This window comes from Apis laboriosa, unplaced genomic scaffold (genome assembly GCF_014066325.1).
Source record: "Apis laboriosa isolate Shangri-la unplaced genomic scaffold, ASM1406632v1 scaffold11_cov152, whole genome shotgun sequence".
Classification (NCBI taxonomy): domain Eukaryota; kingdom Metazoa; phylum Arthropoda; class Insecta; order Hymenoptera; family Apidae; genus Apis; species Apis laboriosa.
Window position 1 is genome coordinate 736711 of NW_025221020.1, and position 54494 is coordinate 791204.

Genomic DNA, 54494 nt, shown 5'->3' on the forward strand with positions numbered 1-54494 from the left:
GATCATACTTTTCCTCCCGCGTACTTCTTCCTTCCTTCTCTTCCCCCTCCCCTTCGTAAAATAAATATATATTTATTTAATAATTTATAACTATTAAATAATTATACAAAATTATATTTATATATATTTAATTATTTATATAAATATATATTATAGAATTTAAAGTTCACTGAAATTTTATTTGTGGTTTTATTATTGAATGTTGCTAGCAACACCATTATTTTATAGTTGATATCTATTTGTTTTTCTTCGATACACGTAAATGTTTTGTAAATAGATACTCGCAATTACGTATAACTAAATATATTCATTCAGCTAAATCCATACATTCTATTTATTTACTGCTCAGTCAACAATGTAAATGTATATAGATATTTAAATAATTATATTAAACATATTTAATCTATTTTAATATTTATATAAATAAATATAAATAAATATATTTAATTTAATATAATTATTTATAACTATTATTATATATTTATTTAATAATTTATAACTATTAAATAATTATATTAAATTATATTTATATATATATTGAATTATTTATATAAATATAAATATATATAAATTTTTATATTTAAATAATTATATTAAATTATATTCATGTATATTTAATTATTTTTATAAATATATATTATAGAATTTTAAATTCACTAAAATTTTATTTGTAGTTTTATTATTGAATGTTTTCAGCAACACTATTTTATAGTTGATATCTTTGTTTTTCTTTGATACACATAAATATTTTGTAAACAGATACTCGTAATTACGTATAATTAAATATATTCATTCAGCTAAATCCGTACAATCTATTTATTGTTTTCACTGTTCAGTCCACAATATAAATATATATAGATATTTATATTAAATATATTATATTAAATAATTATATTAAACACATTTAATTATAAATAATAAATATTTTAATATTTATACAAATAAATATATATTTAATTTAATATAATTATTTATAACTATTAAATAATTAAATTATATTTATATATATAAATATCAAAATATTAATTATAAATAATAAATATTTTAATATTTATACAAATAAATATATATTTAATTTAATATAATTATTTATAACTATTAAATAATTACATTAAATTATATTTATATATATAAATATTAAAATAATTAATATTAAATAATTAATATTTAATCTATTATAATATTTATATAAATAAATATATATTCATTTAATAATTTACTGTTATATATTTATATATCTATTTATTAATTTCTTTTTTCCCGAGCGAAATAGACTGCCGCGAGAGTCGGCTAACGCTTTATCGCGTGCCAACGCGCCGCGAGAAATTGCAATCTTCCGAAACGGATTACCCTCGCGTCCGGATTTACCTTTACGACCCGCCGCGATACCGTCCAAATACTTGCCCCCGATAACGCTCTCGCCCTTCGACTCGATTATATATCTGGACGAACCATTGTGGAAACGAGGATAAGCGTTCGTTTCGAAGGAATTTTGACAGAACGTCGGGGCGACGCCACAGTGATTCGAGTGATAAGAATTAATTGGAGAAAATTATTTTTTCGAGCTTATATTTAATATTTTTTATTAGAGAAAACAATATTGCTCTTTGTTGTTCGTTTTAAAAATTTGTTATTTCGTTAAAAAAAAATACAATATATAAAAGTAATTAACATTGCGTTTAATTAGTATAGAGTAAAAAGGAAAATACATATTTAAACGAAATTAAACGAAATATCTGAGTGGCAAATGTTCAGGAGAAAGGTGATAACAAAATAAAAGGAAAAAGACTGTAAGAAGACATACAAAATCGACGTATCAAAAATCGAAAGGAATAAAAAAAATTGGCAACTGAAGTTAGGAATATAATAAAATATAATAAACAAACAATGATAGAAATATATATTATAATATAAGCTAGCTTAAAATAATAATAATCCATAAATATTAATTAATAAATATTAATAATAATTATTATTTAAATAATATATTATTAATAAATATTAATTTTAATATACTTTTGCAAAATTATTTTCACGAATCGAATATATAGCAAATATTCGACTCTTGTCTCGCGTGGAACGATGTGGAACGTGTAAAAAATCATTGAGAAATAATTACATCGTGCGAATTTTTGATACGAAGTAATTATTTAACTTTAAGCTTAATTTACGAAAAAAAAAAACTTATCGAACTTAATTTCTAACGATTTAAATTAAAATAGATGTTTCGAGACATCTGTTATAAAAATTAAATTTAAACTCTTCTTGAAAAATTTGAAACGTTACATCGAAACATTTATCCCTCACACGTTTGAAAATGAATCCTGAAGTCCAGTTGATATACATTATTCGAACCACGACGCGTGGTTCCTCCTCCCTAATTTGGAAAACTCTGGAGTCGACACCGAGAGAAAGGGAGAGACAGAGATACAGAGAGAGCAGTAAAAGATAAGGGTCGATTCGATCTCTCGACACCGGAGAGAAAAGTTCTCGACCGGACCATCCTCTGCTCGCCATCCATTATTCATAATTCGAGGATTCGGAAAAGCGACGTCAACAAGTAGCAGCCGTTCCTTTCCTCCCAAATCGAAGCGCACGATCGGCGGCGTTCGTGCTCGTTATCCCTCCACTCCGCAAAAATAACACTTTCCTTCTTCCTTCGTCGACTCTCTCTTTTCTTAGATCGAAAGGGAGGGCAATTTTTCCTCCAATTCGATCGAAAATCCAAAATTATTTTATTAACAATAACAGGATAATAAATTTGTCCCATGAAAGAACAGTGTCCATGGGAAAGCGCAGTTTTCTTGCCAAAGATTTCGAGAATAAAAGCAACGGGCCGAGAGGAGGTCCAGATAAGATAGAGGAGGAGTTTATTGGAAAGGAGAGGAGGCGAGATTCGGTGAACTGGCAAAAGGACCCTTCCTTATCGCGGGGACGAAAATCCGGTGAATAAATAACCGAGTTTCTTCCGATTCTCGCGTCTCTTTTTCGATCTTTTTCTTCTTCTTCCTCTTCCCGTCCGCGTCAATCCTCGACGAGGATTATAAAACATTCGGAGGAAGGGTGAACGCGCGAACGAATAATCTCGATCGTAATGATCGTTAGCGCGGGTCGAAAAGTAACGCGATAGAAAATAAGCGAGGAGCGGGCGGTCGTTTCCAACTTTTTGCTCCTCCCCCCTCGTGTAATTGGCCCAGATGGAAGAATTCATTCCCACCGGACGTTTAATTACCTACTTTTTCCTCCTCGTGTCCCGAGCAGCTACCTATCTGGGGAAAGGTGGGTAACAAACGATCTCTCTATCCTACAGAATCGATACAGAAGCGATCTGGATTAGAAACTACGGAATTTTGGGGAAGCAGCGTTTCTTCTCGAAAGAAGGAGGAGAGGATATTCGATAAAATCAATCTCATAGCGAGTGATGCTGAAACACTTTTCGTTCGAGAGGCGAATCTCTCGATCATCGAAAACGGATTCGAATAGCGAGTAAAATTTTTAATCGTGAGTATTTACTGATTTTTTTTTCTATTTTATTTTATAAATCATGCATTATATCACATTTTATTTTTCCATATATTTAGTTATATCTTATTTAATGGAAATAACAAATCCGATTAACAAAAAGTTAAATATTTTATTTTCTAAAAATTAAATCTGAAAGTATAGTTTGAAAATCGGAGAAAAATAAAATTTTGCCCATCGTGATTTTGCATATCGATTTGTAAACAGCCTTCTTTATTAGATCTTTATTATTGCTTTATTAAGAAACGTACAAAAATGTCGATTAAAAAATTGCGCGAAAAGAAAGATGAAAAATGAAAGAAAGACGAGTGTTGAGATTCGAGCTTAAAGGAGAGAGAGGATCGATGAGAAGATGGAGGGGGAGGAGGGAGGCGAAGTCGCGATTACCGAGGATGGGTTCGCGTTACGCGGAGGCGACGTCGGCAAAGGTCCTTGGACGGCGCACCAAGCATGCTAATCAACCCCTTTGCCCACGCAGTTTACTGTGTACACGCTTTAATCAAACGAGAACCGGCAATTACAATTATCCCAAGGATTTGTAGCGATTTCCTCGAGCGAGAGACGTCCATCGAACGTAGATGGATGAATGGATGGATGGATGGATGGATGGATGGATGGATGGACGTTGCCGATTAAACGATTGGGGGAAAAAAAAAAAGAAGAAAAGAAAGAAAAAAAAAGAAAAGAAACGATCGGCTTGCTTTGATTCCTCGTTCGAGGAAATTCTTTGGTTGGAAGAAATTTTTAAAGGAGAGGGAGAGGGGAAGAGGAAAAAGCAAGTGGAGCTTATAAGATTGTTTGCCTCGCGCGAGACATTTCGCGAGTGAATCAAAGTGCAACGAGTGTGAAAAATGTTTTTCCAGCCTGTTTGCACACTCTCTCTCTCTCTCTCTCTCTCTCTTCCTGTGTTTCTCTTTGGCCTCGCGGTGAAAAATAAGAATACCGGGGGAGGGGGGAGGGAAAAGTGGAATGCTACGAGTTGGATTTCATTATTAAAGAATCGCTCGGGTCGAGGCACGTTTCCAAGAAGATACTTTCGCTTCGCGTCGGTCGAAAGAAGAGCGAGCCTTCCTTTGATGAAAAAAGCGACTTTGCTTCTCGCTTCTCTTTGAAAAAAGAAAAAGGAAAAAAAAAGGAAAAACAGTCTTATAATACTCGCGGTGCGAAGCCTGTGCGAAAGCTAAGACGCCCCCCTCCACTACAACTCTTTAAACCCTCTACGCGAGTACCTACAATGCGATATTACCTTTGTACCTTCTTTACTTTTATTTTTCTCCACTCGTTTCGATCGTCTCACATTTGCGAGAACGAAGGAAACAGAAAACAAGAAGAAGAAGAAGAAGAAAAAGAAGAAGAGGAAGACGTTGAAACGATACGATGGCGAGCCGTCACCGAAACCATGACGAAGAAACTTTGCCCAACAATTTGAATATATCCAACTAATCGGGCAAGTGTCGGAACACAACGGACGTAAACACGTCATCGGGCCGATTGTGCTCGATAACTGGGCTCCTCGAAGCTAGCTCGGGATACGCGCTTCCCCCTCCCAAACTTTCTCCTCCCCTCCCTCCCCCCACCCAAGATTGACGCTTTAACGTTTCTCTCGCCGTTCCGTCTATTCCTAATCCCCACTCCTTTATAAATTGCACGCCCTTGTATTCCGCTACTCGATTTCGATACCCGTATTAAACTTGCCCCCCTTCCCCCCACTCTTCTCCCCGACTCGAGTCGAGTCGACTGCCGCGCGTCTCAACGCCGCGTATTTATCGCTTCGATGCCAAGTTTCCGATTAACCGACCGCTTTCTATCCGCATCAATTACCATCTTCGGTGGAGAGGCTAACGCGCTAACCTCCCTTTACCCCCGCTTCGATCCGAGACGAGCAGCTTTCATCGTCGTCCTCCTTCGAATCTCGAAATTCGATAATTATCGAGGCAATGAAAATTGGCGCGAGTTATTAAGCGAGAGAAATTTTGGAGGAAAAAATGTCCTTTCGATAGCTGGAGAGTCGTACGATATCCATTATCCGTTTCCATCTTCTAACGCGAAGCCCTATATCTTCTTTCTTTCACCCGGCGAGGAGCTTCCATCGTCATCGTTTTCCTTTGAATCTCGAAATTCGATAATAATGGGATGGAAATTGAACGATTAAGCGAGAGAAATTTTGAAGGAAAAATGCCCTTTCGATAGTTAGGGAGTTTGTACGATAGTTATAATCGAACGTGAAATCACCCAAATACATGGGTGAACGCATACGATAATCCGTGTTTAAACACTCGGAGACACGGAGTGGCCAGTGTCCAACACACGTGGGAGAACCGAGAGCGATATTACGATAACCACCCGCGGCGTGGTGGCAACAACGCGCCAACTACGAAACCTTCGCGCTCGATAACATGGTTCAGCACTGACTCCGTTGACGCGAAACGCCGCAAACGTTGCCCTTGCGTTGACGGAGATATCGATAATTTTCTTTTCAGTGAAATGAAAAAATACGTTAGATAATTCACGGTGTATGGAAAAGAATCGGTGGAGAATGAAGGAATTCCGCGCGATATTATAATTCGAGCATTTTCGTTTTGCACGGAAACACCGGCGTTCGCTTCGTCGAATCGAAAAGAATCGTGTTGTATTGCGCGAGAAATTCAAGAAATAATTAATTTCTCCCTCGAACGAAAAAAAAAATTTACAATCGATCGATCGATTTGTTTTTGTTGCACAGAGAGAGAGAGAGAGAGAGAGAGAGAGAGAGAGAGAGAGAGAGAGAGAGAGAGAAATTAATGGAGAAAAATAAAAGTAATCGAAGAACGAGGGGAGGATATATCGGCACCGTTTCGACGTTTCGAAGAGATGGTACATTTCCGGTGACGAGAACGACACCAATAATTCACGGACAGTATTATGGATATGGGGAGGAACTTATGAAACCGGCCGGATGGGAAAAGTGAACGGAGCTCCCTCGATGCCTCGAAAACGCTAAAGGGCTATGAATATTTAATGAAACACGAATATTCGGTGGAAAACGCGATGCGGTGCGCGCGGCTTTCGTCTATTGCTTATATTCACGACAAAACTTCCGACTTGCCCGGATATATATATATATTAATATCGCGCCTCCATCAAATGTACGAAGAGAGAAACAGAGGATCCGGATACGGCTGGGCCCGTTTTTACGCCGGATAACCCGAGCCATCGTCCACGAAAATCCCAAACCCGACGTTGAAAACGCGACCACGTGGTCGTCCGTCGCCGCAGCGTAATATTCGCTTTGTCCATGGTTGGACACGCGTTATTCACATCCCCTCCTACTACTCTTTCGTTCCGATCCACGCGCTCTCCTCCCCTCCCTTCCTCGTCTTACAACAAATAGAATTCTACGGATATCGAGGAGGGAGGAGTTATTCGTTTTTAAAAAAACGTAACGTTCGTCTCTTTAATCGTGGAAGATAGAAGAAGGAAGGATGGTGGGAAATTTTCGATCGAATAAAGAGATCGAATGTAAAGATGGAGGAGGGAAAAAACGACGAATCGGTTTGACCTATCGAACGTTAAGTGTATCGCGTATGAAAGAGGGGGGGATGATGGAAACATAACTCGAGGAAAAACTTGAGGAGGGACGGTTGATGAGGAGCTTTATGAATGTTTTATGACACGTTTAATATTCACGGACGCCCGAGTTTCGCTGCTTTTCGCAATACTTATTTCGCGATAAAACTTTGCCGCTCCATCCTCCTTCTCCTCCTTCTTCTCTTTCTCCTCCTTCTCCTCCTCCTCCACGAATCCCCCGACTCTGAATATTCGGGCGTCACAAAAGTTTCCGGGAATCGTTTCATTCGGCCACTCGGTCGAAATCGCGTGTTTTTAGCGCGCGTTCGTATCTCGTTTTTACTTGTATAAAAAAAGAAAAAATAATTCGTTTTAACGTTGCTGAAAAGAGAGAAAAAAAAAGAAAAAGAGAAAGAAAGAAAGAAAAGAAACGACTTCGATACGAGTTTGCGAAAAAACTTGGAAAAAAAAATTGTCAAAGGAAATACGCTTTTGTTGGGAAAAAAAAAAAAAAAAAGAAGGAAAAGTAAAGTTTTTGATAGCCTTCCAAGTTACGATCGACTACCCGCGAATACTTTTGGACTGGGAAAAAAGGCACAATGCGGGGCTAACTTTTTCCTTTATGAATGTTACCTCTTTCTCTTTAAAGAGGTGGAATCGCTTGGATTCCATTGCATAAAAGTCCCCGACCCTCGAGGAATTTCAAATTTCCACGATCCGGTGCTCGAGTGCCTTTTAAAGGGAAACGTTAAAATTCTGACCCTTTCGGCATTTCTTCTTCTTTTTTTTTTTTTCTTTCTTTCTTTTCACTCTTTCGCCCGATACTCTTCGAGGCGATCGATACAAATCTGTCAACGATTGTTATTACACACTCCGCCACTTCTCTCCGCGGGAATCGATCGAATCCAATTTTTTCCAAAAAAGATTCTTTTCAAAATGGCGGGAAAACGATTTTATTCGTTTCGAGTCACTTTTTCTCTCCGATCCGGGATAAAATCGGAACGATTCGCAATAAATTCGAGAACTCAAATTATCATCGCCGTCGTATATTTCGCTCGATTTTCTGGTTTCGATTTTTTTCTCGTCTCGAAGGATCTCGAATTCGAAATCGGAGGCAAATGACCTTTTTTAACCGCGTTACGTTTCACGCCCTATAAATTACGGCGAATTCGCGGCGGCACGATTTAATACGTGTAAGAATTAATCGAAAAGTTGGGAAAGTTGGAGGCGAAAAGGTTTTATTGGCAGACGGCCGAAGCGACGTTTCGCGCCGCCGTTTCGGCAAAAATCGGATCATCGGTCGACCGACCGAGTTTAACGTTTCTCCTCCGCTTTCACGAAAAAAACCACCGTGGCTGGAATTTTTTTTTTTTTTCTATGCGACGAGAGATTTCTCGTAAATTTACGAAACAACGATGGAACACAGAGCGAAAAAGGATTTTTTTGCTTGTTGTCCGATTACGTAACCATTCTTCCTCCCCCGTTGTTTCGTTAATTTCTATAAAAGTGTATATATATATATATATATTTCGTGAAACAAGTTAATATCTCGCGCAGCTTATTCGTTGTAAACTCGCGAAATAATCCTAATTGAGATAATTGAATCGCGTTCAATTGGACGGGGGGATTAAAATTAAATAATCGCGGCGTAAAATCCGAGCTGGAAAATCCCGGCCGGAACTTTCAAATCCCCTCTACGCGAGGTTGAAGATCTCGTAACGCGCACCATCCAACGTCGAAACTTACGATTTTAATTAACCTTCTTTCTCTCTCCTCTTCGAGGTGAGAAAATTCGAAGATTTCCATTTCCTCGATCGTTCCATGTTTGGAAAAAGATTCGCGGATTTTCATGAGGATCGAGTTTGCGGGCGCAAAGGGTGGGGTAAGTATACAGCAGCGACAACGATGATATATCTCGGCCGTTGGATGACGTTGTTTTGAATTTATGAGAAGGAAGAATCTACGAACTCGCGTTGAAATTTGGACGAATGGACGAATGGATGGATGGAAGATGGCTTTCGCGATTCGTTAACGAGCGAGCTCCGCGAAAATAAATAAGCGGATGAAATTAATACGATGAATCAGCGGGATGTTTATAGGAAACTCGATTTTTTACTCGGTGGACATGGCGTGGTAAAAATTTTTGGCGAGAAAGTATGATGGAGGGAAGATTTATCGACCGATTAATCTCGAGAAAGGGGAGAGGGGGGTTAAAGACTCGAGTTGGCGAGTGTCGATGAAACAAGGGAGAAGAATTTTCACCGATTTCGTACCGACGCATCCACCTCTTTGTCGCCCTCGAATTGATCAATACTTCGAAAAGCAGCCCACCAACACACCACAGTGTCCTATAGTCTGCACTGCTCGAAGAAAAAAAAAACATCCAACCGCGATGGATAAAAAAAAAGAGGAAAGAGAAGGAGAGAAGAGAGAGCGTCCGATAGAGGGGGGAGAGAAAAAATGAATTATGCGACGAATCGAAAAATGCTGGTCACGATGAAACTCGAGGCTATTGTCCTCCTTCATCTCTCCTCTCTCTCTTTCTCTCGATCCCTTTTCGTTTTTCCACTCCTCCAAGACAAAAAGAAAAAGGGGGGGGGAGGGAAGAAAGAAGAAAACGAAAAGAAACCGCGAGCTATGATTTGTAGCGGTCCCGTCACGCGGTTTTCCTCCTTCCGATGGATCGTCCGTCTCTCCGCTTCGCTCTTTCGCCGGCAACCTCACCGATCGGTTATACACCCGCGACAAAACCTCTTTCCTCCTTCTCCTTTTCGATTTAATACGGACCGAATGGAGCTAGCCAATAAGCCGAGAGAACACGTTCCCCTGGGATTCTCCTCGTAAGATAGGTATGAGTATATATATATATATAAATATATATATGTGTGTGTGTGTATGTGTGTGTGTGTATATGCAGGCAATGCATGGTGAAAAGAATGGTCGCGACGTATATTATTATTCGGTATTGTGCGCGAAAACAGGTAGCGAGTTATGCATAAAAGAGAAGCTAGTTGTTTCGGCTCGAATTGCATTTCCGGGGAATTTAATAAAAGGGTACACAGGAATGGCTTACGGTTAATAGAGAATAATTCGTCGCGAAAAATTACTTTTTCTCATCTCTTCTCCGTCACGATCCTCGCACGAACGCGCCACATGGAATACAATATCGCCTTCCCCATCGAATCCGTTCCGAATGGTGCGAACTCGAACGTTTGCGCAAGATTCTTCCACGTTGGACACGTTGGAAACACGTGAAGAGATATCGTCGAACCAAGAAGGGTGTAATTAAAATTCGTCGTTGAAAATTGGAACAATCGTCGACAAAAAAAAAGAATTCTCTTGGCATTGTTTTCACGGACGATGTTCAATCCGTCGAAATATTGGATTGTTCGGAAACTAATTTTGTTTTTTTTCACAATAATGAGACACCAAGTCGTTTCATGAATATTTCTCAAGTTGTGATTCGTCAGTTTGTTTCGATCGGTGCCTTTATTTTGTCTTCACATCGGAAAATCACTGACGTTTTGACACTGGCGTATCGTTGATACACTTTCTCCATACACTTCACGTAAATTTTTCTTGCTTGAACAGTATTCCTAACCTTTTCGGTAATAAAAAAGTAAAATATGCAGAAAATACTAGTTTTGTTCTCACATCTTTGTTATCGTACACGAAAAACACAAACCGCACAACAAAATCAAACGAATTTTTCTTATAAATAAACGGTAAAATGCTAACTCTCAAAATATATAATAACAGCACGGTTTAGAATGAAGTTGACTGTGGATAAACGTTCGACATGTAGCGACGCTCGTGTGAGAAAACGAAATTACTTTCTGAACAACATATATATATATATATATACTATATCGGAAGAATTATCTATTCTATATGGAAAGGTTTCCCCCAAAAATGAGAACATCGAGCACTTTGATTTAGCGGTATTTAGTTGGCAAATGCTACGTCGCAGTCGAAAATCCTTCCTTTGTTTCTCGATATGCGGCAAAATCCATTCAATCGCGTTACACCACGATCACAAATAGCTCTCCCTGATCGATTAATGCTATCGCGTGGAACAACGATGGAAGAAGAGTAATTTCGTTCCTCGAAAAGTAGGAATCGGAAAGGGAGAGGGAGGTCTCCCTTACTTAATTCAATGAACGATTTTCCAAGAGGCGAGGAAGACGATTCGGCAAGACAAAAGGGATTAATAGAAAAGGCTGATTAAGAGGAGAAGAGGACGGGTGATGGTGGGGGAAAGTCTCTCGATTCCTCCCGTGTTTTCATTTGGTCGGATCAGTCGTCATTCCGCAGTTAATCTTGGCGAAGGGGTGAACTAGGGGCGCAACGGGATCGTTAATTCTAATCGTTTGACTGCTATTAGTTCTCTTCTCCCTTTCTTTCGTTCCGCGGGATTCGTTTTCTCTTTCGTCGGCGATCAACTCTTCTCGAAACTCCGTTGAACGGATGGTTACTCTCGGAGGCGACATCGAGAGATCGCGAAAAAAAAAAATACCTCCACCTTCGAAATTCGAATCCGTCCTTTTCTCGCATCGCGTTGGTGTTTTAAAAAGTACCAACTAAATTCGTCGAGGATTCTTTCCACGCGTTGTTCGCGGTTGGAATGTGATTCGGAGAATTTTGGAATCGTTTTTATCTCGACCAAAGCTTTAAAAAAATGAAAACAAAGAATCGGTCCGATTTTTTTCCGTCGAAAAGTCGACTCGATCCCGACCACCGCCGGAATGAAATAATCTAGGGTATGAATACATACGTAACCGATGGGAAAATGGCACGAACGCGATACACGGCGACCGGCAACAATGAGGATAATACAAATCCATTCGTCCCTCCCTCGTTCTCGTTTCCCATCCCTCCCATCGCTCCCCTGGAAAACGGTGGACGACGGAATATGAAATAGTTGTGTGTTCCGTTTATACACGGAAATCGGGGGAATATACTGTGCGGTGGATGGGGGCAAAATTGCCGATTTAACGATTTCGGATCGATCAACGGAAACGTGGACGCTGCCCGTTTTTCCCGTTTCCGTTCCGTTTCCGATATTCGAAAACCAACGATTCGTCAAAGATTCTATCCGCCTCGTTGGAAAGTGAATTTTCCAACAGAATTTTGGAAACGGTTTTGTTCCAAAATTATTCAAATTCTGATCGAATTCCTTTTAAAAACGAAACGATCGTCGATTATCATCCACGATTTTCGATCGAAAATTCAAACAGTTTCTTTGTTTTTTTTATCGGCGCGGGAATAAGAGATCGAAACCCAGGTGGGAACGGAGGGAATAGGGGGGAGGAGAGAACTCGAAAGAAAAAGGTCGGGGCGGTTAGAGGCATTTTAATGCAAATGCACGAACATCTGGGATTCTCGTTGCGACTGAATCACGCGGGAAACGGAAGATAACGTTCTCGAGGTAAGTCCTTCCCTCCCCCCTCCCCCTCTAGGTAAGCTACAGTTTCACGCAAATGCGGCTCGCTGAAATTACGCGAGCGGGAGGGTCGACCGCACGAGCGGAACGTTTAACGCTCTCCAACCATGAAAAATTCATACGCTCTTATCCACCCGGGGATTATACTCCTGACCACCGTCTTGCTCCTTGCGGAAACGCCAACGACATTTTTAAACCGACCGTTTCGAGCCGTGTTTTTTTTCAAAATTAAAAACGTTTAATTGAATGCGTTTTGGGCGACGATAACGACCCTTTAATCCCCTGAACTCGTTCAGCCAACCCTTCCTTCCCCAGGATATTAAGCTTCTTTCTTCTTCTTCTTGAATTTGAACTCCTCGAACCTGCTTCGAAATATCTATAATCTACGCTGTACTATATATTCATATATCGCAATATATCATAAAAAGCAAGGCCATCGAGGAATCGATTCGAATCGATTTTAGATTTTTTAATCATCCCTCGGCTGAAGGGAGGAGCATTGCATTGCAAAAATTCCACTCTGCTGGATGGAACGGAATTGATAACGTTTTCTTCGAGCGAACGAAACCCGCTTCCTAAGGAATAATCGCGAACCATTCTCCCCTCTCCAAGCTAAATTCCAGTATAATTTTGAATAGTGTCCGACCGCTGTTTAACGAGACACGGGGTACCAACATATGAAAAGGGAATTCTCATTAATTATTTCTTCTCCCTTCGTGTATCTTCGGGGAGAAGGGGGAGCACGTGTCCTCGAATTACAAATTATTTCAACTGCGCAAATAAGCGTAGCGAGGAAGAATCGTTGGTTTCATTCGCGTGCCACTTTAACACTGAATCTATCATTACCGATCAAATTGATCGTTTTCAAATTTTTACGTATATTTAAACGCTATCAAACTTTTCCTAAAGTATACGTACGATATATTCTTCAGTATTTACTTCTTTTTTTTTTTCTTTTTTCTAAGAAATATTTGTAGTCTGTTCTGCCTACCTGCAGTCGGTCTATTTGACCGGTAAAATATTTTATTTACTCTCTTAAATATATACAAAGCAGTATAATATATATGGCATATAATAAGTATATAAATATATACAAAGCAGTATAAAGGAAAGATTATCTCAAGATCGAATGACAGTATTGAAAGTAGTAATAACGAATAATAACAACAGTAGAGAGTACAAACTCGAGAAGAAAGCATTGCAGAGCGTTTCGTGCGCAGAACTTTGTATTCCGTATATAGTGCGGTGAATATTTACCATAAAAATGTCAAGGTGTTCTAAAATTATGGAGTTATTAGAAAAAATAACGGACATAGAAGAAGACTGTTCAGTGTGCGATGAATAAGAAATTTCCGTAACTGGAAACAACATGAAAATGGATGAAGAGCCATTTATTATAAGTGAATTAGAGTTAAATAGCGATAATGAAAAGGAGAATGTATATTATAAATAAGCATCCACAGGGCAAAAAAGAAAGAGTTGACCAATATATCGAAACTGCGTTCGATGGAACAGTGGAAAATAAGTGGAAGTCCCAAACTTGGCAGAACATCAGTATATCATAGTATTTTTAGAAATATGTCAAACTATTTATATATATTCAGTAATAAATTAACCATTATTTACGTTAAATCATAAAAACGATAACTTTTTTAATCACGGGTCATTTTGATCGAGCTTGGTAGCAATAGGTATACAAGAACTGTAACGATCGCCCCACTCTTATATGTACATAGTTGCCGGATTTCAAGTTGACGACTTCGTTGTTGCCATTCTTTCGATCGCCCACTTACAGCAAACTTTACAATAGTTTATTCGCAACTATCGGTCAAAAGCGGGCAAAAATGGCGACAGGTGGCGGCACGCGTGTTGGTTAATCCGGTTTTCTCATATTTAGCAACGCGTGCAGCGGCGTGGAATCACCGATCAGAGCCTGCCGTTGCGTCCGTTCCGGGATTTGGCTTATTGGCGATGCGCCCGCCCTAATTATCTCCTATTTTTTCCCCTCCTCACCAAAACCATTGATTTCACGAGGTCCCGGAACTCGCGATTGAAAATTTCATCATTTTGCGTTTCTGCGCTCGAGAGGCCGACTCTTACACATTTGCACGATGGACTACTGTGGAAGCGAGCGCAAAGTTCCTGACGCGACGATTGGTCCCTTCAGTCCTCTTTCAGTGTGTGAAAAACAAGAATTGGAGGAAAAACCAAGGCTCGCGACAGTCTTGCAGTTTGTGAATTTCTAAGTACATGAAATAATTACTTAACTTTAAGCTTGATTTACTAAAAAAACTTATTGATAATATATATAACGATTTAAATTAAAATAGATGTTTCGAGATGTCATATCATATGTTATAAAATTGAAATATAAACGCTTCTTAATAAATTTACAGAATATTTCTCGAATATTGAAATGTGGCCGATCAGTTATCGATTGGCTCTTTGCCTATAAACGCTATATATTTTGTTTAATCTGTAAACGTTTAAAAAGAGGATTAAAAATTTTAATATATAAGAGTTTTACGTTTTTTATTATACATTACATTGAAACAATTATTTTTTATAAATTTGAAAATGAATTTTCTCTACTTAATATAATAATTGTTCGAATCATTTTGCGATGTTTCATGCGGCATTTCACTAGAATAGATTTCGGCTAGATTTCGTTATCTCCAATCAATAAGAGCCAAACTTATACTTTAAAACATATACATAAGATATTCAATCTTAAATTCTTCCAAAATTATAATCCTGACAATGTCCTCAATATTTCAGATTCGTGGCAAAAATATTATAATTTCGTAAAGCTTGGAACTCCTAAAAAAAAAAAAAAAAAAAATAAAATTATCTCGAGCGAAGACAAATTTGATTTTTGAACCGTTGAGAAACGAGATTGATTGTATTCATTAAGAAATTAGTCAAACAAGAATTCTAATAATTCAGAATGAAGACTGGTGAAGAAATCTAATAATGATTTTACGCAATCCGTAAAACGCTCGTCACGCAGCGCAAAGAATTTGAACAAAGTGTTTAACAAAGGGAATAGATTCGATTTTTCGTGATGAATCTCATCGTTGAGGAAGAGAGTAGCAAGGTGGCGGGAGCCGCATACTCACGCCGAATATTGCGCTATTATCGCGAGCATCCTAGGCACAGGAATCGATCACGGATATCTACGGTCGTCGATGCATAGCCGCGTAAATCGCATTCCGTCCACGCGTTTGCGTGCAACTCGGCGTGGCCCGCTCCTCATTCCCCAACTCGCGGCTATACGCGCCCGCCGCTCTGCGGACCGCGCCATTATTATTATTATTAAGCGGCGCAAACTGCGATCATCCCCCCTCTTCTCCCTCTCTCTCTGACTGACTCGCATCATCCGTTGAACGCGATGATCGTTAAACGCCACGACTCATCTCCTCCTCCTCCTCCTCGTATCGATGCGAAGGATATTTTTTTTGATTTTTATCAATTTGATGGGAGAACGATGCGTGACAAGATACGGGGAATATAATATCGAAATCGGTTATTTTCGAAACGATCCGTGATCACGAGTCAAAGTTCAGATGTTTAATTTGCACGAATCGTGTGACATGAAATTGCCGATATTCGATATTTATATATATATATATAAATATATATACATACATATATCGAAAACGAGTATAGGCGATATGGCGTAACGCGTTTTATTTCTCCATTCGTTTAATTTTCTTCGGCTCCCTGTTATTATTGCTGAATAAATCGAATGGCTAATTAAATGTTTGAATAATATAATCGAGCCACACGACGTTGAATATAACGAACGCTATTAAAATCGATATTAACAATATGCTCGATACGATGGGAATCGGTTATTGTATTGTTACACGGGATGGGCGAAACGCGATTCCAATTAACGATTTCGTTCTCAAAAATCTCTCGTAAAGCTTTGATTGATAAATCGATCAAATGATACGAATAATCGAGAAGATCCGATTAATTTTTGTCGGGGACTGTTATTCGAGGCTAATTTTCCCTTCGGGACTAATCTCTGCTATCTCTGTTATATACGCAGACGAGACACGATGGACGGGCCGTGTGCAAAGCTGGAATACGCTGCGCACGCCAGCTATCGGCCGCATCCCGGCCGGAAGATCCTTGCCAGCCAGCACGTAGCGGCCATTAGACGAGATCGGGAGACACGGTGAATGCTCGACGAGCTGTAAACGTTTAGTAGAATGGTCAGTCGACCAATATTATCTTGAATCATCCTTAACGAGCTGCGAGCATCCTCCCGATAATAGTATCGCTCCCTTTCGATCTGTGTACCACGCGCGATCTCTCTCTTCGATCTCGATCGAGTATTCGGCCACGACGAGTATTCGTACACGACACATACGTCACCGTTTCGAAACCGATAGCCAATCTATTCTTGCCTCTCCTTCCATCCGAAATCAAAATCGATCCAAACTTCGAATTACCATTCTCTCTCTCTCTCTCTCTCTCTCTCTAAGAAAACGTTACAGAGAAACACGTTATGGATCATCGATTGCTCTGTCTCTCTCTCTGTTTCTTTCTCTCTCTCTCTCTCCCTTAATTTAATTTACGTCTTCCATCTCGAATATCTCGTCGAACATCGATTACCGTCGTGGCTGATTAATTTGNACGTTACAGAGAAACACGTTATGGATCATCGATTGCTCTCTGTCTCTCTCTCTGTTTCTTTCTCTTTCTCTCTCCCTTAATTTAATTTACGTCTTCCATCTCGAATATCTCGTCGAACATCGATTACCGTCGTGGCTGATTAATTTGGTCGACGAGCGCTTAGAGGGATGGTTACCACGCAAACAAGCGCGTCGCGATACCGCGTTGGGAATAGGGTGCGATCACGCGTTGGCCAAAACACGTCCGCGTTTTCACCGTCCTCGTACCTCAGATTTAGTTACGTAATTCGAAAACGTCCCGCTCTCCACCCCTCCTATCGCGCCGCTCCACGTTATAATACGAATGCAAATGCATTTTCCAGGATACAAACGAACGAACGAACGATTCGAAACGTTCGAAGGTTAAATCGTCCAGCGTTGGGTGAATTTTGGAAAAATTTCCGCGATTCGATTTTTCCAGACCCGATCAAATTTTTGCCAAACTTTATAGCAGGATTTTTTCTTTTTTCGCGTCAAAAATACATCAAAATACGTCAATGATAATATCACTTTTCGCGTGAAATATTGGATTTTTTTATTTTTATCTTAAACTCGTAATATTTTTTTACGTCGCACGCGAGTGTAAAGAAAAAAACGTTAATGTATCGGTCGAGCAGAGATTTTTGTAGAGCTCACTGTAAGCTTAGTATAGAGGGTAAATAGAGAAGGTAGAGAAAAGGAAGATGAAGGTAGGATATGGAAAGCTTAACAACGTGATCACGGTTCAAGCACTCCCACAGGATCATTACATCGACTAGTCTACATTTCTTCCTCTACCTTTCCCCTCGCTCCCCCTATTCGTAGTCAAAAGATAGACACACACGGGTCTGCGCGCGTCTATGGACTTTCTCGGTCCTCGGTTCATAAGTCTCGCTTGCTTTAAACTCTATATGCGGGAGACAGGAGTACAGAAGGGTACGCGTACGCGGTTAAACAAAGGAGTAACCGAGCTATCTAACGATCGTGCGAGCAGAGTTTACGCGACACACCGTGAAATTGTTGAGAGATACGACGAGACGCGGAAATTATTCGAGTTAATCGCGATTGCATCCGGGCCAACACCACTCGTTAATTTCCAATCCCCTCGAATGCCGCGTTAAACTTCTTTTAAGCCTACCTGTTGCGTCTTCCATTCGACGATCCTTTCCCCGGAATCTGCTGGTTCCGCTGGTAAACATATTCGATGGCAATTACTATCCCCCGTCGTCTCGTACCACTTGCTCGAAAACCGATCCTCCCGAGACCGAAGCAAGGGAAGCGTAACACCGATAACTGGAATTCGTTTGTATAATACGAATAACAAGGATGAAAGGAAAACACCGGTAACTACTATAAATCTGAGACTCCCTTCTTTGAGACCGGTTACACAGCACAGGATTTACCGCCAAGTTTAGCGCGCAACGAACCACGCCAGGTTTAAAGAATCACCAACCACTCTAACTCCTCCCCACCTTTCCTTCTCTCGTAACACCTAGTTATCCTCGGGATTTACTCCCTCACGGACGAGGGATATACACGCGGTCGCAAACACCGGGTTTACACAGAGGTATATACGTACATACGTAATATGGTCAAGGTGATTTGGTAGCTTATGCCGTGGTAGATCCTACGTACACACACATACACGCTAGCTAAGTATTAGCCAAGTTCATTGGTAGAAAGAAGTCGCGCGAGACGGCACAGGGGCAAGAGGGGTCTCTCGCTAGGACCGCCTATCCCCACTTTAAACACTTTATTGACAAACCTGACACCACACATATATGTATAATAGTAAAATTTAAAATTGTAAAAATTAGTTTTCCTTTGTGAAGTTACGTTAGGATTTAAAACTGGAAAGACTGAAATATTTTCGAAACTATTAAACTATTGTTGCAAATTATAATTAAGCTACGCATATTATGAGAAATAAAAAAATTTTTATATTGTAGAATACTTTGGGTCAGTATATGTGACAAATATCATGGTAGAAACAAAAATGCATGTGAGAATAGGCGTTTTCTTTCACATTAATCACTCAGATCCGTGTTTTTTCCTCTGCGAGATTTCTTCCATGAACGGTAATTTATTCTGTGGGATTTACACTGTTTCTTGGCTATTTTCTTTTTTTACGGACAAAAAATGAAGAATAGCATCGAATCTCTTCGCTCCGCTATTCGGTTTCCAGTTTGTTGATAGTTTTGCATCCCGCAATCCGTCGGGAATTAATTCGATTCCGTTGGTTTCGGAAAGTTAATGCGCTCGAAAATACCCGTCGCATCGATTGCGTTCACAGAGACGAGAAACTCGTCTAATTCTTGAATTTATCGCTAACATTGCGTTGTACATATATCTGGTTTGCGTGCGATCTTCCAACGAGATTAAATATTTCGCTCTGCCAATTTCATCGATCTCTGGTAATCGCAATGTCCGATCGTTTCCATCACAGGATATCGCTCGATTTTGGATCGATGGATACGTCTAGCGATTCTTTCGCGTCACGGAATTCCACAGTAAATACGGGGATCCGGTTTACTTCTCTCTCTCTCTCTCTCTCTCTCTCTCTCTCTCTCTCTCTCTCTCTCTCTCTCTGAGATCTCAGAGAGTGTAATTCAGTTCGTCTTTTATTAACGGCGAATTAAAATGTTATTTTCCCCATGGGGAAGACGAATAAATTGCTACGTAACGAGATAGGCGGAAACTTGAAATTTTATAGTATAACAAGATAGGAGGAAGCGGGTGGCACGAATAACGTTGCACGAAACACCGTGAAGTGGATGGAATGATATGGATCGCGCGAGGAACGCGTAAAGAGGAACGTGTAACATTAAAAACATTACTCGAAATTTACTCTCTGTGGAAACGAACGCGTGAAGATTTTTTTCACTGATTCCTGATTTCCGTTCCAACGATTCTTCGACAAGAATTGATCGATGTTGCTCGGTTTATGGATAGATCCGAAAACCATCCACCATCAACGACACACGATGCTCCCAATGCTACACGAAGCATAGTTCGAGTATTAATACGAGTGACCAAGATGGCTCAACTTTCGTAATAGGAAGGGAATCGATGGTCCCCACAGATGGCGTTGATCCGTCAGATGACGTTCGAGACGTCGACTCGGTAAGTAGACGAGTGAAGAGGGGAATGACGGAGAGTGAGACAGAGATCTAAGTTTTGCTCTAACGGCGGAATAATATCCTCACGTCTGTTATACGACTAATATTCACGATCGCCGTCAAGTAAATGGTACGGTGCAATTTAAACGCGTAGCTTGTTGCTCATTAGCACGGGTATATCCGGTGGCTGATTATTATTAATAGGATGAAGGACAAAGGCGACGTTGCACGATCCAACCGCCTCCTGTGTCACATCTACTCGTTTTTCGCGTAATCGAATATAAGCGTACTGAATACATAACGAAAAAGCGAATCGGGAAACGACACGATACCTCTATCGTGCGTGTAATCGAATATCGGCGAACGACACGTGTGCATAATTAGAATAACGCGATGTTTTTTAATTCGGTCATCGCTCTCTCTCTCTCTCTCTCTCTCTCTCTCTCTCTCTCTCTCTCTCTCTCTCTCTCTCTCTCTCTCTCTCTTTCTCTCTGCTTTCCTCTCGGATTTAATGCGAAAATGGAAAAGAGGGAGCGATATGAATATATCGTTACGCTTATTAACACCGGGAACGGGAAAGCGATTCGTTTGTTTCGAACTCGATGATCGGTGAAAATATTTGGGAAACGTATTACGTCAAAAAGCATCTGGCACGTCGATCGATTTCGTCGTCGGGACGGTCATCCACCTCACAGGGGGATAGGAATGCTTTCGTTTCGACTAACGAGTTTTTAATTTTAGTTTCTAATTGAAACGGGAAAAAAGCTTGACTTTTGCCTTCCCCTTTTCCCTCTCTAGTGCCGGCAACCGTGTATCATAAAAAGTTATCATTGGTCGGGATCGAGTAAAAAAATAGCTCGATAAATTCGAACAACGCCGACTCGAATCTCGTAAATTAAAATCGGAATATAAAAGTGGAAGGAAATTCCATCGATGACGAATATAAATCGAACAACGGGCAACGGTTATCGAATCAACGCGACTGGTCTAGAATAACCAAACATCCTCCGTGTTTAAACGCTGTCACGAGTCGATTACCACCTCGCCGCTGCTTTATCGCTCCCTTCGTTTATCCCTAATTTATACATAAAAATGTATTCGGAGGCAAATACGATGGATATACGAGGATACTCGTTCAAACATCTCGATGTTGAATCATCGTTATTTTAATCGTTATTCTTAGAAACTATTGCTCTCTGCCTTCTGCTGGGCCATTCCTCGTTGTTCTTCCTTCCTTCTGATTACACCGTTGTCCAACTTTGCGAAAAATTTTCGAATTGCGAGAATTTACGAGCGTTGACATCGTTGTAACAATTGTCGTTAAAGGGGATGAAATTTCGAATCGGGGCGGAAATTACGCGAAATAAAATTGTTGTCCAAGCGTGGAAATTAGCGGAATAGCGCCGTTGTTCTTCGCGTTATTGCCGATTAATCGGGAATTTGTTATCGCGTCGATGATTTCCTCGGCCGAATCGGCCGATTATTCTGGAATATCGACAGACGATAGATCGATCGCGATTCGAAAACCAACCAACTCACTCCGCTCGCCATCCGTTTCTCGCGTTATCGTTCGCCACACTCGATCGTAAGTTTTTTTTATTATTTTCGTTGTGCACGAAAAATGCAACTTTTACCACCACCTTTTTTTCTCCCCCTCTCCCCACCCCCCCAACTATTTTTAATCCTCGTCGAGGATCGTTACATTCGTGGCAGTTACGATGATTGCAGCACTGGTTGGAAGGGAATTCGGATTCGGAAAAAGGAAGCGTTTTTTCCTCTCTTCGAGGGGAAGAAGCAAAAGAAGACAGCGTATGGAAATTATGAACGAGCAATCGAAACGATCGAAAGAGAATCCGAGTCGAAAGCGAGTGGAGAATGAGATAAATAAACGAAGAAAAGGTTGGGAAGTGTCTCGTTTTTCAAAGCGCTTGTAAGTAAGCGGGCGCAATTATTTCATTGTAGGACTTTTATAGCCAAGAACGGATCCTCGAGTGGAAAGACCAAGAGGACGCTTTTTTCCCAAGTTAACTCTTTTGTGCGCGCAACTCTCTCTCTCTCTCTCTCTCTCTCTCTCTCTCTCTCTCTCTCTCTCTCTCTCTTCTTTGGTAATTTGGAAAAATTCGCTTTAATATTACGCTTTCCCTCCCTCAAAGTATCTCATACTTTTAATTAATTCGACGACGTCTCTTTTGTTAATTATACGGAGAGGGGAGGAAAAAAAAAGGGAAGTTAAAGGGTTAATCGACGCGTATTCGATTTTACGCGGTTCATATTCCTCCCTCCGTTCAAAGGGAACTCGTCTCGTTAACGCCTGTCGTCGGTTCTTTCCGAGGGGAAAGAGGAGGAGAAGGAGGAGGAGGAGAATTCTCCCTTCATCGAAGAATTAACGCAGCAAGATTGGCCCTCCCCTCTTTCCTCTCGCCGTTCCTCGGTAAATTCTCAAATTTCACCGTGACGAACGATTCAATTACGGGAATATAAAGTATCGCGCGATCCTAACGTGGACCGAAATTAAATCGATTTTACGACGGGCGAGGAGGAGGGGGGGTATCCTTTTACGACGCCATAAAGTGGTCTCGAACGACACCTCGATTACCGAGGTATTAACGTTTCATTGCAGAACGTCGGATTTCGAAGGTGACGACGAAACCGAAATATTCAAAGTTTATCCTCTCTTCGTTTCGTTGCGAAATCGAGAAATCGAAGAAGGTGGAAAAAATTGGAAGAGGAAAGAGAGAAATTTCGCCTCCATCGGGCGAAAGATGAAACGCAGGGAAGACCGGGTTCCCCTCGGGCAACGCCGCGAAACGCTGCGTTTCGTCGATCCACGGTACGCAATTACTCATTATGTACATAAACAAGGAGCGTGTTCCAAGGAGGGTATGACGACCGGTTAATTTGGTAGAGGTTTGCGGTGTTGCGGTGTCGACGCGTGTGGTAGTGTAACCTAGCAGCCGTTTATCCCTCGTCCACCATAAAATCCGCTCGTTGCTTGCCGTCTCTTAGTGGCCGAAACGCCTTCATCGTAAGCGGATTCCGCCTTAGCGGAATCTATGGGAATCTCCGTGCATCCATCCAGCAAAAGAATTTTCGAGGAAAATCGTTGTGGAGGGAACGACTAATCGTCCGAGGAGGCAGCCAAGGAGTTAAGGATCGACGTTGGCGGCGGTGATCGACGACTCGAGAAAAGGGGGGAGGAAGGGAGAAGAAGATAGAGGGTTGGAAAAAGAGAGGAAGTGAGAGGAAGTGGTGTGGGGATCCCTGGCGTGATGCGACATGGTACGCTACGGATGCGCGAAAACCGACAGCGGTGGAGTCGAGTGCTTCGTCGAGTTCAGTGAGGCCACCACGTTGCTCGATAGTATTTCCTCTCGTTGCCGTTCGTTTCAAACCCATTGCCAAATAGAGGGGGCGAAAGCTGCGACAAAGTAAAGAAAAATACGAGCATTTCGACCATCGAGGAGAAAGGAAAGAAACGCGATGTCCGGCTCGCGAATTTCAAGCTCGCGGTAAAAAAAAGAGAAAAAAGAAACGCGTTGAATCCCTCAGTTTTCGTCCTCTCGAGACGTTTCTTTTTTTTTTTTTTTTTTTTTTTTTTTTTTTTTTCTTTCTTTCTTTTCGATCGATATTATTATAAATCGCGTGCCAAAGCGTCCTGCTTGGACATTTCGCGAGAACTAGATCGCGGGTCGAAATCGCGACCGGTGAATTTTGAAGAGAAAAATGTGATGCGATGAAATTAATGAGAAAGGCCGTGGATGGATGGGGGACGAATTACTTTTCTGGCAGTCGTTCCATTTCACGCGCAATTTACCGAGAACGAGAGAGAGAGAGAGAGAGAGAGAGAGAGAGAGAGAGAGAGAGAGAGAGAGAGCGCGCGCCTTTGCACGATTGCTTTTGCGCGGTATCAACGAAAAGGGACACGGAAGGAAATCCTCTACCGGTATAATCGGTGACAAATCGTTTCCATTACTCGGCGGAGAACTCGAAACTCTTTTTTCTTCTTTTCTCCTACGCTTTATCCCTCGCGAATTATTATCCCTTCATCACGTGCGTGTCGCGCTTGTATCACCTTGTACATATCACCTTCCCTTTTTTTGCCCTCGGGGAAGGAAACAGAGGAATCGTCAGTGGCACGCGGCGAGACGAAGATCGGCGCTACGACTAGATTCGTCGAGTTGTTGGCCACTATAGGCTCGTTCCTGCTAGTGCTCGTTACGTTGCCCTTCTCGCTCTGCTTCACCTTCAAAGTCGTGCAAGAGTACGAGAGGGCCGTCGTGTTTAGAATGGGACGGCTGAAAGGCGCCGCTTATGGACCAGGTAAACCGTACCATGTTCACCACGGTGGAAACAAATGGAAGGAAACACGAATCTGATTGGTTAATTTGAAAGGAAACACCTATCTTTTGTTTCTACCGTGGTATTTGTCACATATACTAATTCAGAATATTCTAACGTATTAATATAATATAAAAATTTCTTTTATTTTTCATAATACGCGTAGATTAATTACGATTTGTAATTACGGTAGTTTAATTTATAAATATAATTTCATATTCGAATAGTTAAAATAATAATTGTACGTATACGAATAAGCTAGATATACCATCAAGATAATTAATAGCTTAGAAAATATTTCAGTAGTGTGTAATGTCAACAAAGCGTCTGAAATGGGAAAGTAGGCGGTTCTAGCGAAGGATCCCTCTTGCCCCCTGTGCCCCTTCATCTTGCGTGACTTCTTTTCAACCGTGAACAGTACAATTTTCTTTGTTTCTTATTCCAATTATTTTGTATCCAAACTTCGATGCATTAATCCAGAATATCGATATAATATAAAAATTTTTTCATTTCTCATATACACATAGATTAGAATTACGATTTGTAACGATAACGAGTTTAATTTATAAATATAATTTTGTATAAATAGTTAAAATAATAATAATACATATACGAATAAGCTAGACAAATAAGCTACCATCAAAATAATCAATAGTTTAGAAAATAATTTCAGTCTTGTATGATTATCGATTTTGAATATTCGAATTGTAGCTCTTCTATTAGTATGCAGTGTGCGATGTCAAGATTGTCAACAAAGTCTAAAGCAGTGACTAAAGTGGGGATAGGCGGATCCCTCTTGCCCCTGCACCGTCTCGAATTAGTTCTTTCCACCAATAAACAGCATGAACTGAAGCAAACGTTTATTTTCACACACATTTTTGTTTCTACCGTGGCATTTATTACATATACTAATCCAAGACGATCTGTATCTAAACCTTAATGCATTAAGCGTAGCATAGAAACCTAGAATATTCTGACGTATCGATATAGTATAAAAATTTTTTTATTTCTCTATAACATGTACGAATAAGTTAATATCAAAAAATTTTTATATTATATCGATTTCTGGATTAATGCATCGAAGTTTAGAATATACAATCGGAATAAGTAAAAACAAAAAAAAAACTGTACTGTTTACCATTAAAAAGAATGGTCAAGATGGAGGCACAGGGGGCAAGAGGGATCCTTCGCTAGGACCGCCTACTTTCCCATTTCAGAAGCTTTGTTAACACTACACACTACTGAAATATTTTCGAAACTATTAATTATTTTGATTCATCAAGATGATTAGATTGATTTCGAATTATAGTATGCAGTATGCAGTGATAGACGAGACTTCTTTTCATCAGTAAACGATACTTCCATCGATCGAAACCGAAACTAACTTCGAAATCAACGTTCTTCCTTATTTTTGATTTTTTCGATTCGCTCTCTCTTTTTTTTCCTTTTCTTATATTTTATTTATCTATTACTACTCCATAGGCACGTTTTTCGTGATGCCATGTGTGGACAACTGCGTACGCGTCGATCTGAGGACGGTTTCGTTCGACGTGCCTCCCCAAGAAGTTCTCACCAAGGATTCCGTGACGGTGAGCGTGGACGCGGTCGTCTATTATCGCATAAAAGAGCCATTGAACGCCGTCATCAAGATAGCCAATTACAGGTACAAATACTTTCGATATTTTTTCCCCTCTCCCCATACGCGTATCCGAGCTTTACAAAGACAGAGAGAGAAAGAGATTTTTAATTCCTTACGCGTTATCATCCGTATGAAAATTTTGAACGATGGGGTAACGATAACCGCGTTTAGCCGTGTTTTTTTTCGCCGTTAACTCGACAAAATGAACGCGGTGCGCGGCAAGCGTGGTTAATGGGTAGTAGGCGAGGGGGGTGGAGGAGGAAGCGAGCGAGGAAATGCGCGCTATCGCAAAAGAGATTTCATCCGCGTAATGCGAATGGTTGGCGAAAGGACCGGCGACAACTCGTTGAATGACTCGTAACATTTAGCTTCCTTCTATTTCTCTCTCTAGGAGACGAGAGAAGAGAGAAACAACCGCGCTTGCAATTTTAATCCGAACCAGCGTTGAAAAACCAACGTGGGGGAAAAAGACGAACGGTCGAGAGAGAGAGATAGAAGAATCGAACTTAATTATAATTTTTCCACGCGATTGATATATATACGCGAAGTGTAAAAATTTTTTATTATATATATTTTATATTATATTTATATTAGATATTTATTATATATTATATACTTTATATTATATATTATATATTTATTCTCGATTACACGTAAACGCGTAAAAAAGTGGAGAGGGAAGATGAAAAGGAAGGAGCATTCGACTTTAGATTAAGACGGCGTCTAGGGTAAGCGCCGAAATTGTCGAGACGCGGGAAATTAATTAGGGATTCCTTGGGCGACCGGGGTTAATTAACGCGGACACCATTTTCTGAAATTTTAATTAGCATCACGGGACTCGTAGAGCGTCGTCCTCGTTCTCGTCCTCGTCGTCTGGAATCACCGATGCCGAAGAAAAATGCGAGAGAGAGAGAGAGAGAGAGAGAGAGAGAGAGAGAGAGAGAGAGAGAGAGAGAGAGAGACGGCACCTCGAGGAATTGCTCGGATAATTTGCCCCACGCGGGGAGAAAACTGATTAATCGCGTGAAAGTTGCATCGATTGGCTCGAAAATCTCCGCGTGCGCTCGCGCGCGAGAGAAAGAGAGAGAGAGAGAACTTTCTCGATCGATAAAAAAGAAAGTATCGTTGTAGCGGAATTAGAAAAATGGAATATAGGATAGATAGAATTAACCGAGCTCTCCATCTCGAGCGAGGACAACGTCGACGAGGCGTTTTTTAAACGCACGGCACACGTGACAGTTTCCGCGAGGCGGACGACGTTTAATTAACTGGAGCGCAGAAGGGGGAGGGGAGGGGCCGATGTTTAATTATGGAAAAGACGACGACGTAATTGTACGGTGTATTCATTTCGACTCGACGCCAACTTTGATCAAAATTCCTCCCGTCCTCCACTCCACTCCACTGATTACGACGTTAAAACGTTACTACGCTCGTTTCCCCCTACCAACGGGGAAGGGGAAAAAAAAAAAGAAAAAAAAAAAACAATTTCACTCGCGCGGTGTACACTACGCGCGAGATAAAAAATCGTGGACGCTCGTCGAAACGTGAAATTTCGTAGTAATTGGGTAAAAGCGAAATTGGCGGGATATTTCCAGCCACTCGACTCGGCTACTGGCTGCCAGCACGTTGCGAACGGTGCTTGGGACGAGAAACTTGGCCGAAATTCTCTCGGAACGTGAAACCATTTCCCACACCATGCAAACCTCTCTCGACGAAGCCACGGAGCCCTGGGGTGTCAAGGTCGAACGCGTTGAAATGTGAGTATACGCGTCCCAATCCTTTAACCGACGCTTCGAGAACCGTCCTCGATCGGTAAAAACGATTGGCGGAGACGAGAGCTCGAACCGTGACCGATTTCGCTTCTCGAGGAAGATCGATGGCAGGAACGAGAGTCAACGATCGAAGGAAAAATAGTCCGTCTATCGATCATCGCGGGACGGACGAACGTATAAACGTTACGTTATCGACGTATAAAAGAATATCTCGTTTCGTTGAACTCGGTGGAAAGGAATAGGTAGGGTGAAATATAACCCTTGATCGACAGCCTCGATGATAGTTCCACTCGATACGGCGAGAATTTCGTATTTTATCTCGAATCGGTAAGGAACGATCGTTTCTTTTCTCCCTATCCTATTTCAATTTTCCGATCGTTCTTAGAAGAACCGATATTAATTCGATCGATTTTAAGTATCCGTCGTTCCAACGTATGTCGACGTATATCGAGAAAACACACGTATTAGAAAATATTCTCGAGAAATGTTATAAAAACGGGATGTTAAAGTCTAAAACGTTGCACAAATGTGACGCTATTCGAAAGACTATTTACCATCGTAGAACAATACAATCGTTTATATTATGAGCTTCGAGCGAACGAAATCGATACGGTTTACTTTAGCTCTGTTCACGGCCTCTGATCGACGACCGTAATGATTCTAAACTGTATCGCTTAAATTCGATCCGATCCCAATTCTATTTTACTCTAACCGATCCGATCTCTCGACTCTCTTTTTTTTCCTTTTTTTCCTCTCAATCATTATTTTTCGTGAAAACGCAAAACTAAGAGAAGCCAAAAAACAAAAATTCGCGTAGAAAATAAAATCCAGGCTGATCCTTCTTCGCAAATCTTCGTCCTTTGGCTCGTAAGAAAACGAAAGATGGAGAAGAAAAAAAAGTGACGAAATACTTGACCGAAGAAAAAGTGTGGCGCGCGACGTATTTTCTGATCGGCGTACGCGGGCGCGCATAAACGCGAATACTGGAGAAAGCGGGTGAGGAGGGGGGATCATAGCTCGACGAGACGTAACCGAAAAGGAAGAGCCCTTTAGTCTCGATGCTCGCATCGTCTCCGCGTTCCCCGATAGTCTCTCCCCTTTTTCTAAAGGGTGGAAAAGATTCGAGTATCCGGTGAAAAGAACCCTTTGAAACACGCGTCAAAGAGCCGTGCGGAGATCGTGGCGCGGCCCAAGTGCGCTACTTATCGTTGGGAAAAAATGTTTCCCGTCTCTCGTTACATCGGCGAACAACGCCCCCTCCCGTTTCGAACGCGAAAGCTCTGCCTCTATGCGTATGGAGTTGATGATTAAGTAGAAGAAAGGAACGTTTGCGCGTTTCTATTTCTTGTCAAACGAATACGAAGGCAAAGTGCATTTTGACAGTTTTCCAGACGAGAAATATACGCGTCTTGTTTTCTTAAAAATGACCGATTCGCCTGGCAAAAAGGCGCAGACCATTATTTATCACGATTCAAAGTCGAAAGCTTTTCAACTCATATGCCACGAAGAGTTACACGAGTAGCTTAGCCCTACTGAGTACGCAAAAGTTGAAAAATAATAAAAAGCGTAGATCCTCTCGTTTTCCTTTTCGAAAAACGAAATTCGAAATCTTATCCAATCGCGAAATGGGAATTTATCATCTCGACGAGATTCGACGGAACTCGTTTCCGCTTCAAATTCGAAACGACTGTTCGCTACGCGGAAACCATACGCTCCGATCCGAAAAACAGACAGCGACACACGTACATAAGAGAACGGATAAAACAAAGGAATCTTCTTTATTCCGGCCGTGTCCGTGGAACTTGGCCAAGAAATTCGAAACTATCCTCGAATATATCCGCTCTTACGCGCTCTCCTACACGGCGTTCCATCTCTCTCTTTTAAGGCCGAGTCTTGTAAATAAAAAAAAAAAAATTAGTTTTCCATTCATGATCATTCTTTTCCTTCCGTTTTGAAACGCGAAATCGTAAAATTATAGGTAACGCGTATAATTTTATAGAGAGAGAGAAATGGGACAGAAAAATCGAATATCAATGAAAATCGATGGGATCTCGCGGTTCGTGAATCGGATTGTAGTGATAAAGAGAGACAGGTAAAGGTAGACGAAAGGGAAACGAAAGGAGTTGGAACGGATGTTCCTGATTTAGAAAGGACGTTCGGCTTCCGGTGCAGCTGCAACGAGCCATGGCCACGGAGGCAGAAGCCGCAAGGGAGGCTCGGGCCAAAGTGATCGCGGCGGAAGGGGAGATGCTGGCTTCCCGTGCCTTGAAAGAGGCCAGTGATGTCATTTCCACGAGTCCAGCCGCTCTTCAGGTACGTTCCACCTCCTGCCTCCTCGAGAAATGTCAAAGATATCTTTGTAATTCCACTCTCTCTCTCTTTCTCTCTCTCTCTCTTTCTCTAATTACCCTCGTCCCGTTTAATTCGAGAAAACGAATTACTTCTCTTGCACTCGACCAATCCCCAAACGTGTCCCCCTCCTTCGATTATTCCATACGAACGAATATCGATCTCTATATATATATATATATATATATATGTGTGTGTGTGTGTGTATGTATTCCACGCACAGCTAAGATATCTGCAAACGCTGAGCAACATATCCGCGGAGAAGAACTCGACCATCATCTTTCCGTTGCCGGTCGAATTCTTGACACCATTCTTCAACCGTGGCTTGTCGAGCCAGATCGAGGGCCAGGGGAATGGAATTGGAACGGAATCAGGGGAGCAGGGATGCGCGGACCGGCTCACGACTCGACCTCACGTTCACTCGAACGGAAACATGCCGGCTAAGTGAAGATAGGTAGGTAACGTTTCGAGTTTGATCGTCTCTAGGCCGGAATTCTCGCGCGATCTTTGATACACGCTTGACTGGAAACCTGTTTGTACGCGTTTGCTCAAAGCATCTCTTCGTTTCTCGAGCAGACGTCGTTCCTGATCAACGAGTCACTTGTTAAATAAACCGATATAATTTCTAAGGATTTACAAGGATTTCGACCTATCGAAAATTCATTCGACTTGATCGTCGCGGAATACGAGTATATATTGCCGTTCTGAAAGTAATTTCGCTTTTTCACATGAGCGGCGCTAGTCGTACGTTTATCCATAGCCAACTTCGTTCTAAACCGTGTTGTTATGGTATATTTTAAGAGTTGGCATTTCACGATTTATTTGTAAGAAAAATTCGTTTGATTCTGTTGTGCGGTTGTGTTTTTCGTGCGCGATATCAAAAAGAACATTTTCGGTTCGATTATATCGATTATATTTTACTTCTTTATTACCGAAAAGGTTAAAAATGCCGTTCAGGCAAGAAAAAAGTTACGTGAAGTGAATGGAAGCGAATGAAGTGCATGAAAAAGGTTATATCAAGTACGCCAGTGACAAAACTGATTTTCGAAATTTCATTCTGATGATTTCGACGTTAAAGATGCGTCATATTCTGGATTCGCACCGGTCGAAGCTGATGAAGACAAAATAAAGACATCGTTCGAAGCAAACCGACGAATAACAATTCGAAGAAATTGCTACGAGATCGAACTCGACTGTTTGTGATCGTGTGAAACGAACTTGGTGTTTCATTGTCGTGAAAAAAAAACGAACTTTCCGAACAACCCAATAAATAAGGATTGATTCGAATCGAAAGGCTAGAAGGATTAAACGAGTCGTCGGGAGAGGAGTTTCTCGTCGTCACGTTCCAGGCGTTGGAGCGTGGCGTGAAAGCACGTGCTCACTTCCCTCCTTTCTCCGCCCCTTGTCGTCGTCACTCGTTTCCTCGCTTCGAGGAAGCTCGGGCTAAAGTAGAGCTGCGTACATGGCGGCCGCGTCTACCTCCTCTTTATGGAACGATGTAAAACGGAAATTGCGCAAGCCCCCGCATTGAAATTTACGTATCGAATGATAACGAACTTCCTTGAACAGCCGCATGAACCTCGAGCGTTTCTAAAGCGGAACACAAGAGAGAGAAAATAAGAGAGAGAGAGAGAGAGAGAGAGAGTTGGTCTAATGGAAATGAAATAGGCTTCTCCTCGCGCGCCGGCTTTGGACCGGCTGCGCGAGATCTGTAGAGACCACTTAAATTCTGTCTGGTCGCGATAAAAATAATTAAATTCGTGTCAAAAACACGGGCGCTCGCGGTGGGTGGAGCGTAAACGGTTGTTGTGGCGGTGCATCGCGCAAACGAGAAACGAAAACGAACGGAAAGTATAAATTTCAATTTTATTACTCCGCGTACGGACGCGTTTCCTTCCTCTTCTACTCTTTTTATTTTCCCTTTTTTAAAATTCGCGAATGGAAAAAAAGGAAAGAAAAGGAAAGAAAACAAACAGGAATAATAATATCCTGGCCGTAATGTATGCAGAACAGTTTTTTTTATAAACAAGGGGAAGAGAAGGTTTAAAGGGGACTATTATTTACGCGGGAAAATTCCTCCGGTGAATTATGACGCTTGTTAACCGTGCCACGACACGACGCGAGCGCCCTGCCCAGGATTAAAAAGCCTCCCCTCCCCCCCCCTCCTCCTCCCCCTCCTTCGTTGCACACAGTCACGTATGCACAAACCGCGTTAAAAAAAAGTAATTCATTGGATAAACGGATCGAGGTGCAATCGAGATAGTTTTTTAAGGAATGAGGGGAAGGGGGAGAGAAGGAGATTGTATAATCGCTCGAAGGCGATTAATCGTGGCGCATGGTAATTGCCTAAAGTGAACTATTTTGTAGCGAATAGTGACGAGTGGCGGCTCGTATTTGGATCGGACTAATATTGAAGATCGTAATTAATAAACAGTGGCGCGGGATATTAATTCCTTTGCATCTCAAATATTTGTCGGTGAAATTAATTCATACTGTGCCGAAATGTCATACCGGATACGCGTAATCCGACCAAAGAGATAACCGTCGGGACACACGTTGCCAATTAAGCTTATAACCGAAGCGATTTCCTCCTCGTTCCAACCTCGTCTCATTTCGTCCTTCGACGATCTTACGTACGGATCGTTTCATTGTTTCAAAGAGATTTTATCGTTAAGAGAGATGAAAAATTTCCTAAAAGATAACGACGGCTAATAATAGAGAAAGCTGGAAATCAACGGCTAATTAATTGGAACGAAAGTAACATTGTTTTTTCGAACTGTGTGTGGAAACGAATGATCGATTTGCGAAATATAAAGCGAAAATTAATTTCAATTGTTCGAAATTCGGATTCGTTACGTGCCAGGAAATCGAAGATCGCGTCGATTGTGTATAAGATACGTGTAAAGAACGTGCGAAGAATTTTTACTTAAAAGATTGACGCAAAAAAAACGGGGCAATATCTCTATGTTAAAGTCTAAACTGACTTTGAATATGTAGCACAGACGTGATGCTCTTATACTCGAAAGACCAGCTACCTGCCTATAGGACATTTCTATTGGGTTGTTCGGAAAGTAATTTCATTTTTTCACACGAGCGTCGCTAGTCGAACGTTATTTTACAGCCAACTTCATTCTAAACCGTGTTATATATTTTGATCGTTGGCATTTCACGGTTTATTTATAAGAAAAATTCGTTTGATTCTGTGCGGTTTTCCATGCGCGATAACAAAGATACGAGACCAAAAAAGAGCATTTTCGACGTATTTTACTTTTTTATTTTACCGAAATTTAAGAATGCCGTTCTTAGGCAAGAAAAAAATTACGCGAAATCTATGGAGAAAGTGTATCAACGGTATGCCAGTGTCAAAATTTATTTACGAAATTTCGTTCCGACGATTTCGACGTTAAAGATGTGCCACGTTCTGGAAGATTGATCGAAGCCGATAAAAATAAAATAAAGGCATCGATCGAAGCAAACCTACGAATAACAACTCGAGAAATTGCTACGAGATTGAAGTCGTCGAATTCGACTGTTCGTGATCGCATGAACAAGCCAATATTATGAGCTTCGAGTGAACGATATGGTGATTTACTTTAACTGTTTGATCGATGACTATAATGATGTGAATTGTGTCTGATCTGTATTCCACTTCTGTTCTAACTAATCTGATCTAGAAAATTATTGCAGGCTTTGGTTTTTCCTCCATCCTTATTTTTCGTGAAAATGTAAACTGAGAGGAATCAATAGTGGAGTTGAAGGACGTCGCAAATGTGAAGACATTGCTGCTATATCGTTTGGAAATCTAGGATCTGGAAAAATTTTGTATGAATTTTGAAATGGTAAAAATGATCAATAGATTTATATATGATGTCTATGCCAATCTAGATAGTAGATAGTGTGATTAAAGAGCATAAAGAAAAATTTGAGTGAAAATTAAATTATTAAATATTCAAATTTATTTATATGCCGTAGAATATTCGATGTAAATATTAAGAAAAAGAAACAATTAAATGGCAACTTTATTATACATATACATTTTCATGATGTGATTTGGAACGAAGTTTTCCAAGTAAAAACGATATATATATATCTATTTTAGGTTCCTAATTCCTAATTCTTGTAGGATTTTTGTGAAATGATCCATAAACATCTGTGCAGTCAATTATGCACATCGAATGTTTAATAAAAATATTTTCACGGATATTTATAACAATTCTAACTAATTAAGAGATTATGGATACAAATTTTCTGAAACCAGCAGCTTATTATGAGACAAAATGTTATTTTTTTGGAGAAGGTAAATTATTGTGTAAATTTTTTTTCAATATATATGTAAACAGAAAATTGTACAAAATTTTTATATGTAATTTTCTCTAGTAAACTTATTAGTCGATAATATGGGATTTGTCACAAATTTAATTAGTAATATTATAATTAATTGTTACTATTGTTTTGGAAGAATGTTAAAATATCATTATTATGTTATAATATAAATTATTGTCAGACTATCGAAAATACTCGAGCCGTTGAAAATAAAAATTTGATCACTTCTTCGCCTTTGCTTAACACTTTATCTTCGAAGAATTTTGAGAAAAAATCAAACCGTAGAAAGATTATGCGTGTGCGAAAAAATTGTCGAAAAAATAGAAATCTATCTTTTCGATAGAGTCCACAGTGGATGTTGTAACGGGAGAAACAGAAATATCTTGAACCTAAAATCTCCGCCTATCGGAGGCTCGCCCCTTTAATGCCCCTGTAATTTCTTAGACGATAATTAGCAACCGCTTTGCACCTCGGTCGACGTCGTTGGCTCACCGTTGCAATTAAAAATTTTTTAATTCCCCAGAGCCCAGCTTGTCCTTCGCCATCGTCGTGTCGTCGTTGTGTCGTCGTATACGTGTACCTTGGACAAACACACGTAACCAACTGGCTACAACCAACCCGTTTTCCATCCTGTGTGTTCCACAGCCTCGTTTGCCGCGCTAACTTTTCAACGCTGTTCTTTAGCCGCACTTATTTCGCTCGAACTTGAGGCGAACTTTCACACCACCCCTTCCTCCCTCCCTCCCTCCCCTCTCCCCCTCCCCCTCCCCTTTTCTCACACACCATTTTCAGACTAATTTTTGCGCCAGAAAATTAACCGTTCCGTCGAGGAGACTAAAAGTAACGCCGTTCTTTCGTTTCTCACCTCCTATAATAATAATTTAACCAGGACCAGCTTCCTTCCTCGAACGAGCTCGAAAACGTTTCCTTCCCGCTCTAAATTCTCTTCGAATTTTAAACGAAAGATTTCAAGATTTTTCAATGATATTTTTCATTTATAATTGTTTAAAAATCGTTGATTTACCGCGGCTCGCCGCGATCGAATAGTAAATGGAGGGATGATCGTGATTATCCTCTCGCTTATCCCCCGACGAAGACGCGACTGGCCGAATAATGGGAGGCCATTACCGGGTTAGAACGCAACAAGCTCTCGCCTATTCGATCGTTAATCAGATTATTTGCTACCATCCAACCGCTACTTTGCTCCTCTCCACGGTGCTACGCTTTGCGTCCAAACTAACGAAATCGTTTACAAGGGTGGCCCTCTCTGATCGGCTCTCGGCTCTCGGGTTTGGTAACCTTTCACCCGAATATCCCTCGCTAAAATCTCCCGGAATATCCTTAATTTAGCTTGACTCGAATATTTTTATAAATCGTCAGTCGAGTCGGTGCGATCGTTCGATAGAAAGTTCGATAGCTCGTACGAAAAAACGTTTCTTTGTGCGACGATTCGATGGAATTGGTTGTTTCGACTCGAGCGAGTCGAGAAAAGGAAGGAAGAGTGGGAGGGAAGGAGAGAAGAAGCGTATTGGTGTATTGGAATCGTGGACAAATACCGGTTGGGCGAGACGAATAAAACGGGCGCTGCCAATTTATCCGTCGAAAGGCACGATTAATGTTTGATCGAGACCGAGACTTGCCTTCTCTGGGGGATTTTTCGCGCATCCCCCCGAGACTCGAAGGTCTCGCACGAGCTCTCTCCCTCTTTTTCTCTCTCTCTCTGCCTCCACGCGAGGAGAAATACTTCTCCATCTCTTCAGAGCGGAACGTGTTCTCCACCTAGAAAATAATTTCTCGAAGGGATAGTCTGGAAATGGGTGAGTTATGTCGTCCAAAGTTTTATGTTTCCAGCTCTGACTCTCGGCGAACGGTCGGATCCACCCTGCAACTTTGCGGGAAGCAAGGAAGGAAGGAAGGAAGGAAGGAAGGAAGGAAGGATGGAAGGCGTGGCGAAGCGAGGCGAGGCGAGGCGAGGAAGGAAGAAGAGGGAACGCGGAGATCGAATCGACGACGCGTGGCGCTGCGCCTGTTTTTCGTTCGACGAACGAGGATCGAGGACGACCAATTAAAACTTACAGCCGGACGTCCCTCGTTAAAACGTTAACGCTTTTTCCCTAGGCTGGAACGGATCGACTTCGCGATAAATATCACGCGTCTTTGTTTTTTTTTTTCTTTCTCTCTTTTTTAATCGATATAGACGGTAGAAATTGTCGGAGCGCGATAATAAAGAGCGGGAAGAAAGGTTGGCTTTCTGGAATAAAATTATTCCGGTGGTGTGAATGCCGGTTTCCAAAGAGGATTAAACGAAAAGGGGGAGGGGGTTCAATGAACCGGAAAGGGCCGAAGCTGCGCGAAAAGTGCGACGTAATCGTGTTTTATGTAATGGAACTGAACACTAGTTTACTCCCATTTTGCCACGCGCAAGGAGAATTTTTTTTTTTTTTTTTTTTTTTTTTTCCCGTTCCCAACAGTTATCGCTCCCGCTGGTTCCATTAAAAGCGACGAAACGATCCGGAACGGTTGCGAAATCGTCCGGATTCGAAACGCCGATCCATAAATCTTCCGTGTAAATAGTTCGAGCCGTCTAAACAATCCGTAAACAAGTCCGTGCGAGCGAAAGATGTCGAATTTGGAACGCGGGAATAAAAGCGTAGCTGGACCGAAGTAGCCCTCCCCCCTCCTTTTTCCCCCTTTGAATAGTCGGTGGTTCTCGAAAGCATCGAGATTCGATAAAGGACTTGGGATCAAAAATTGGCCCTTCCCATAAATTCCCAGAATTCCTCGGAGGGATTTGCCATTGTTTTCGATGTTTTCCGTCTGTATAGATTCGAACGAGGGTGTTAGATATTAGAGAAAAAAATCGCGTGACGGAGAAATGTAGATGCGATGTTTCATAAAAAAATGAAACTAAAGAGGCTGGAAAAGCAGAAGCGGTGTTACTGCGACCGAGTTTCATTATGCAGCCTCTTATAGTTGGCGTAACTCCCATTGGTCGTAAATATGAATTACGGCTGGCCGAAATAGCTTGGCGCACCTTACCGTACCTCCGCGTACGAAAAAACCCCTTTTCCCGGCCATTATTTATTCGAAAGAGGAGACCGAGTCCGATGAATCAAAATGGCCGTCAACCTTTACCGAGGCCACCCTCCCCCTCCTTCCCCGCCCCCCTCTTTTTTTCCGGCCAATAACTGCCAACGGCAAGTTCCACCAGTGACGAGGCAGAAATTAAACGGGGCGCGGAGGCGAAACGGTTGCTATCGTTTGAACTAACTCCAAACCTTCCCCCCCCCCCTCCCCCACTCTTCGTCCTTTCCAACGCTTGTCCATTTTCTTAATCTGTCCGGCGAAAACTTCCTCTTCTAGATGGCCTATATTCCATTCCGCGAGATATCTTTCACATCAGTTTTTCCCCCTGCCCTTTTTTCGATACATGAAATATCGTTTCGAGTTGAGAAATTATGCAGCATTACGACTACATGGCGGGTAGATAGATGTATCGGGATGCCAACTTTAATCAACGCGTAATTGGTAAAAATTGGTTGGAAATTGGAGAGCGATTATAATTTTTCCATGCGAAAATAGAAAAAGCGTGGGGAATATTTTTACGCGTACAACTTTAATCGAACCAACAATGTTCTCCGCAAATTAATCGACAAGAAAGATAGCGAGAGAGGAAAAGAGAGAGAGAGAGAGAGAGAGAGAGAGAGAGAGAAACTAGCATTATTGGCATGCAAGGCCTGTGCAAGAGCATAAAGAAGGATTTTATGTCCGCCATTTACAGCTTCTCTTTTGTAAATTTCCTATTCTTTCTATTCAATGAAATTTCCCTCTCGCTTTTTCCTTTTGTCGTCGATGACCCAGATTCGAATAACATCGTTGGGAAAAGGGTATTCCCGCGAATAGCAACGGGAACGTACGCGAAATTATGCTGTCCCGATATTGGCTCGAGCGATGGCAAAAGGAAAAACATTGTAACGAGGGAAGAGAAATGAAAATTTCTCTATCAACCATGCAAAATCAATTTATCAAAGAGCCCTGTCATAAATAAACTTTAATTAATGGGCCACAGTCCGTAACGAGCAATTGAAAACGAATCCAGAAGATAAAACGAAATTACCTAGAATTAATTTACCTATATTAAAACGATTCCTCTATTTTCTTTGACGAAACGTCGAATCGTTACATGTATGTAGACCGACAAATAACCTTCCTTTGTTGGTCACCGCCTAATTCAATTTACCGACGGTCAAAGAGCTCGACCAACAAACTAGGAGAATGAAACGAAAACGAGGAAAAATTAATTTAAACTTGTCATCGAGGGCATTAAAAGACGCGCTCGTATCGAAATTACGCTCTTTTTGTTTTATTTCTTCGATTCGATTTGAAAGGATAAAAATCGTTTTTCAACCGATAAATCGTTGCGCAAAGTCTGAGAGCAGGTAGAATCCAATTATCGATATTTCGAGAGATCCGCTACCTCGAACTCGTTTCGGTGGTCGGTGGGTTTGGTCACCGCTTGATTATGGTTTACAGCGAGAGAGAACGGTGGCGAACGGTGAATATGACAGTAGCTCGCAGGAATGTTGCGTATCGATTTTGAAAATTATCATGCAAGCAAGCTCGTCCTGTAATAGGTTAATTACCGAATCCGAGCCCCTCGTTAACTCCGGTTAATGTAAATTATTTTCGATTTCGCTGACTTTGCAACCAACGCTCGTTTATAAATCGCATGCAAACTAATTACATATTCTTTGTTCCGACCGCTCGCCAATTACCACCCAGGATGCGATCCATCCTATTGTTACAGCTAATTTTGTAATTATTCGTCCAACGAACCGTACAAATCATTCCGTTTCAATCGAATCTGTTCCAATATTTTCGTTCTAGTTCGGTTCTTTCTCGATCTCGATATCCGTGCAACTGTGGGTGAGTTTTTACATCTGGAAACGATATTGCCATCTGTTAGAAAGTAAAGCAAACGTTTCACGCATACGAGTAAAGAAGGGATCTTATATCTCTTTCACAATTCTAAATGTTACTTACGATCGACAATAGATACCATCCAACGGTCCAAAGATGATCATCGTATCTTCCATATAGAAATAAATGTAACGTTCGACAAATTTTTTGCAAATTAATCCCGTGATGAAAAATAATATATTGTTATACATTTCCAAAAATAAAAATGTATATGTTTTTCAAATATTTGAATTTACGATTGTTTTACAATGTATCTTTTTGGGTATTTAAAAAACTATTTATATATAAAACGATTACAGATTGAAGATTTAAAGTATACGACAAGATATACGTAATATCGAGAAAATGTAATATATATTCTTTTATATTAAATATCAAAACACATTTTTAAAATTATAAAAGAGAAATGATAAAATGTGTAAAAGGAACAAGGAAAGAAAACATTTAGAGAAAGACAGATATAGGGTAAAAATATGAAAATCAGTGCCATCTTTAGAGTGTCACAAATGAAATTCATTTAAATAAAGGACAGAAAATGATAGAAGGAAGATAAATATAAGATAAGAATTGATTACCAACGATATCTCTTGAATGCCAAAAACATCTCTTAAATACGAGATAAAGTAGAGTAAGAAACGATCGCTAGTACCATCTCTCGAGTATTATTGAAAGAAGTTTTTATAAGCATTTAAGAGATGGCAGTAATGATCAATCCTTATCTTATCTCTATCTTCATCCTACAGTTTTCTTTCCTTCACTTACGAGTTTCATTTGCGGCACACTGAAGATGGCGTTAATTTCCGAATTTTTATCCTATCTTTGTCCTTCTTCCACTGTTCTGCACATTTTATACTCTCAAGAGATAGATTCATATTTGACTTCATTATTGTCTTCCTTGCTCAATGTAATGATAAAAATCTTAACAAACTTTATTCTTAACAAACAAATTTTTATCGTACGGAATATTTATATCATATATGAATATATGATATAAATACAATATAAATTTTTGTTTCATATATTGCAGAGCATGTATATATAATTTTATATATTATATAAATTACATTTTCTATATATTATCAGAGAATCTATATATTTTTATATATTAATTAATTAAAGTATTTTATTATACGTTAAAGATAAAGATTTTTTTTTAAAAAAATTCAACAAATTTACTTTGTAAAAATTTAATTTTGATTTAAATTCAGATAAAAGAAAAAGCGGAAAGTACGAGAAAAGGATTTTGACTTTGCAATAAAACGTTGTATTCGCTTGCTCGTCAAATACTCTTTCGCATTCGTCTTTACGCATTCTTTTTCTTCCAATTCATCGCTATCGTATCGATGCAACACGTGTTTGCCAATCAGATTGCATTCACCAATAATCGGAATGAATAAAGTGCCATTTGACCTGTTTCCAAATAAAAGACGTCAATGAAACGTCAATGAAGTAATTTTACAATTTGTCTCGGGAGAGATCGTTCGTTATATCCAAGCGCATATATAAAATTCGAAATTGACCATCGTAAATACATACACGTGTATTTGTATTCTATCGGTCGAACACTCCTTGATTTTTTATTTCTCTTATTTTTGCCGAAGTATCTAAAATCACCGGGGGGGAAAAATCGAAACATCTTCCGAACGGAATAGATGGATTTTCGATTTATCGAGAGTCGTGAATCCTTCCTTATTCGAAAGTGAAGAGGCGTGACTACAGTTGCATGGAGTCGGCCGGATGAACGCGGCACGATATGACCAGTGATTTTTCATGTGATGAGCTTTCACGTTGATGGGAGTAAAGTTTATTCCGAGTGGGGAAACACGGCAAACACGATGAACCGAAAACGGATATTTGCTCGGCAAATAGCGCTTCTTGGAGGTGAGTTGCACGGTAGAATTTTTTGCCCGGCCAGAAACAAGGTTATGTAGGATGATTTTCACGAGACGCGATAACGAAGCGTTCTCGTAGATTAACACGCGTGACAAAATTCAATTTCACGGAAATCAAACATGAAAATGTTTGGGCATGTGTAAATTTCGTAATTCCGTGCTTATTTATCAATCGTGTTAACTATATCCGATCCGTTTACATCTCTCTATCGACGAATATTCTATGACGTGAAAATCGAAATGTAGAACGCATCTCGCAACGATATTGGTGTTTCATTGGCCGCGAAGATGAAATAACGAAGGTGTATCCGTGTTTCGCACATTTCGTGTTGGCAGCTTCTAGAGCATTACGCGCGAAAGGAAAATTGATCTAAAAAAAACTTTGCTACTGGTTAAAAGCGTGCTCTTTTTACGACTATAGTTTTTAGAACGCACCATAAAGCTAGAGGCAAATGATACCACCGTTTGATCATTCGTCCAAAGAACCAATCTCGAGAAACCTTAAACGCAACCTAGCTTTCTTTTTTCTTTTTTTTTTTTTTTTTTTTTTTTTTNTTTTTTTTTTTTTTTTTTTTTTTTTATCAAAACTTTTCTCTACACGTGAGCGCAACTAAAATGGAAAATGAAATTTCATTCGAAATACTCGTTACACGTTGTTTGATCCAAAATTTATATACGAGACAAAATATACACGAAAGAATCGATATCGAAACGGCTTTAGCTTTATCATTATTCTAAACCATAAACGTTCTACAGGTACATTCGAAAAACTGAAACGTTCGAAGGTATTTTCTCCCATTATTTCCGTTTCGATTTCCAAGTAGGTCGAAATCGAAGATGCCGCTCGCAGTTCGAAAGAGACGAAGAGGGGAAAGAAGGAGCGAGAAGAAGCAAGCGCTTCCAATTTTTTTCCTTCTATCCGGGGCTCGTGTGACCGGCATGCGAGATCGCGTAAAATTATTCTTCGCAACGCCGTCAAATATCCAGGATTAATTTCTCATCGGCTATTTTATTCTTCCTCCGTGAAAGCATACCTTTGACGCTTGTGCGACGCAATTAGTTTATTGTACGAATTACGAACGCGAAAAATCAGCTGTTACGTCTACGATCTGATCAGACTTCTCGCATCGGGCAATGATGATTGGAAAGATCGTAGAGGAGGAATCGAAGAAGGATCGAGATGAGAGCGGCTGTTGGAAATTATTAAGAAGCGGGAAAGCTAGGCGTTATCTTTATCTTTTATCTCGCAACACGGCGGTATAACAAGGGCGGGGGGTCGAGTGGAAAATTTCGCGAAAAGTTGCTCGAGAGCTATCTCGCCTCGTTACCCCGCGTTTCCGCCGCCCGCCAAGTTTACGAAAGCTCGCGGCCCCTTTCGTCCGCCACTTCGCTTCCGCGATATAATTTTCGTGGCCGTAAGAGAGCTCGCCTCTCCGCTCCCGCCGACAATTTTGTCGGATAAAGTGGTCGAGATAACCGGATACGACGGCCAAAAGACAACTCGTGGCGACATTCCGCAACGACTTTGTCTTTTTTTTCTCCCTTCCCCCCCTCTTTCTTTTTCCTTTCATTCAACTCTACAATCATCTTCTCGCGCGCTATTTTTGTTTTCCTCCCGAAATTGTGGCAAATTTCCAGTTCCAAGAATCGTTTTAATTACACGACCGACCGACCATTGTATAACGGATTAGTCGTCGATAGAATCCGGTGAAGGTTCGATCTCGAGAGACGAGTGGCAATAATCGTTAAATTTCTACGTGTCGGTTTTCGAGAGATCCCGTATTCTTCCTCCAACAGCGTTATCGAGAAACGTCAACAAAATTCGAACACATCCTCCATTAACTAACGAATTACTAACGATTAAACCATATCTTTGATAAATGTATAGAATCGTTCGAAATCTGCTATTTTGTCGATCGTTCGATTTCGTGAAACGAATTCGAACACCGTTCCTCGCGGACTAATCGTTTCTTTCAAACTCGCCACGTTTCATTTTTCCTAGATATCCTGCCGGTAGTATATATTTACGCTCGATATTTACTCTCGGTGAAACGAGCGAGGAAGGAGGAAGAGTCACGACCGAATTCGAATTCGACCTAACTTTTCTCTTTTCGTTACGCGGTTCGTCAAGTTTCTCCACTTTTTTTTTTTTTTTTTTTAGAACTTGCCGAGAAACTCAGCGCGACGAGAATAACGACCCATTTTCGCCTACGTTCGCGCAAATTCTTGACTTGACCGAAACTTGTTTGTTTACATTCACTTTTTTATTCGTCGAAGGTGAAAGAGAAGTCACGCGCGACCGATTCGGCGAAGGAAACGGGAAACAAAGGAACGATCGATGGTGTGTAATTAGTTGGGCAAAGTAATTAATTCTGTTGGCATGGTTGACGTCGAGAGTTGAGTTTTGCCTGCAAATGTTATAAATGCGAATCAAAAACTTGTTCCCATTTTTTTTTTTTTTCGGATGTCACCGTCTTTCCAGGGAAAATTGCTTTCCCTGCTTTTTCCCCTCGTTTCCTGTTCCCCACCGACAGAGAGCAAGTCACGTTGTCGCTTCCTAAAATACGTTGGTACGCGCGGCGAATCGTTCCTTACTTCTTTGTTCCATCGATCGATGTTGGGTTCGACGTTCGATATTTTGTTTCCAACTCGTGATAATTCTCGAGGCGAAAAAACTCGATGATAGATGATTCTCGTGCAGGTGGAAAATATGCGGGTTGTATCGACGCGCGAGTAATCGAATTTAAAAGTTTTAAACAATGGAGGAAATTTTTATCCGTTAATCTTTCGATACCATTTTTCCTCGTTACCTTCCTAATTCCAGTTTATGGAATTAGGAATTTCGAAAAGTTGCAGTTTCTCGTATGTTTTGACGGGGTTATACGCGGGTCGGAATAGGAGATAAGTTTTCGTTAACGATATCTAATCGAAAATAAGGCGGATAAAAACGTGGGGCAAAAGACACGGGGACGGTTGAACGATCATTAATGCTTGTCACGTTTTCCGATTGAAATTTCTTCCCACAATCGATGGACCGACCGAGCACGAGCATTCTTAATGCGCAAGATGTTTGGTCGATTAATCGAGGAAAAGATCGGGGAATATATTAGTAACGTACGCCGCTTTCGATCGGTTATCGATGAAACCAACGAACGAATTTTCCATTCGAATACTATCGTTTCGAAAGAAGTGCATCAATAAAGAGACTGTTGGAAACTTATCCGGTGAAACACTAGCGATGAGACGATGTATATCTTTACATCGGAATATAGTGGATCTCCAATAACGGGGAAAATTTAATAGTTGAATTATTTCGATAATTTATCGTTTAAAATAATAATAATCGCAAATAATAGCAAAAGATGGTCAAGATTATATGAAAAGCTACAAATAATAAATGTTATTTAAGCATTTTAATAAGTAATTAATCGAAGTGACTTTATTCCATTATTATTTTTAACTAGTTACTTTTTTCAATGGGTAATGACGATACTTAAGAAATCTTTGTCGTTTCGAGCTCTCTTAAGATCAAGTTTCCAGAACTGTATTCATGTTTGTTAAGTCTTTTATATAAGAAATTATTCGGAATTATTGTTCTCGAATTGAGGGAAATAGAAAGAAAAATGTTTGATGTTTCTATCATAGCCACGGAACAATATTGGACACGGATCGAGAGAACGGTAAATTGGTGGAAAACCGAGGGGGAACGAAATGGGGCATAAGAAAGGACGATCGAAGGCGGAAACGATAGAAGTGAAAATCGAACGGAGGTGCTCGAGTAAAGAGCACGGCGACTATCTATAAGCAATTACGAAGAGAGAAGTTGAACGGGAATTCCGGCGACGCGTTCTTTCCTCGAGAATTATTGGCCGATCGGTGTTGTGTCGTTTGCAAATTGTAGCGAAATTAAATATCGTTACACACACGCGCGCGCGCGCGCGCACGTTGTACAGCCGATCGATAAACGGTCAACCGCGGAGGACGAATATGTATACACGAGCAAAACGTAACCTATCGTTCAAAGTTTTCATCGAAGCGAGGATCCACAATTGGATCGAAGGCAACATCCAAAAGTCTCTCTCGAGTATTAAATTTCTCGTAACATGGCGAATTCTATGTTCCTTCTTTTCTGTTTCCTTTGATTCACTTATCGCTCAATTTCATCACCATTCGACATTCACTGGCAAGAAACACAAGTATTCTAATTTCGTATTAACGTTCTTCAGATTCACGAACAATTGTAAATGATACATGTAGCAATTTGCGAATTGAATTAACTAATGACACTTCACGCCAGAGTATATATAAGTACCTACTGTTCACTGGTGAAAAGAAGGACGCACAGGGGCAAGAGGGGTTCTTCGCTAGGACCGTTTATCCCCACTTTAGACACTTTGTTGACATCGTATACTGCACAGTAGAAAAAGAATTATAATTGAAATATTCAAAATCGAAAAATTATTTCCATTTATGAAGTTACATTAGAATAATCATTTAAGATTGGAAGCTGAAATATCATCTTATTATCTTAACTATTCGAATACAAAATTACATTTATAAATTAAATTAATGTTACAAATCGCAATTAGCCTATATATTTTATGAGAAATAAAAAAATTTTTATATTATATCGATACTCTGGATTAATGCATCGAAGTTTAAATATAGACCGTCATTTTGGACTAATAATATGTAACAAATGTCATAGTAGAAATGCATGTGAAAATAGGCGTTTCCTTCAGTATTGTTCACTGGTGGAAAGAGGTCTCGCGAAACGGCACAGGGGCAAGAGGGGTCCTTCGTTAGGACCGCCTATCCCCACTTTTAAACGTTTTGTTGACAATCCTGACAATCCGCACACTGCATAGAAGAGCTATAATTTGAACATTCAAAATCGATAATGAAATATTTTCGAAACTATTAATTATTTTGATACGAATACGAAATTACATTTATAAATTATACTTGTTATAAATCATAATTAGCACATTATAAGAAATAAAAAAATTTTTATATTATATCGATTTAGAATTCTCTGGATGCTTACGCTTAATGCATTTAGATACAAATCGTTTTGGATTAGTATATATATGTGACAAATGGTATGCGTTTTTTTCCTTAAAATTAACCAATCAGACCCGCGTTTCTTCCGCGAGATTTCTTTTCAGCAACGAACAGTATTTGGCATTTAGCTGGCATCTGCGTCTATGATGCGATGGAAACCTTTTCCCTATTCACGAAGCCGGAATCGGATTAACTCGAGGAACCAAGTACCGTAGCCGAACATTTCTCGTTTCAACGTTAATCGAGTATAAAAGTATATTACGACTGTATCGCGTTGGAACCACGAATTAATATCCGTCTGGTAGAATAAAAATTTTTCGGAGACTCGGAGCGAAGTAAGGAAATAAAAAAAAGAAAAAAGAAAAGAAAAATGGGAATAAAACTTTGAGGGAAAGCAAAAGGAAAGAATGAATTTGGCGAGAGATGGAGAAAGAAATATCGCGATCCTGATGTAAGAGGGGGGAGAAATTTTTATTAACGTCTAGCCGGGATGCAGTGCTGGCTTTTCGCCGAGTCGCAATGACGCGTTTTTTTTTTTTTTTTTTGCCGTTGAAATTCGAACTCGGTCTCGGTTAGGGCACGACTCCCTGTAATATACGTGCATATATCTGCCGCGTTATTCGCGAAACCTGAGCGCCGAGGATGGTTACAGTTGTCCCGGTAGCGACGGTCCACGAAGGAGTGAAGAAGCGGTTGATGAAGCGGGCTAGGGGAAGGATGAAGTTGGAGTAAAATCTTATCATCGATATCCACCGGGATTCCAAGTGCCAAGTAAACAGACTCGTATTTGAGATTTCCCATGCGGGGTTGACAGACTGAGAGGGAACGAGTGTTAGAACGAGATGGAGGAAGACGTGGAAAAAAGAGGGGAAAAAGGAGAACGGGATAAGGAGGATAAGTGAAACGCGAAAGAGGAAGAGAGAAGCGGTTGGGCCGGGAGGAAGGAAGCGGAAAAAGAAGCGAGAGAGAAAGAGAATGTGTGTGTGTGTATGTGTGTCGGGATGTTCGTGGACACGATGAAAACGAATAAAGCGGACCCGGATGTCCCTTAAGAGATCTTCATCGAGAGAGCTTTTGTACGTAATACCGCGAGCTCGAAATTACGTTCTATCATCCCCTGTTCCTTCATATTTCTGAGATGCTAATAATACTATACGCTCGAGCGCTCTGCGAGTAAGAATCGCGGCTCGAGTCGAGAAATTTGATTTTGAAATTGTACACCTTCGCATCGTTTTTTTCTTCTTTTTCTCTTTCGCAACGCGTTCTACGCGTGCGTAACGAAGCGTTTTCGTTTCGAACGCGTGAAAACGAAGCTTGCGATTCCTCGCGCCGAGTAACGGATTGTAGTATGCAGTCAACTGTCCAGGGAATAGTCGAGTATTTACCGTCGTGTTTCGGTATTATTAATCGAAAATCCCCCACGGTTCCCATATTCCCGATGGATAATTCTTCGGTGAATACGAATATTTCGACCTTCTCGACGGCGGTCGAGAAACAAGCAGCCCTCGTTTCGACTCGAACAATGCGAGGGGCGGGGGGAGGGGGTAGAGGGGGAGGGACTAGCTTGATTTTTTTCTTTCCTTCGCGTAAAATTCTATTTCTATTTGCCTATCTGTGATTATTTGCGTGTGGATCGAAAATTTTTCGAAATTAAGCGAGAAGTTTGGCGTAAAACGTTGGCGACCGTTTGATCCCCGTCATTTGTTCATTTCGGCGCAACGTCAATATCAATCCGTTCTAAATTTTCATCCTCCAGTGACGGACACGTCACGTCCAAATTAAGGGTTAGACAGGGAAGAAGTTTCGTGGTGATAAATCTCACCGAAATTCGAGTTTCCGCTTCTGCTTCCTTTTTTGTGTTTTCTTCGTCCCTCCCCCACGTTTTTTTTTTTTTTCCTTTCCTTTCGCGTATTCGACATATCCAACGACGCTCGAATCGTCGGATCCGGTTGAACTTGGATCGTGCAACGAGGGAGGGGGAGGAGGGTCGAGTGAGGGACAAAGATCGAGAGGGGCAAAGGAAGAAGGAGAAACCGAGCCGCGTGCTTGTCACTAAGGAAATTGATTAACGATTAGCTGTGAACGAGAATCGCAAACATGCTGTCCGAAAGGATCAAATACGCCATGGAGCATTTGTCCCACAAACAGCACATCTCCCTGTTGGCACGGCCCAACTGGAGAAGAATCCAGAAGAAACACGTGCACATTTTGGTGAGTTCTAATAATCTTTGTCTCTCTCCTTTTCTCTCTTCTAGCGTAACTTTTATTGTTGTTATATATAGTTATAAATAAAAGATTATATTCTTAATATAAAAAATCTTGATAATTTATATAATTTATAGAGATAATTTTAAAAAATAAAAAACCACTTCTCTATATAGCTATGAATAAAATATTATATTCTTAATATAAAAAATCTTAATATTATATGATTTATAGAGATAATTTTAAAAAATAAAAAACCATTTCTCTATATAGTTATGAATAAAACATTACATTCTTAATATAAAAAAATCTTGATATTATATAATTTATTTTAAGCATTTAAGCGTTTAAGCACATAAAATTTTGAATTTTATAGAATTAATTAATTTAGTTAAATTATTAGTTAAATTATAGGATGGATTATTAGTTAAATTATAACATTTAATTTGCGTTTAAAAGTTGATAACAATATTATATATAAGAATATAAATTAATTTAATTTAATTTATTAATTCTTAAAGTAATATGTCCGATAAGAGAAATATTTTGATAAAATATTTACGTATAATTTTTAATATTATTATATTAATATATTAATGTATTAATATATTAATATAATTAATGTAACTATTAAATATAAATTATTATTATTAAATATAATATTAATTATTAAATTAATTATTAAATATAATCATATTAATATATTAATATACTAATATAATTAATTGTTGTCGGTTTGATCACCAGCCGCGACCCTACAGCATCCGGCGATCAGCGTTGAAAGCACGAGCATCGAAAAGAATCAAAGTGATGGCCCAGCCGAAACACATTACGAAAAAATACGATCCAGCGTGAGTATTGGAGCCTGTGACGCTCTTCCGATTCATTTTCGGCCCAACAACCGGCCTCATCCTCCTCTCCTCGTAGAAAAGCACCGCCACTGTTTCCGCGTATCCATCCGAAAACTCTCGCGGCCAAAACCACGAAACGCATCAACGACTTGGCACTTCCCACAAAGAGGTGATTCCACCCATCTATCTCACCCACCCCCTGCCGGGAATTAACGAATTGTTGTGTTAATCCGTTCCAGAACACTGTTGGCGAACATGAGGTTCCCGACCAGCGCCAACATAGCCAACACACTTTTGAGGGTACAAAAATCACGTTACCGGAGGTATCGATTCTTCTGCAACGCCAGGCAACAGCGAGAGATAAAGAGGAAGTGAGCGATTTCGGAAATTTAACTAAAGTCGAATTTGTTGAGCGATTTGTTATTTAACCCTTTGCGCTCGAATGGTGGCGATTCTCAGGCATCACTCATCGGTTTGATAACTCGAGAGGTGACAACATTTTTTTATTTATTTGTTTGATTTTTTTTTAAATATTGCTTCATAAGTAAATTTCTAAGATCTTTACGTATAATCTTGTAAAGCGTGGAATAATCAAACGATTAGATTTTTTTGTCTCAAATTAGAGAAAAACATATTTTTGACCGTATTTGACAATCGTGGAAATAGAAATGTTACTTTCAGTTTTGTAAACATGGAATACGGTAAAATGAAATTAGTTCGAACGAAGATGAGTTTGATTTTTCGTTAAATAACGAAATTATTTTTAATCATTGAGAAATTGATAATAGAGAGCAAAAAAATGAAAATAGAGATATAGTAGAAGAGAAGATGAAAAAAGATGAAAAAACCGAGGATGCATCTTGGTTACGTTATTATTAAAATATCACACAAAACAATACAATATAGATTTTGATATTCGACAAATTTTCTTTCTTTACTCGTAAAGATATGTAAAATATTAGAATATAAAAGTTTTATACGTTAATTTGCGCGTGAATTCGTTTTAAGGTAGCTAAGAAATTTATGGAACGGGTGCGAGAAATCGTGTGGAGTTATTGGTTCGAGCGAAAAAGGCTTCGAGTGCAAAGGGTTAATAATTTAAGGTTCAAGACGATAATAATAATAATGTAATTGCATGTAACCGAGAAAACCGAGCCAAGGTTTTTATAGGCCACTATATAAACGTTATTCGATGAGTTACTTTAATGAGTAATCGCTAAAGTAATTTTTAAAATAATTATTCGATTATTTTCGAACACCGGTTGCTTTTACAATCGGCTTTTACATATCGCTCGACTCTGACGTGGAAGCGTTCCCCTTGAGCCTCGAGACAAAGAAGGAGTGGGAGAGGTATTCTCTCCTCGAATACGAAACACGAGCATAATCGGATTGCCCTTCGAACCGGTCTCTTCCGGCCTCGAGCCAATCTGGATACGATCACTCGAGAGGATTCGCCGGGAAGCGAGACATTCGATCCTTCCACTTTTCGTGTCGATTTTCCCATGTCAAACTTGGCGCGCCCATTCCCAGTTACCAGACACGAGTATATCCTAGATAGATGTAATTATTAATAGTGCCCAAGGGCGTTTCTATGAAATTTACTCTCTCCTCGCCCCTCTCCCTCCCTTCCTTCCGTCCTTCATCTTGCTCCTTCTGTTCTCGCGCCATCCACGTCAGGGGATAATATCGAAATAATTCGATTTCTCGCTCTATAATTTTCCCGATTCCAGGCAAAGGATAATGGCGAAATTGCGTCGAGCGATCAAACCGGACGAGTGGGAACACCACATGGAGGTGTTGGAGATACTGTCCGCTCCCAAAGTCCCGCCCAAGCCTAGACCCGTGCGTAAGATCAAAATTGTCCAACGGATCGAATTGAGACCGAACGTCGGGCAACTTAGAAAGGGAAGGGAGGGGGGTAGATAGATAGACGCGTTCCTCGTTGATAGATCGAGCAATAATAGATCGGCGACGAACGGGAAAGGATAACGTAGAAAAAAAAAAGAAAAGAAAGTTCGGAGATCGATAAATAGAATCGTTGAATCGCAGATCAAGAAGAAGAAATGGAGGCCGTTCAACGTACGGAGGTTGGAAGAGTTGGCAACGCCGCCCACGAGAGAGATACCTGTGAGCAGGGACCCGTTCAAAGTGCCGATAACCGCTCTCACCTACAAGATCAGCAAACGCCTTCTCAAAATCGCGTTCCCGAAAATACCGGTGGAGATCATGCCGCCTCGTATCCCCGGCAAGGTTTCCCCGGCCGCGCTCAAGGCCGTAGGTACCTACTTCTCCAATTTTTTTCCTTTGCCTCTCCTCCCCCCCTCCTCCTCACTTCCAACTTGCCACTCAACGCGGACGAAAAATTTTCGACGGATCTCGTCGCGCGTGTTTACTTAAAACTGGAGTTGGAAAATGGCCAAGTTGGAAAATTCCCTTGTTCGAAAGTTTTCCACGGGATTTAACCTTCGCCTTTGGATAGAGGAGATCGGTTTAATTCCCTTCCCTCTTCCTATTCGGAAGGAGCGCGAGACGGCCAAAGTGTAATTAGAACGATATTTTAGAAGCGATTAAACGACGTTTTACCGACCGAGCCGTTCGAACGAAAGGCCACCACTTTCCTCGAGTAGTGGTGGAAAGCGATTGCTGCTATCTGCTCGCAACAAAATGTAAATTCCCTTCGAAATTTTCTTTTCACGCGGTTAAGCGCGGGCAACCGCGAGACAAGTTTGCGGCGCAACTGTTCCCAATTATCCGGCCATTTTTCGCGTAACGCCCGCTTACCAACTCTCGTTAGATTAATTCTCCCTCTTTCGAGGTTATTCGTCCGCGTCGAGTGGAAGCATTAGAAGAGACACGCGGGATGCATGGTCTTTAATTTCGTAGCCTCCCCAAGGACGATAAACCTTGCGAAACCGGTTGAACGGCCCGCCGGGATGGAGACGGACCTAAGGGAAGACGCTTTCACGGTCTCGCCGCTGGCTTTAAAGGCGAGATGCTCGAGGCGATTGAAAATGTTAGCCAGACCCAAGAGGAGAAGATGATCGCTCGCGTTTCATATCGCGACCGTGTCTCCTTAATCCTCGATTGTGAGTCGTAAATGCATAGATTGCCGTCTTCGTATTATCGTCCTCTATATATGTAAACGCGTTAAAAGCGTGTTCACGTGTATCAAAATGTAATTAATTTTAATATATAATCTAATCTCTCGACGAAATTCAATTCTTTCTAACTGAGAAAAGAAGAAAAATTCGACAGTTTCCGTCTCGAAGAGGAGTTTCTTCACCTAAGTTAATTTTATCCGATTTTGAAACGAGGGAAACCGCTATTATCGGTATAAACCTCGAATCTATGGATCGGCGAATCGCAAAGTCAAAGTTCCGCGTAAACATATGCCGATCCGAATTAATACGATCGCTGTTTCGCCTAGGAATCAAGGAAACTATATATATATATATATATATATAATCGCACTGTTGCTGGAAATTCCATGGCCGACGCGCGCCGATCTATCTGCCGCGGATCACTTAATTCCCGAGTAACTAGTCTCCTCCCTGCTTCTCTCCTCCCCTGAACTTAGTTAATAGGATTCGAGGCGCGAGGAATTTGCGAGGCGAAGGAGAAGTTCAAATATCGCAATCATATGCGAGATAACGATCGTTGCGCGTGAAATAAATATGATTAAATACATCACAATCGCGAAGGAAGGAAGGAAGGAAGGAAGGATGTATATAAAAATAAAAAAAGAAGAACGACTAATGGACTGAAAAGGCTGTATTCTATAGCCGTATAAAAATGTCGAAGATGGTGATGGAAAAAAAAAATACAATGGGGAATTGTGAAACGACAGTTAGTGTGTTTACACCGGATCGATGTCTCGCGATACAGGGGGAGGGGGAGAGAGAGGAGAAAGTAGTTCGATGCTCGCGTCACGTAGGCCCTCTCGCTGCGAACGGACGTCCCGTGCCCGATAGAAATTCGATAGAAAAGAGTCCCGAACGTGTGTGCAGTTTCTCTTCCTCCGTCAAGCGAGCCACCGATCGTTTCCACTCGTTCCAACGGTTTTGTAAATAGAAGACTATCTTTTTTTTTTGTTCTCGTTCTCGTTTCGACGAAAGCGCACCACACCTTCGTCTCCTCCTGACTGGGCAAATTTGCTCGATTGGAGGAGAGGGGACTCGGTCTAAAACGCAAAAAATTATCGTCTCCACCGTTTTCGACGAGAATAAGCGTTGTTGCCACGTTGCTTGATAATTTCGTTCTCAATTCGAATTAATATTGTTCTCGAGAGAACGAGAGTGAAATCGCTCGTATAAATATAATATTTGCCCTGGCTTCCATCCGAGATAAACGAATATACCGTTTCTCGTATATTTATTATTAAACTTGTTATATGTATATATAGACAACGCTGCCTCGATTTCGAACAGAATTTATACGACCATCTTATCGACTTCATTGTCGATCGTCGATCTGTATCCGTTTTTTCTCGATCTGTATTTTCATTCTTCATTCGATTGGGAATACCAATTGTACAGTAGGTATAAACACTCTGAAGGATCTCCTATTTTCCGCCCCTCGAACTTTTTCATCTCATCTCGACGGAAATCATTATAGCGGGGAAAAGGTTAGGAAATTTCTATTTCAAATTTTCGCGATTAGCCGATTGGAATGTATACACGCGGAAATAGGGGGCTGTTATCGACGCGTACGTCTAGTAACGAGCGGGAAATGTCGAATAACAATAGGAGGGACAAATATCGCGAACGTACAATGGGTTACGCGGGACA

The 54494-nt window shown here is 40.5% G+C and overlaps 2 protein-coding genes across 2 annotated transcripts; both read left to right on the plus strand.

The window, feature by feature from the left end:
• Positions 1-20105: 20105 nt before the first annotated feature.
• Positions 20106-34568, plus strand: LOC122717774 (band 7 protein AGAP004871-like). The gene is given in 9 exon segments (XM_043942167.1): positions 20106-20126; positions 20129-20164; positions 20167-20298; positions 24407-24614; positions 26115-26295; positions 27867-28028; positions 30191-30356; positions 30616-30846; positions 34080-34568. Coding segments are annotated over 8 exon segments (1131 nt in total). The 3' UTR covers positions 30841-30846; positions 34080-34568.
• A 13273-nt stretch (positions 34569-47841) lies between these two features.
• LOC122717468 lies at positions 47842-52960 on the plus strand. Its single transcript, XM_043941562.1, has 7 exons — positions 47842-48862; positions 49604-49707; positions 49784-49876; positions 49947-50078; positions 51438-51549; positions 51757-51985; positions 52591-52960. Exons 1-7 carry the CDS (start codon positions 48749-48751, stop codon positions 52746-52748), a joined length of 942 nt encoding a protein of 313 aa, XP_043797497.1. The 5' UTR covers positions 47842-48748; the 3' UTR covers positions 52749-52960.
• Positions 52961-54494: the final 1534 nt, after the last annotated feature.

What these genes read in the sequence shown, in the direction of transcription:
- LOC122717468 (XM_043941562.1), top strand. Translation starts at nt 48,749, where the DNA reads ATGCTGTCCGAAAGGATCAAATACGCCATGGAGCATTTGTCCCACAAA. An exon ending in ACGAAAAAATACGATCCAGC is followed by an intron (nt 49,708 to 49,783) that starts GTGAGTATTGGA and finishes CTCTCCTCGTAG; the next exon opens with AAAAGCACCGCCACTGTTTC. An exon ending in TTGGCACTTCCCACAAAGAG is followed by an intron (nt 49,877 to 49,946) that starts GTGATTCCACCC and finishes AATCCGTTCCAG; the next exon opens with AACACTGTTGGCGAACATGA.